Below are 72,089 nucleotides of genomic sequence, written 5' to 3' on the forward strand. Positions count from 1 at the left end.
TCTCAGTGTATGTCTGTGACTTAATCTCCTCTTCTCATAAGGACACCAGTCATATTGGATTTGGCCCCACCCTAATAACTTACTTTAATATAGTTAGATCTTTAAAGACCTTACATCCAAGTACAGTCCCATTCTGAGTTACTAGGGGTTAGGACTTAAATATATGAGTTTGGAGGGGTATATAATTCAGCACATCTCACTTTCCTTTTTTCTCACCTGATTATCTTGCTTTCTTTTACAGTGAGAAAATTAAAGTGATCAGAGACTTCAGATTAATCACCTTGAAATGTTATTTCTATAGCTTCCAGGACACCACCCTCTCTTGCTTTCCTCTTTATCTTCATACATGCTTCTTTTCGATCTTCTTTGTTGGTTTCTACTCTTCTCCCAGTTTTTCAGTGGTAGAAACACCCAGTAGCTCAACTATTAGGTATATCTTCTTCTCTCTGTACACTCCCGTACCTGTTTTTTTGCTGATCTCATCCAGTTTCTGGTGTTAAATATCATCTAAAATACAAATCCAAAATTTATATATTGTCTTAAATTATTTGGGCTGCTGTAACAAAATACTATAAACCAGATGGCCTATAAATGACAGAAATTTACTTCTCATTGTCTGGAAGTTGAAAAATCCAAGATCAAGGCTCTGATAGATTCAGTATCTGGTGAGAGCTGGCTCTCTGGGTCACAGATGACACCCTCCAGCTGTGTCCTCACATAGTGGCAGAGACAAGGCAGCTCTCTGGGGCATCTTTAATAAGATCACTAATCCCATTCATGAGGACTCCACCTTGATGAACTAATCATCTCCCAAACACCTTACTTCTTATCATCACCTTAGTGACTGTGATTTGACATATGAATTTGGGGAGAACACACCTTTCAGGTCATTGCCCATACCTACCATCTCCTCTTGCTGTAGTCTGAATATTTGTGCTTCTTTAAAATTTCTATATGTTGAAATCATAACTCCCAAGGTGATGGTATTAGGAGATAGTGCCTTTAAAAGGTGATTAGATCATGAAGGAAGAGCCCTCTTGAATGGAATTTGTGCCTAATAAAAGAGATCCTAGAGAGCTCCCTTTTCCTTCTCTCATATGAGGATAGAGTGGAAAGATAGCTGTTTATGAACCGGGAAATAAATCCTCACCAGACACTGAATTTTTCAGCCTTTCCTCTGATTTTAGTTTTATATCATTGTGGTCAGAAAAGATACTTGATATGATTTTCCATCTTCTTAAATTTGTTAAGACTTGTTTTGTGGTCTAACATGTAATCTGTAAGTGGGGCACTAAAGTCTCCGACTATTACTGTATTATAGTCTATCTCTCCCTTCAGTTCTATTATTATTTATACATATAGGTGCTCTGCTTTGGGTGCATATATATTTATAATTGTTCTCTTGATGAAATGACCACTTTATTATTATATATTGACTTTGTTTCATTTTATAGTTTTAGACTAAAACGTCTCTTTGGTATAAAAATAACTACTCTTACTCTCTTTCAGTTTCTATTTTCATGGAACATTTTCTTTTTTTTTGAGTAATTCTTTTTTATGTTTTATTTTTATTTGTTTATTTTTATTATACTTCAAGTTCTGGGGTACATTTGCAGATCATGTAGGATTGTTACATAGGTATACACACGCCATGGTGGTTTGCTGCATCCATTCCCCCTTTTCTTTCATTCCTTCGCTTTCACTCTATATGTGTCCTTAAACATGAAGTGAGTCTCTTGAAGGCTGCATATAGTTGAGTCTTGGTTTTTCTCTATCCATTTAGTCGTGATTGGAGAATTTAATCAATTTAAATTCAAGGTATTAGGTTTTTGCCCTTACTTTCAATTGTAAAAACCACAATAACTTTTGCTCCAACTTAACAGTTACTGAAAAGTAAGGAGTTACTATTGCCATTTTGTTGTTTTCTAGTTGTATTGTAGCTCTTTTGATTATTTTTCCTCTTTTATTGTCATCCTTTGTAATTGGGTTATTTTCTCTACTGGTATGTTTTGATTCCTTACTTTTTGTCTTTTGTGTATCTACTACAGGTTTTTATTTTGTGGTTACCACAAGGATTACATAAAGCATCTTATAGTTATAGCAGGCTATTTTAAACTAATAATTTACTTTGATGACACAAAAACCTACTACAGTTTTATTCCATCTTCCCCTTACATTTTATTTTGTATAACCCTTAACAAATTTTGTAGGCATTATTGTTGTAATAGCTTTGTTTCTTAAACTTCATGCTGAAGCTATAAGTGATTAACACACCATGATTACAGTGGTAGAGTATTCTACATTTGACTGTGTGTTTACTTTCACTGAGTTTCATACTTTCATAGGTTTTTGTGTTACAAATTAGCATCTTTGTCTTTTACCTTGAAGGACTCCCTTTAACATTTTTTTTTTTTTTTTTTGTAAGACAGGCCTTGTTGTGATGAACTTTCTCAGTTTTGTTTGTATGGAAAGGCTTTATATCTCATTTCTGAATGATGACATTGCTGAGTATGATATTTTTAGTTGCCAGTTATTTTGTTTGTGTTTTTCCCCCTTCAGCACTTTGAATATATCATACCACTCTTACCTAGCCTGTGAAATTTCTGTTGAGAAATCCACTGATAGCCTTATTAAAACTTTGTTATATGTGATTGTTTTCTTTTGTTTTACTGCTTTCAGAATCCTCTCTTTGTCTTTAAATTTTTGACAGTTTGATTATAATGTGTCTTGCTGTATTCTTGCTCTGATTGAATATGGTCGGAGAGCTTTGACTTTACCTATATATTTATATCATTCCCTAGATTTGGAAAGTTTTCTGCCATTATTGAAAAAACTTTCTCTTCATATGTCTCTCTCTTCTACTTTTTGATTTGGTATAACTTGAAAAAGTTGTTTTGATGCCGTCTTATAAATCCCATATACCTCCTCAATTCCTTTTTCATTTTACTCTGGCTGCATATTTTCAAGTAACCTGTCTGAATCCACAGATTTTTTTTCTTGATCTTTTCTGCTGTCTGTGCTCTCTATTGTATTTTTAATTTCATTCATTTTTTTCTGCCCCCCAATTTTTATATAATTTTTTTTAATAATTTCAATCTTTCTGTTAAATTACTCATTTTGGCAATACATTGTTTTCCTACTTTGGAAAACAATGAATTGTTTCTCTACATTTTCTGGAAGTTTGCTGCACTTCTTTAAAACAACTACTTGAATTATTTCCAAAATAAATATCTATTTCTTTCGGGTTGGTTACTGGTGCTTCATTTTGTTCCTTTAGTGGTACCATGTTTTCCTGATTGTCCATGATCCTTGTGGCTTTGCATTGGTGTCTGCATATATGAAAATCTATGGAATTCAGTCTTTGCAAACTGGGTTTCTCCAAGAAAGCCCTTCACAATTCAGCTTATCCAGATATTCTGGGCAGACCATCTGGTGTGGTCTGTGAGTGGCTTTGCTGCTAGAGTTCTCAGTCAGGGGGACCTGGTACTTGGGTCAGCATGTGGGTGTGTCTGGTGCCTGAGTCTGAAGAATTCAGCCTAAATCCTGGATACATTGTAGTGGACTTGCTGATTGGGTCCCCAGTGTTGGCCCTGGAGCCTGAGTGTATAAAGGTGGCCTTAACCCTTTATCCATGGGGACTGATCTGGTACTGGAGTGGGCCTCTGGCCTTAGTCCACGGGGCAAGCCTGGGTCATGGGTCTTGTGTCCACAGGGGCTGTCTGGAGCCTGGATTTGCAGGACTGCTGCCAGGGCCTCAGTCCATGTGGGCCAAATTGGCACCAAGGTCTACTGGCATGGGCCTGGACTGTGGGTCCACTGGAATCTAGGGGCATAGGGACTATTCTAGAGCCTGAAAAATTGGCCTGGTTTTGGAGTAATCATGGGGTTTGGATTCATGAGGGCTAGTCTGGAGCCTGGTATCATGCATGTTGTAGTAGTGCCTAGAGAAATGGGGTCTGCTCTGGAGCATGGGGCCATGGGGTCTTGCCTGGAGCCTGTGTGTATAGATATTGACTTGAAGCCTATGTCTGTGAGGACTGCCCTGGGTCCTAGGGTTGCAGGGACAGAACTGGAACCTGGGTCCACAGGGGTGATCCTAGAACATAGATTCATGGGGCCAGGCCTGGAGAGGACCTGGACCTTGGATTTGCCTAAGGACATATGGGCTGGCCTGGAGGGTGGAGTAGCAGAAACCAGTTTGGCACTGGTCAGGTCTGGAACCTATGTTCACAGTTGCCAGCCTGGTCCCTGTGGCATAGTGCTGACCTAGTACTAGAGTGGGCCTGAAGCCTGAGGCTATGTGGATGCCTACCTGGCTCTGGGCAGTTCTGAAACCTGAAGTGAACCTAGGGCCTAGGGCCATAGGGGATGTCGTAGTCCTGGGTAGCTCTATAGTCTGTATCCACATGCAGCTGTGTTCATCTGTGCCATTTGATGACTAGTGTAGCAGAGGTCAGCATGATGCTGGATTGGGCCTGAGCCTGGGACTGTAGGGCCAGCCAAGTTCTGGGAGCAGACTGGAGCCTTGGGCCACCAGGGCCTCACTGGCCCTGGAACAGGCCTGGAGTCTGAGTCTGTGGTGGTAGGTCTTGGCACTGGGCTGGCCTGAAGCCCAGAACCACTGCTATCATCAGCCTGGTGGTGTGATGGGCACAAAGACTCAGTTCATAATTGTTGACCTGGAGTTTGCAGCTATGGGGGCCTGCCAGGAGCTGAGTTTTACTAGAATTGGCCAGTTTTTAGATTCCAAGGCAATGTCCAGTGCTCACTTCCTTCTCCATCCCCCATGTGGACACTGTCTTTCCACACTGTGCTACCAGTGGTTGGGAAAGGGGTGATGTGTGTAATGTATCTGTCTTTCTTGAACCTGCTTCAATTCATCTTTTCTTATTTATGTTCCACACCAGGTGCTGGAATCTATCACTTGGTTTCCTTAGTTCTTGTGAAGGTATATTCACAAGTGGATAAGTGTTCACGTGTATATTTCTGTGAGGAGGGAGATAAATGTTGGAAGGACCTAGACTGCCATCTTGTTGATGTTCATCCTTTGCAAATGAGACCACTTAAGATTTGTTCTCTTAGCAATTTTCAAGTATTAATTAGATTAATTACTACAGTCATCATGCTTTTTGTTTTGGCAAAAATTGTCTTAAGTTTTCCCTCAGGTTGACTCAATTTTAGACAGATTTCTTCCTGTGTTAAGGATTTTGATCCACTGCTCACCCCAGCCTTCATAGAGTCTTGATGGTCTAACTACAAAGCTCCCTCCCCTAGGTTTTTAGAGCATTTACCCTAGAAAACCTAGAATTATAATAATGTTTTCTCCACATTTGAGATGTAAATAGTTTAAAAAGCCTTTTGTCATTTTTGTAACCCAGCACTATTTAAGGAACTGAAAGCCATCCCTTTGAAATTTAATCATAGCACAAGATAGAGTCTCTATTTCCCAGTCTCTGTAGGATGGTAAAGACCTAAACTCAGGAGGCAAGCACCTTGCTTTAAGTTATAAAATTAATTTTTCCTTTGGGTAATGTCAAAGGAAACAGAGATGGCCTGTGATCCTTTTAATCCCAGCTCCTAAAAATTCTCCTGCCCTTTGTATCAGCAGAGTTGAGCTCATACTGAGTTCTGATCTCTCTCTCCTGTTGCAGCAGCCTTGAATAAAATCTTCCTTGCTTGTTTATTTTGGTACAATGCAATTTTTGCTTTGACAGTTTTCATTGCTATTTTTTATGGTGTTTTCTAAGAACCTAGAATAGTGCTTGCCTACCTATTAGGTGCTAAAAAGTGGTTATTGAATGAGGGAATGAGTAGATGAATTGTTTCTCTTTTTTTGAGTGGCCAGATTTCTAAATTGTTAATACAAGACTTTCTAAAGCATTCTTTCCTTCAATCTTAAAATCTTAAAATATTCAAAATAGTAATTGCTTAATCTCATAGCAAAACCCTTGGCTTATCCAGGGTAAATGGATAGCATGAATAATAAATTAGTGATTTTGGAAGCCACTGAGATTTGGGGGTTGTTATTATTAGCATAACTTTGCATATCCTGATTATATTGGGCCTCTTAAATCACATTGTCCAAGAAGGAAATTATGGAAAAGTAAAATTAAAAATTGATAATAGGCTAGGCACAGTGGCTCATGCCTCTAATCCCAGCACTTTGGGAGGCCAAGGCAGGTGCATCATGATGTCAAGAGATCGAGACCATCCTGGCCAACATGATGAAACCCCGTCTCTACTTAAAAATACAAAAATTAGCTTGGTGTGGTAGCGCGTGCCTGTAGTCCCAGCTACAGGCTGAGACAGGAGAATCACCTGAGCTTGGAGGGGGAGATTTGCAGTGAGCCGAGATTGTGCCACTGCTCGCCAGCCTAGTGACAGAGTGAGACTCCATTTCAAAAAAAAAAAAAAAAAAAATTAATAAGAACTTTTCTTAACATTCCAGTCAATTTGATTAAATAAAACTTTCCAATGAATAGAAAGAAAAAATAAAAGCTCTTCTGTTCATCAACTGAAAATATATTTGATTCTGTAATTTTAATGTGATATAATAATAAATAATGGGTAAAGTAAATATTATTTTTTCTAAATGGATTGTATCAAAAACTTGACCCAAGAATAATAATTTTCTCAGTTTGGTTTTTAGGCTTAACCTTCTCAACTCTCAAATTCTAAAGAAATATACTGTTAACTTTACCCAATAAGAAATGAAAAGTGTTTCTACATTTCTGTTGCAATTTGAAAATACATCAAAAGCTTTTGTAGTCTTTTCAAGAGTATTTTGAGGAGGGTATTCAAAATAACTCCAAAAAAGATGATTTTCTCTCCTTTCGCTGCTCATTTCAGTGGAGTGTTTCCAATAGTCATCCACAAGCCTGTGACCAGTTACCCTTGAGGATTTATGTGTTCTTCAGAGAAACTAGATAAAAACCAGAATAAAATAATTGTTTCAGTTTCTCAAGTTATTTCTCTTTACCAGTATCTCTGTTCGCTTCTTCTAAATATTCCTGTTTATTTCTTCATTATCTAATATGATTATGATAGTTCTGATTTGGTTATGCTCTATCCCCTATTTTCCTTTGCTGGGTTCTTCCTTGTGAGATAAATTTTGATGTCAAAGTTGAAGTACAGCATGAAGCAGAGGGTAATATGCAAAAACAACTGGGCTTTAAAAAAAGCTGTCAAGAATTAGGGATAGATAAGGAATTGCATGTAAGCCAGTTTAATAGGAGGATAATGGCCTGGGCTCAGAAAAAGAAAAAGAGGTGAAAGAAAGAGGGAGGGAGAGAAGAAACCATGTGAATAAGGGAAATGAGAGAGAGGAAAGATGTTTCTATTGGATTTAGAAAAAGGAAAACATTTAGGAGAAGGCCATGAAAGTCAACTCAATCTAGTCAGGCATTTGAAACTTGGGTGAAAGAATAAAGGGTTCTCTGGGAAGGGCATGAAAGATGCTAAAAATGAATTTGGTGAAGTTTAAGTATTTGATTTTTTGTTTTTTACCATAGTGATTCCTTCACTTACTAGGCATTGATATTTTTAGTACTGTCAATAACCTTGAAAAAATACAAAAAGGAATGAAGTAAGAAACAGGATAGCTGGACGGAATAATGGGGAGTGAGAGTGGTCACAGGGTAATGAGTAGAGTGGTCATCAGCAGGTCCTTTGGCACCTTGTAAACACTGCAGTGTTAAGAACTTGCAGGGTGTTGTGAAGATGATATAGTATCACACATGTAAATGCTCCTTGCTCAGTGTCTGGTACATAGTAAGAACTCAGCATCCCTTTCGAAAGAGGTTAATCATTTTAATAAGGTATGGAAGCAGGGAGGGGGCCAGCAATAACTGCATCAGTATTTGTCATGTAACAGGCTAATCATCTCTAGGATATTTGATTGCACCTGTACCATTGGGAGAAAGAGCTGTATTATAGTGCAGCAAAAGGATACTGATGTTCAGTGATGTTTACCACATGCTACTTGGCATCTAAATCTATAAACAATTCCATCAGTTAGATATTATTTTATATATACTCTGCTTATTGTAGAGTATATCTAAAAATACATTGTATATATAAAATTACTTATTGAGCTTCAGAGAGTTGAGGGATCTTGTCTGACATCGCCAGTAAACTTCCAGTTGGACTGATATACGGCCAAATCTGTGTCCAAAGTTCAAACTGTTTTTATTAAACCACGCTTCCATATTATGTAAAATTATGAAAACAGCAACAAATTTATCAAAAAAGGCAACATCATATTCCATCTATTTATTTTATTAAATGTCTATTAGGGAATTACATTTTCATCCAAAAGTTAATACCTTATTTTTATAGGCTTCCTAGAACTTGTGGAAATTTTGCATCAAGTGTAGAATGGAAATGGCCCCTGGGTTTGCATGAATATACTTCTTGTAGATAAATATATTTTTATGGAGATAATTTTTTTAATCTGAAATTTTGCTCTCATTTTTATAAAAACTGCTTTTTCAGTAGGAAATGTTAATCTACCTCAAACATTTCTACATGACTTTTGGAATAATAGACAAAAATCATTCATAAAACAGGTTTGTCTTCAAGGGACTTCTAACCTGGGAAGCACTGTTTTAGCCACTTGCACGCAGCTCCCTCTTTCTTCCTTCTAAAGAGTTGAAGTCAGGGCTTTGCCACAGTGTATATATGTGCAGTTTATAATGTGCTTAAAGTTCATAGTTTCAGAAATGACTAGATCTGAAAGGGACATTAGAGAGGACTTATTCTAGCCAAAACACCTAGAAAATAGACTCAGAGATAAACTTTCTTGCCCAAGGTGAGACAACTAGTTAATCAAAGAACAAAATGAACTACATTGTATTAGCGTATAAATTTGTAAAATTTTCTTACCTAAAAATGTGAAAATACAAAGTGAGAGAGGCAGTCCTGAACCAGTTTTCCTGAGATGTGCAAATTAAGGTTCCAAACTGTATATAATTGTCACAAAGTAATTTGTTTCACTCTGTCACAGTGCTACTACTGTATCTCTGTTCCTTTGAGGGTGAGGGCCCAGTACCCAATGACTCAGAGGGAGCAAAAGCAGGCTCTCAAAATGCCAAAATGTGCTTACAAGGAGCTGATACTTCAGACAGGCTTTCTTCTTCGGACGGTGCCTAAACCATAGTCTTGAGTTAACAAGACTCTAGTAGAATGAAATCAAATACTCAAGTTAGCATGTATGAAACAGTGAAAGGAACTCACAAACACAATGAAAGGAACCACGACCGGCTTCCTTTAGAATATATTTTCTTCTAGTGAATATAAAATAAGAAGTTGATTTAAGTTAGCCCGGTCTTTTTTTTTTTTTTTTTTTTTTTTTTGAGACAGAGTTTCGCTCTTGTTACCCAGGCTGGAGTGCAATGGCGCGATCTCGGCTCACCGCGACCTCCGCCTCCTGGGTTCAGGCAGTTCTCCTGCCTCAGCCTCCTGAGTAGCTGGGATTACAGGCGCGCGACACCATGCCCAGCTAATTTTTTGTATTTTTTTTAGTAGAGACGGGGTTTCACCATATTGACCAGGATGGTCTCGATCTCTCGACCTCGTGATCCACCCGCCTCGGCCTCCCAAAGTGCTGGGATTACAGGCGTGAGCCACCGCACCCGGCCTGTTAGCCCAGTCTTAAAGATACAAACTCTATTCAATGACTAGTGGATGAAGCACCAGGCAAAAAGTCAGAATCTTTGGGATCCAGTTGGGGTATTTGAGACCCTGGGCAAATCCCTTTACCTGATGGGGACCTCAACTCTCATTATTAAAGAAGAATCATTATGGAGTATAAAGCATGGTTTTTACATTGGAAAAGAAACAAACTCATAAAGGAAAAGGCAGTTTATTCACTTGTTTTATTAATATAATGAAAACCCCAGGGATAACGTGTTTTACACTTGATCTTAGCTAAAAGGCTGAGAAGTGAATGGGATAATGTGTTTTAGAGCTGGCTTTAGACAAAACAGAACACAGGAGCTGTTTTCCTGGGTTGGGCACCATTATTAGAAAGGTGTTTTCCAAAAGCTTCAGGCTTAATTCTCTTTTCTTAGTAATCCTAATGGATGAAGCTATCTATCTCTATCCTGAGAGCTCCCAATTAAAATTCCCTTAGTCTTTTTGGCTTTAATTGGTCCACATACTTTCTCTACTTGTAACTGTGGCCAGAGTGACTGATTAAAAAAAAAATGATCAGCTATCTTTACTACTGTAGCCAATGGTAGGGACAGTTCTTCCTGAGTTACAGACAATGCAGGAATTGTGGGGCCTGCAGGCAAATCAGGGATCTAAAGAAAAGAAAATAGATTTTGGGAAAGCAAAGCAACAGATATTCATCACAAATGACAGTCATTTGTGATGAATTTTTCTTTCTTTCCTTCTTTCCTTGTCTTTGTCTTCCTGGTTTTCTTTGTCTTCCTGTCTTTCTTTCTTTTTTTCTGTCTGTCTTTCTTTTTGAGATAAGATCTTGCTGCGTTGCCCAGGCTGGAGTGCAGTGGCATGATCGTATCTTACTGCAGCCTTGACGTCCTAGGCTCAAATGATCCTCCCGCCTCAGCCTTCCCAGTAGCTAGGACTACAGATGCATGTCACCATGCCCAGCTAATTTGCTTGTAGTTTTTGCAGAGACAGGGTTTCGCCATGTCACTCGGGCTGGTCTTGAACACCTTGACCTGGGCTCAAGTGATCCTTCTGCTGTGGCCTCCCAAGCACTTATTGGGATTACAGGTGTAAGCCACTGTGCCTGGCCACCAGTTATTTTCTTAAAAGGCCTTCCATTTTTATAGCAAGTGGGCCCAACACAAAAGGAGGTATCTTAAAGAAATACAGTGTATAAACCATATTAGAGTACAGTTTGTTGAAAGCTGGAGTAGGGCTGAAGACATTCCTGCTGAGCTGGTTTTTCTTCATCTCCCATGATAGTGCCACTGAGTAAGTCTTCTAGGACTTACAGGAGGAGAATTTGAAAGGCATCAGACCAGATGATCTCTCAGGAGGCTTGTAAGCAGAACTTTCTATTATTACCATCTCTTCTTGACTAGGTCATAAGCTCCCTGTGGGAAAGTACTCAGTCTTTGCTTTTGAGCTCCATGTGACCTTGTTACTGATCTCAGTATATATTCATAAAGCTGTCAGTTATTTTCATGAGTATATAACTGTTTTTCCACAATATCAACCCCTAAATATCTTTTCTAGCTGAATCTGCCCCTCTTTGGAACCCAAAGTGCTCATAAAGCTGTAAGAGATTCAATCAGCTTTTTTTCTCCCTCTCAACCAGCACAAATGACTCCTTGCTGTAAAGAAATGTGCCATTTACCAGGATGCTCTATTGAGGTGTCTGTGTGTGTGTGTGTGTGTGTGTGTGTGTGTGCATAGTGGGAGTGTGTGTGCATATGTGCGTGCTTTTGCAAATGGTAATAACATTAAATCTCTTTGCCTAGATACTGCATTCCATTTTAGCACAATGTGGAGTGAAGACTGGGGAGAGTTTTAGTTAGATCTGGCCCTTGAGATGGTAATAAAAGTCAGCTGCCTAAGCATTAAACAGCCTTGTGAAGCTCTCCTTGCAATTCTCCACCAAACCTCTGCAATGACTTTCTCTTCCCACCCACAACTTAGCGTTAATACTGTAGTTGCTACTGATAATGCCTATTTGTTTTTTTAAATAGTGCTGGTGGTCTTGATTTTTTCTAAATTTTTTGGGATATTTTAATGTTTAACAAGCATGAAATACTTGTTCTTCAGTATTTCAGCAAGCGAGGCTCTGCTTTAGTTCAGCAGCTACAGGCTATAGACACGTCACACTGCAATGTACCGTGGAAAAGGAAAGAGAAGTTCATCTAGATAACTCCCTTAGTAATATTAACTTTTGGCTGGCCAGAATTTTCTATACAAACACTCATTTTTGTGTATTATTATGTATTCCAAAGTAACATTAAAAAATCATATTGTCATTCTATTGAGCTAAAGATGAGGTAGTTCAACAGCTTTAAAAGGAAAATGAATTTTGTTTCTTTATGTATTCAGGATTCTTGCCTCAGATGCGCTCCCAGAAAACACAACTGTGGCATATCTGCATGATACCATGTGCCACAAATTCTATATACGTATAGTACCAAGTATAGATACAGAATTATGAAAAGAAAAGAAGAAAAACAAAGATGTGGTTTTTGTTTTTTGCTTGAAGAGCTCACAGTCCAGCAAAGGAGGAAAAAGCAGAGTTATATCATCGGCTATGTTTTCTCAGTGTTGTATACTGCTGTGACTAAGTTGAGCTTTGGAATTAGATTCTCATTCATTGAAAAAAGCCTGAGGAAACATGTTAATAGAAACCTATTTCTGTGTAAGGTATTAACTGGAGAGATGTAGGGATCATAGTGTCCTCAGTGGCAATTCCTTAAGGAAAATTATTTTCATAATTCTATGACATAAATAGTCTTGTTTCTCTTTTGCAATTGAAGTATGTCCTTCCCACTGCCAATGAGAAATATATGACAGACATTTCACTTTACCTCTCCGGAAGCTCAGAATAAAATACAACATAATAACTATGCAGTATTAATTTAACTATTTCTTTATGATTTGTTACTTTTATTCTACTTTAAATTTTCTCCGATCCTCGATTTTTTTACATATTTTTGTAGAGTGTGGAATATATTACTTGTAAGCCACTTTAAATATTTGTGGAATAAGATTTATCTGTAAAGATATGCCTATGTATTAGATTGTGTCTTTATCATTTAACACCTACTCAAACACTTACATCAGGAGTGTTTTGCTTCATGTGAATATTTTGTTTGAAAGTATATCGTGAAGTCACATTTTAGGAGAAGGTGAGGTTCTGACGTAAGGGCCTAAGGCAAGAAGGTTACCCATAAAAATCTTTTAGGGAGATAACAAGTAAAAAAATGCCTTTTTCTCCATGAATACAACACAATTAGGATTAAAAAGGTAGCGATTTCTTTGGTCAAATATCACAGAAAGTAGTTGGTTTCTGTTAGTGATCATATTGTGACTATATATATAATCTTTAAACATTTGAATAACATTCAACAGGTGAATTGTTCTGGCCTTAAGAGGCAGAATTATATCTCCATTTTATTTTCATCCCAGAACATTCACTATTTAAACTGATCTTGTTCCCTTTCTCCCTTTTCCCCACTTCTGGTTAGTCACTGCCGCATAATAAATTGCCGTGTCACTAGTCCAGAGTCAAAGGTAGGGCAATTAGCCTTCAGCTCTCAGTTGGAAGAATGTGAAGGATTTGTTATCACCCCTGAACTGTCACATTCTGCTTTCCAGTTCTCCTACCTTCCTTTCTTCCATTTATTTATCCTCAGTGTAGTGGCTTAAAACATCATTTACTTTGTTCATTATTTTCCTGGTCAGAAATTTGAGAAATATTTTGCTGGACCAGTTGACACTTAAATATTATGTCCAGAAATCTCCCCAAATTCATGATGCAAACTTTCTTTGTTCCAAAGCTGTGGCAAGCAACCATGTTGCTAAACTTTTTGTCACTACATAATCAGGATTCCTTTTTCTTTGGTATACAATAATATTTTCCTCATCGTCCTTCCAGTGTTCACCAGCAGACTCTTTGGAATCCTTCCAATTTCTACCAGCTGCCTAATCCCAAAGCCAAGGCTACGTGTTTTAGGTTTCTATATGGTAGCCATTCACTTCCCCGTACTGGATTCTGTACCATTTATTTATGGCCATGAAACAAATTACTCCCACACTCAGTAGCTTAAAACAACAATTTTATTCTGCCTCCAATTTTGTGGATCAGGAATTCTAGAAGGTGTTGTCTGGGCAGATTGTCTTATATCTAGAGGGTATCAGCTTCCAAGACAACTTCTTCCCTCACAACTTGTTGCCCCAACTGGGATGTCTGGAAGTTGATGCTGGCTGTGGACCAGCGCTGACCAGAGTGTTCATATGTAGGCTATCCATATGGCTTGGGATTCAAGATGGAGCGTGGATTCCCACAAGGAGCATCCTAAGAAGAAATACGCTTGTTTCTTATGGCCATGATAACACATTTCCAAAAACTGGGCAATGTAAAATGACATGGATTTATTCTGTTATAGTCCTGGAGACTAGCAGTCTGAAATCAATGTGTCTTTGGAGCCATGCTCCCTTTGAAGTCTCTAAGAAAGAATTCTTTTTCTTGTTTCTTCCTAATTTTGGTGGCTTCTGAAAATCTTTAGCAGTCCTTGGCTTGTGGCTGCAACACTCTTATTTCTGCCACTGTCTTCACATTCCTGTCTCCCCTCTGTGTGTATCTTTGGTTATCCAAATGTCTCTCCCCATATAAGGATATCAGTTATTGAATTTAGGGCCCTCCTTAATCAAATATGACTTCATCTTAACTTGATTATAATTGCAAAAACCTAACTTTCCAATAAGTTTCCCTTCACAGGTATAGGAGTTAGAACTTCAACATGTCTTCAGGGTACACAAGTTTATCCACAACACTAAGTTACATAAAAGGCCTGAACTGAAGCTGCAAGGCTTTTCAAAAACACAACCAACTACCCTTAGAAGGTCTAGACTGTCACTTCTGTCACCTTCTGTTTATCAAGAAGGTCACTACTTTCAGTTCAAATTCAAGTATAGGAAAATTGGGTTTTATATCTCCATAAGAGGAGGGCTAAGGATTTACCACTGTCTTACACCTATTGTGCTCCCGTTTTATTTTTATTTTTTCCTTTTCTCTCTCTCTCTCTCTGTCTCTGGTGTACTTTAGTTCTTTAAGTTAAATGCATTTCTTATGCAGCTCCACTGAAAGACTGATTAAAACATTTGAAAAATAGTCCTTTTTGTTTTAAAATATTTCTATGATTTTTAATCAAAAATTTTTCTTAGAGACTGTGGTAGGAGGAAGGGAGAAAGAGAGAAAGAGACAGAGAGACAGAGGAAGGTAAGGTAGAATGGGGAAAGAAAAAAGTTTGTGTAATAAAAGCATTAAAGTGAATAGCCTGTGCTGGATCCTCCCACAGATCCCCTTGATTGATGGAATGCCTTCTCACCAAATACCAAGTACAAGCATTCTTTTTATTCCTAGAAGTTAATCTGCTCTTTACTCAAAATAGCCTAGATCAGGTAGAAATTGAATAGTTTCTAGAGCTGCCATTTAAGAGATCATGAAACAGGTTTATTTAAAAGGGAAGGAACTTGTACTGTCTCTCGAAGAAATCCTGTTAGAAAAGAATCGGGACACGGCATGCATTTGTCTTGTGAAGTCTCTGATATGTTACTGTTTTGAAGTTCTAAAATATCAGATGTGTAACTCTTCCATTTCTGGCACTTGGCTGCCACATTAGGATTTCTTTCTTAAACAGGTACCTCCAGAGAACACACAGGTACGGGCATTTTGAATAAAAATCAATTTGCCTTTGATGTGACATTATCTTGGGTCACATTCCATTGTAATTGTAAAAAGGTAGAATTATTTTTCAAAACTGTTCATTATTTTTCCTACCAGGTTGCTCTTTCCCTGGCCCTTCTCTACTTGGCTTCTTCCTGAGGAAGGGCTATATTTTCTGCCCACTGATGTCATGCTTAGTCACTTGACTTGCTTCCGTCATATAAACTGAGTGCAAGGGGTTGTGTCACTTCTGAGCATAAGCTGCAGGAGCCATCATATGGTTGTTATCACTCTGCCAGAGACTGGCATGTCCCAGCAGGATGACCTGCATCTTGGGATGGTAGAGCTAAGCCCATGTCATTTCACAATGACAATATAATGTAAGCCAGAAATGAACTTTGAGCATTTTAAGCCCCTGAAATATTCATATCGTCTGTGGCTATGGTATAACTCAAAATGGCTGACACATTGTCTATGAATGTAAAAACTTTCCATCATTCTCAGCAAACTGACTCAAGCACAGAAAACCAAAAACTGCATGTTCTCACTCATAAGTGGGTATTGAACAACAAGACCGCATGGACCTAGGGAGGGGAACATCACACACCAGGGCCTGTTGGGGGGTGGGGACTATACCTTAGGAGAAATACCTAATGTAGATGACTGGGTGATGGATGCAGCAACCCACCATGGCACATGTATGCCTATGTAACAAACCTGCACATTCTACACATATATCCAGAACCTAAAGAGAGAGAGAGAGAGAAAGAGAGAGAGAGTGTGTGTGTGTGTGTGTCTGTGTGTGTAAACAAACATTCCTGGGAAATGGAATATGTGCTTTCTCAAAGGAGCAGAGCCTCTCCATTTCAGTATGGCATTGGGAAGATATCTATGGATACATAGAACTTGATATTCTATTCACCTGGGTCTTGGAGTGTGGCAGGTGGATTCAATGATTATATTATTGGGATCTGCAGTTGATTTGATTTCCACTTTTTATCTGTGTGACATTGAGCAAATTACTAAACTTCTTAAGCATTTGTCACCTCACCTAGAAAATGGAGATAGTAATGCATTGCCTCATAAGATTATTGAGAGAATTTAATGATCTAAAGCAGTGGTCCTCAATGGAGGCAATTTTGCCACCAGGGAAAATGTGAAAATGTCAGAGGCATTTCTGATTGCTTCTACTCAGCAGAAAGTGGTAATAGCATCCAGTGGGTAGAGGCCTGGGATGCTGTAAAACATTCCACAATGTACAGGACTGTCCCCCATAATAAATAATTTTCTGGCTCCAAATATTAAGAGTGCTGCAATTGAGAAACCCTGAGCTAGAGCAAAGTGCTTACATACCACAAATTTGGGCACTCAGTGAGAGAAAAATGAATGTTTGTCATATACGGTATTATTTAAATGGACTTAAACAACAGCCTGAATCTGTCTTGCAATTATTAGTTTATTAATCAACTCTAGTTTTGTAAGTTTACCATCAATATCTGTGTTTGACTACAAATATATAATTATAGAAAAATGATCAGTCTTTGAGATAGTTTGGCAATGGCATTCTGTAAATCCAACAGTGGTTATACCAGTAATAAAATAGAAGATGCTTGTAATTCTCTGAAGTTTCATAGAATTTTTTATGATATACTTCAATTTTTGATAATTATTGTCAGCATACAAGGTACTTTAGACAGGGTTTATAAAGCCATATGCATTTAGAATGTAATGTATAAAAATAAACTGCCTGAATAATAAATATGTTTACCCAAAGAGTAAATAAAACAGACCATAAGAAGCTGTTCCAATTATTCGGGTAAATACTACCTTCTGTGTTTGACTTCCTTTCATCGCTTTGAGTCATGGGGATAAAACCAGAAATGTTTTCTTGCAATGAAATTGGGAAATGATATCATCTAAAGCATCCCAAAAATCTAATATAAAAGTGTCATTATCTTAACTCTCTCCTTTGTCAGTGTCCCAGGGCATTCCAGAGTTGCTTCAGAAGTCTCAGTTTCCTCACAAGAAACTCTACTGTAGCTGATAATTAAGAACAGAAATGAATTGCATGACAAGCTCTTGGTCTTCATAGAAAGACTGGCAGATACTTGGGTTCTAGTGTTGGTAACTAATCATCTAGTCATCTTGAAATACTCATTTTCTGGCATGGCAGGGTGGCTCAAGCCTATAATCCCAGCACTTTGGGAGGTGAAGGAGGGTGGATCACCTGAAGCCAGGAGTTCAAGACCAGCCTGGCCAATGTGGTAAAACCCTATCTCTACTAAAAATTAAAAAATTAGCTGGGTGTGGTGATGTCTGCCTGTAATCCCAGCAACTCTGGAGGCTGATGCAGCTGAATTGCTTGAACCCAGGAGGCAGAGGTTGCAGTGAGCTGAGATTGTGTCACTGCACTCCAGCCTGGGCAACAGAGCAAGACTTTGTCTCAAAATAATAATAACAATAAATAAGTAAAAAAGAAACACTCATTTTCTAGGCATGAATTTACTCATTTCAAAGATGAGTCTATAGAGTTAGATCTTATCTGTTTCTTTCCAGCAATAAATTATATGAACTCATGTCTCCACTTGCTCTATTTACATACATATCTTTTAGGCTTCATAGGAACACTGTTCTTGTTTTGAATGGCATTTAAATGAAAACAAGCCTTCTAAAGAGAGTCTTAAAATCATTACCGATTCATTGCATTCCCTCTTTGAGCATTGTTTTGCTTTTAAGTTGTAGCTGGCTGGGGTTTGTTTTTCTTTTTATTTTGATATAAAAATCTAGCAGGAGGCTAGTCTTTAGCATTGAAAAAAAAAATAAACATTCTCTTAAATATTTTAATTACCAAACAGTAATAATAATAGCTACCACATTCTGGTAACATGCTATGTGCCAAGGTTTGTGATATATTTTACATATATTATCTCAGTTACTTATAAATATAACCCAGAGATAAAGACATTATTACTTATTTTACCTGTGAGTAAACTAAGATTTAGAAAAAAATTCAAGGTCATATAGTTTGTGTGACTCCCATAAAGGCTGTCCAGCCAAAGCATGCTCTTAACCGCCATGGCTTAAATCTAAAACAAGGTTAATTGTCACCTCTTACTGAAAATAACAGTATCGACTTCTTAGAAAGATAAGATACATTTATCTTTCCTATATGTGTGATTTGCTTTTGCTGTTCTGTGGAGATGTTCTTGTTCTTTGTATGTGTCTTCTCATGCATGTCTCTGTACTGACATTGCTAGCTCTTCTGTCTTTGTCTCCTTTCCTCTCATGCCAGCTAAGTGGCAGTGATGGAGAGGCGGTGTATCTGTCTGTAAAGGCTGGATTCATAACAGTAATTTCTATTCCATATAGGGATCTCTATGACTTTCATGAACCCTTTTTGCTATAAGTTAAATATGCAACTTAACTGAATTTGAAAATGCAGCTGTGATCTGACTTTCATTATTAAGAGTTGTAAGAATTTTTCAATTAGAATAGAGCAGGTATACTGTCCCTACTGGACTAATGAAAGGTAAGTCAAGTTTTCATGGGCTGGCTTGTAACTAGAACAGACTGTGGCCCTGGCACAGCTCCATTTAGATATCATCAGAACTCCTATTTGTGTGTACATTGCTCTTATCTAGTTTCTTAAATTGCAGAAGGAGTTAGTTACATTTTTCTTAAAAAATAATGAAATTTAAAGAAGAAATTAACCAACAATTGTACTGAAATCTCATGAAGGCAAGATGGAATCTGTTTACTGTGCAGGGTTTGGCAGCTTAAACTTGGTAATTTGTATCCCTTTCTGTTATTGAATTTATAGCTGAGTTTCTGAATTTTTTCTGTCTTATGGTATCTATATATATATATATTGTTCAAGGATTAATATAAAAAGTTTTCTTTCAGTTTCTGTTATTTAATTTAGTAAAGTCCTTTAGGGTATTGTTTATAAGTTTGCCATTTTTATCCTTCAAAAGTGGGAACATTTCTATTGAATCTTAGTAAATTCTGGTTTACTTCCATCCCTATAAAAGAAAGAGAATTTACCAAAGTAATAATTCAATTTGTAAATGTGGAGAACATTTATTTTTGCCTTGCTCCATTCCTTTTAACTTTTACCTCATTTTTGCTGTTTACTTTTTCTTCGGTCGTCCTTGAAATCAGAATGTTTCTAAAATTTGTAGAGAGGAAGGAGACTAGAAAGAAGGAAAAATAAAGAGTGTGGAGGGGCTGCTTCCTGGGATTTTTTCTAAAATGTAATTCAGTAATATTCCTTGAGGACAGCTAAAGAGGAAAACATTAAAATATATCATTTAAGACCAATCTTGAGCAAAATTTTTAAGTAGTAAAAACATGTCTTTGAGATTCCCAGTCTTTTCTGTCTGTGTTCCATATCTGCTTCCATTTTCCACCCTCCTCTGTCCATCACCCCTATACACCTTCACAGGTTCTTAACATCCATCCACTGTCTCATTCCTGTGAAGCAGGAATGAGAATTCCCCACTTTTAGGAAAATATGTCACTCTATATGTCCATTCCTTTAACAATTAGTGAATCAACAGATTCTGGATCTAGGTATTGGGATGTGAATTCTGGAAGAGAGTAGAGTAAAAGTTAGTTCCATAGTTTCAGGATAGTGAGGAGCATAGCAGAGTCAGGGAGGGACAGAAATCATTGCACTACTTTAATTGTGCATGTAAGTTCTTTGAAATGCTTAATAGCAGGGAGTTATATATTTATATCTCTGTCTGTCTGTCTGTCTGTCTATCCATCTGTCCATTCATCTATCCATCCATCCGTCCATCCATCCATCCATCCATCTAACCATCCATCCTCTTTCCTAGCAAGTTTTGTATTTTAAAACTTATCTTAGAGGTTTTTTTCTGTGTCCAAGAAATTCTAAGAATAAAGAAAAGTGAAAGAGGCTTAAAATTATGTATATTTTTAAGGAATTAAATTTTTTTAAGTTAGTCTTTAATGATTGGGTCAGTCCTGAAATTTTAACAAAAATCTATGTCTAACCAGTAAACTAAAAACACCCTTGAAGTGTTATGGTATAAGCCCTGGTAGGAATCCAGATTTAGAAAGAAATAAGAGGAAGGTACTGATCAAACAGTTGACTGACCAAGTTCACAAACAGATCCTGTAAGAAATAGACACACATGAAGTTATTTTGTTCTGGAGGTGTTAAATATGCAAATCACCCAGCAATCCTCTTGTCTTTGAGTCTCTATTCTCCAAGTATTTTTATGATTATGCTTCAGCATCCAATGTAGACTTGTTCAAAGAAACAGACTATTCTGGCCTTGTGGTTTTGTATGATTGTTAATGTTTTCATTGTTGATCAATGAATTGATCATTTTACATGGAATTTGATTAATATGGACTGCCCTCTTCTCTCCAGATTTGATAAATTAGGTTTCTGAGCCTATAGAACTGAAGAACAGACCTCGGACAGGATGAATTCAATAAAGGAAATGTTATTTTACAAGCCTCTTGGAAGCCAGCCTGTCTGCTTCTCTGGGGACACTGTCCCTTTACTCTGTTCTTTTATTTTGAAACTCCACATTTATAATTAGAAGAGAGAATCTAACACATAAAAATGTGTTTTATTGCAGGATGTTTGTCTCCTTCCAGCTAAATACACAGAGATGGGTGTTTTTCCTTTTCTTTCTCCTCTCATTTTTCTTTTATGTAAATCTTGCTTCTGGAGTTAACTGGGGTCAAGCAATGTTTATACTAATACATTGAAAACTGTGAGAAGACTGTGCAGGGCTCACTTGATAGTGGGGAGAGGAGGAGAATGATGAAAGTTTTGTCATATTTTATATTTTACAAACCAGCATTTTTCTGTGTTGTTAAAAGATGTGTAATATTTATTGTTGCTATTTATGCTGATGTCAAAGAAGGCAAAGACAACTTAAGTACCTGGTTAATTTGCATGTTTGAAGCAAAGAACAAAGAAACATAACTTCATGAATAGATAATGTTGCTGATGGCAGCTGAAAATATTTCTGGTCATCATTATGGTCTTTTTCTAAGGTCATTGCTGTCTGTTTGCTGGTGAGACTGTTGAATGGTTTTATTATCCTGCTCAACCTGTGTCAAAGCAGCCACTTGATTTCTGAACCACCTATTCTGGATTCTCTGCTGAGTCAGTTTGTTTGCTGGTGTCTCAAAGAATTCCAGAACTTGGAAGGACTGACAGGGAAACGTTGTATCTAGTCCTTTTCCTGTCTCTGGATAGAACCCTCTGTCACATTCCTAGTTGTGGTGGCTCCATTTTCAAATAAAAAAGAAGCTCTCATGGAGGTGTGTTGAGGGCATTTCTAAGGACACTGATCAGAGTTTTATGAATTAATCCACTCATAGAAACAGTAGAATACTAATAGAAACTAATGGCACTGTCACAGCAATCGACATATTCTCCTTTTTTTGTTCTCTTTAAAAATGTATTTTTCTCACTGTAAATGCAAACCCATTCACCCTAGAGAAAATTTGGAAATATTTTCATCCAGTATTTTTTCTAGGCACAAGAATATTTTTCTACAGTTTACTGTATACACACCTTAAATTAGCACTTACAGGAAGAGCAAATGGATGTTTCCAAGGTAAACATTCTTAATTTCATGATGATAAAGATTAGCATTAACAAACTCACTAGATTTTTGTTGCATTTTATGGTTTATCAAACATTTTCACATATTACTAGCAGGGAAATGTAACATTATTCATCCCAGATTCAAATGAAAAACTAAGATTAATTAAATGGCTAATGGCAAGACCCAAATCACACAGCTTATAGATACTAGTGGCCAATGCAGGTCTTTGGCAAAATAGGATATCATGAAGTACACAGGTCCAAAAAATCTTCACATTTAGAATATAATATTGTCATCATAGTGCACTCCACTGTATTAATGTAAGAACACTATAAAAATTAAGCTAAAGTGAGAAAAGCATAGAATCGTTATACTGTACTGAAATTTTAAAATAAATGAGCTCATCACAGTAGTCAGCAGAACATAATGGTGGATGGAGGAATAAAAACAGAAAGGAATATCGAAAATCCATATTGCATTCATTAATTCATTTTTTCATGTTTTCAACAAATAATTAGGATTTATTTGCCAGTCATTACTGTATTAAATCCCAAGTTACCATCATCAACAAAACAGATATGATCCCAGCCCTCACTGAGATTTTAGTCTAATGAGGGAAATAGACATTAATTACATGAGTATGTAGTTATAAACTGTTCTAGAAGCAAGGAAAGAAAATTAGTGAGAACCAAGAAAGTGGAGAATAGAGGCACCTGATTTAGTCCGAGATATTGAGGTAGCTTCTCAGAGGTAGAATAGGGTAGGTTATGCAGGTGTGAACTTGAATTTGCAAAGTGAAGGGCATTAGGGGGGATTCATTCATTCCCGGCAGAGGAAAGGCATATGGAAATGACCTGAGTAGTAGGGAATATGCTAGTTTGAAGAACTGAAAGAAGACAAGTGTATGGAGTGCAGAGATCAGCAACAGCAATTTTTTTCTTCTGCTGAGGGAGAGAGAGTAGGAGCCATAGAGGAAATTGTTGATTAATTATAGCTTTAGGGTTTTAGTCTAAGAACAATAGAAAATGACTGAGTTAAATGAAAGACATAAATTGATCAAGTACGTGCTCTTCAATAGGTGGCTCTGAAGGTCTAGTTTTAGTAAGATAGAATACCTTCTAGGAAGCTGACCCTCCTACATATTGCAACAATAAATCAGAATAGTCCTTGTGTCTTTTAAGGACATGGAATTAGTCATTAAAACTCCTCAAAAAAATCTCCAGGCCTAGATGGCTTCATTGGTGAATTCCATCAAAGATTTAATGAAGAAAAATTACCAATCTTACAAAAAACCTTTCAGAAAAAAAGATGAAGAAGAAACATTTTCCAACTTGTTTGGTAAAGTTAATGTAATCCTCATACCAAAACCAGATGGATTCATTACAAAAAGTACAGACCAATATCCCTCATGAACATAGATAGGTATAAAAGTCCTTAAGGAAATATAAAGAAATCAAATCTAGCAATACTATATAAAACACTTGAATGCATCATTCCAAGTGATGTTTATCCCATGAGTGCAAAATTGTTTTAATAATTCAAATACAAACAATCTAATAAGCCATACTAACATGTTAAAGAGGAAAAAGGCATATGACTATCTCAAGGCAGAAAAATCATTAGGTAAAATTCACTGTGCTGTCATAATAAAACCTACCAAAATTTAGGGAAAAAATGAAATTTCCTCAACCTGATTTTAAAAGATCTATCAAAACCTATAACTTGAATTAGGTGTATTCTTAAATTTAATAATATCATTACAGCAAAGAGCAAGAGAACCTGATGCTATTGCCCAGGTCTGCCATTTACTAGTGTGACGCTTTGATTAGCTATTCCTCAGTCTTCCTGGAAATTCTTTTGTTCATATATATATATATAAGTATATATAATGGGGATATGAATGATATTACCCTCAACCACTGTTTGAGAGGCTCAAATAATTTAAGAATTATAAAGTGTTAATTAAGCTTGATTTCGTGGAGATCTAACCAGTACTCTGAACCCCCTAGAATAGAATTTCCCCTAAGTTTATATTACCTTGAAGTAGTGCCATTACTTAAGGCCTGGAAAGCCATTTAGGTATGTTAAAATTCTTTGCTTGTCCAGTGTCTCCTTTTGAGTGGTCTGACTTCTCATTAGCTTTCCCATCAAATTTGCATGGACAGTTTCTGAATATGAAGGTCAATCAGATAATGGTGGCACTTCCTTGAGACCCTCATGGAGGATATAGTAAAAGGAAGTAGGGAAATAATAGATTATTACTTGTTAATTTATTGGCAGAGTTTAATTTTTTCATTTATCCCTAACCTTCACCATCAAGGACAGTTTATAGTCACACTCTAGCTCTTTCTTCTGCAAAATAAGTCATGCTCTTCTTATAATGAATCCAACACAGGAGAGAATCACTTCCTATAGAGGTCTGTGCAATATAGAAAGTGATCTTAATGCTTTGTTATGTTTCTAACTTCTTGCGCTATATTAATTGCAAAACTCAAAAGTGTCTTTGGTGCTAGATAAAACTTTACAGCAAAGAAAGCTAGAAAGTACATGATATTTATGCAGAAATTAGCAAGGTCATTATTTTTTCAAACTATTTCTATTATTGATAACATATAAATCTTAATGAGATTTCCCCCCTTAGGGCTCAGGTACTTCTAATTCAGATGTCAAATGTAAGAAATTATAATTCCACAATAATAATGAAACAATAGTTCTTTTTTCACATGGCTCAAAGAAATTCACAAATCTTGTGTTAATCTGTTGATTGTCACAAGTCCTTTGTCGTAGTTCAAACATATTTCTCTCTTTCTATTATAATTTGGTTTTAGCCAAAGAAGAGTCTATATCTGGGACTATAATAATAAAACAGATTTTTTTATTAGAACCTAAAATTCATAGAAGTCAGTGGTTGTCTGGGTGAACTTTTGATACCTGGCAACACAATAGCTTCTGAGATTTGCAAGGACTTTACAAATCATTTCTTTCAAATCTCTGATTGTAGAGATGAGGAAATCTTACTCATCAAGAAGTAAGGCCCCAAGAGTCGGTGGCTAAATTCCAGACCCCAGAAGAATTTAGGTTAGGCTAGAATTAGGGGTAGGAGTCAAAGATACTGTCAAATGGGGCAAGAATGGCTAGGCCTAGGCTCAGCAGGCCTAAACAATAACTGAAGAACTGGAGGTGAGTTGTAAGGCAGGATGTTAGCTTCATTGAACAAGCCTGGAACACAGGTGCTGGGATCTGGTATGTTATCACAAAGAATCTACAGCAAGATTGTCTTACAGTGAGTCAGAATGTGATGATGGCCTAAGATCTTTTACTCCTTCTCTGTGATGAAGGGATATCCCCAGATTCTGAATTGACACTGGAACTTTAATGTCCCAGGGGAAGACTTGAGGCCAGAGGATTTGAGTCTAACAAGTGAGGCTTTTAGCTATAGTGGGTGGGGTTAAGAATGGTGAAGACTCAGGATGTTCTTTTCTACCTGTGCCTCACCCCAACCCTTTATACTTCACTTGTTACTTTTTCCATGAATTCCACTAATATATTAGGGGCCATACATCTGGAATAATATCTGTTACACAGTAGTATAATCCACTGAAATGATAGAATTCTTAGAGTACGGATTAACTTGTCATGAAGAAGAATTAAAAAAATCACGTATGACAGTGGATAATTATGATAGTGATGTCATCATTTGGGGTCCTCACAGGGACTTAATATCAGGTAGATCAGATTTTTGGTATTATCACATTCAAAGAAGTCTATTTCAGCAACTAAAAAGCAAACTGTTTCTAAACTTTCATTGCATATCCTAAAGTAAGAGGACATAAAAGAGAACTGAATTATAAGCCGCAGAACCAATTCTCAAAGTCTCTGGTATCTCCCTCCCAATTCTGTAATACAAAATTTCAGCAAAGGCTCTCAACCTCTGAATGCTGAATAATTACCTCAACACTGTGAAAGTGCCTCTCCGGTTCACTTACCCTTTCTTTACCCTACCTTGCACCCTTTGCTTCTTACCTAGAAAAGGCTGCCAAATTTTCAGCAACTTATTACCGGTGGTATTGAATCGTTCTAGGATGACCAGAGAACACAGAGAATTCATTTCCTTCCCCAAACCATAATGCATAGAAATCCCAGTGAGATGGGAGAGTTCCTTTGACCTTTTTTGCAGGTGGGAACTGGAGTGCACTGGCTCAGCGTCCAGCTGGCCACTTTGGTGCCAGCAGGGATGAATTTCACTCACTCAAACCCAATGGGCTCAAACCCTCATGGGAGGGAGTACACAGGTGAGCAGCTGCTGGGGCCAGGGTGAGCACTTTTGGGCTCCAGCCCCATGGCAGCATCTAGGGGTGTGTTACCATTAATGCTATTTTAGCATTAATAACCTCTATGTGTTACCATTAATGCTCTGCTAAAAGAGCATTAATGTGGACAGGGCATAAAAAAAGGCTGTCGCCCTGACTCTCCACTGAGTTAGTTAACACTTTTTTTATACCCCGCCCTCTTGGTACCTGGGTCCTTGTTTGGTGTCCAGGAAAAATCAGGTCACATGAACTTGAGGGATGATGAATGTGGAGATTTTATTGAGTGATGAAGGTGGCTTTTGGCAGGATGGGGAACTGAAGAAGGGATGAGTGGGAAGAGTCTTCCCCTGGAGTTCGGTATCCCCAAGTTGAACTCCTCTCTGACTGTCCCCAGCCAAAGTCCTTTCATCCTTCAGATGCTTCTTCTCTTGTTTCCTTTTCTGCCACATGGCTCTGCTCCTCTACCAGTGGCGTTGGGGTTTTTATTGGTACAGGATAAGGGGGTTTCGTAGACCAGGGTGGTTTTGGAAAAAGCAACATTTGGGTGGGACAGCAGGAATAACTTTTCTCATTTAGAGTCGTGGTTTCCAGGCTCAAGGGTGGGGTCTTTGCTGGGGAGCCGTGCTCTTCTACCCAGTATTTCCCTGTCTCCTGTCTGTATCACTAGGTAGTTTTTTCCATTTACTTTTTTTTTTTTTTTGCACAAAATGTTTTGCAAGTAATTTCTAGATAATTAAAATTCTCTACCTTATTAACAATGAAATGAAAGTCAAGAACTCTGAGAAGTGTTCTAAATTTGAAATTGAGTGCATGAACACAGAATGGAAAATTAAACACAAGTTTAAATTTGAAATATTGAAGGATTACAGCATGAATGATGCTCTGAGTCTTTTGATGTTTGAACTCAACAAAACTAACAGATGAGTGATACCATTTGGAGAATGTTCTAGTCTAATTCTTGCTAAACTAGTAAGGAAATCTGTGATCTTGAGCCAGTTACTTAAACTCTCTGGTCCTCCTTTTTACCATAAGTAAAATAGAGAAAATTAGCTTAGGTTAATCTCAGATTTTCCTATAAAGTTTACAAACTGATGAAAAATAACCAGAGATGACATGATAAATTCTTAGGGTTTTGGCTTTGTATATGTAGGACTTCCTGTATGAGTTTCTTGTAACCTCATTCACTATCCATTGCTGTGACATCACCCATATTTCAGTGAAACAGTTCTCAAAATTTCAACACAAAATGCTTTTAAAAATGTCTTTTTATGTGATGGCTATCAAAATTAGGAATTTTTGGCAAATTACTATAAGGTAATTAAAGTGTATGAATATACCTTTTCTCTTATAAATGACGATAGCCCACTTTTTGGATCTTTTTGCTTTTAGTTTGCAATGCATTTTTTTTTTAGATATTTAGTCTCATTTTCTTATTTATTTTTCATGGGAATTGACTTCACTTGACATGTATGCTTTTAGTAATTCAATGCAATTCAAGTGTTTTGCATAAAACAAGTCTATTTGATTTATTGTTTTCAATTTAAGGCCTAAAGTACTAATACAAAGGTAACATTTTCCAAGTATTTTTAGTTATTAAGGCCAGAAAAGAAAGGAATTAGCTAATTTTTGAATGAGAATTTACTGTTGCCACCAATGTAATATGCTTTATTTCTTAAGGAACAGTAAATTAGGCCTTTGAAATTTCATGTCTACAACTAAGAATAATATAGATATGAAATTGTTTCAAGTTTTATCATTTATTAACTGTGTGATCTTTGCAAAATCATTCAGAATTTCTAGGCTCAGTTTCTACAGCTAGTAAAATGTGAAAAAATATTAGCTATCTCAATGGATTAATTGAGGATAGAACTAATACATATAAAACACTGGTGAATACTAAATAATAAATACTGTTATTTCTTTAGAGGATTTTTTTCCTATGAGTTGTTAAGAAAGTGAAAATTAGAAGATTCTTAGAAATAGAGATAAAGAATGGGGTCAAGGTAAGGTGATGCGGGAATCATTTCTATTGTACCCTCTGTAGTTTAATTACAACTGTGCTTTTTCAGAAGAACAGATAAAGACAACTGAATTGATGCAGGCATAATTCACCCTTCTATAAACTAAATGGTCTAAAAGGTGTTCAGTTGGCATGAATTCCCTTACTCTAAAAGATTGATGCATGAAATAGATGTTATTATCAAAAGTGATGTATGTTCATTATTTTATGGCATATTTTAAAAAGCTAATTTGCTACAGCTAAGGAGGATATGACATTTGAGTTTAAGATATTGAGGAAAGAACATTTGCTTAGAAATTAGCAATCTTGAATTCTGCTCCCATCTTCAGCCAAATTCTTTATTCCTCTTTCATTTATTCAAGGGCTTACCATGTTCAAGTCATATGACAAGAGTCTGTCACCATTTACCATCTAATATGGAACCTGGCACAGAATAAGTGCTCATTGAGTGTTTAGTGAATAATGTCAAAAGGAAGATGATATGAAATCAGTGGAAAATGTGATTGTCACAAAGTACCAAAGTATTTTGTAGGAAGAAGAAATCTTTCTGTTGTGTATACATTCAGGGATGAGTAGGATTCAAATAGAAGGAAATGGAAGAAAGGAGACATTGGATTCTAAGACAGCAGATATAAAATGTCTTACCTAAAAAGTCACTGTGAGACTTGGCTCAGTGGCTCACTCTTGTAATCTCAGCATTTTAGGAAGCTAAGGTGGGTGGATTGCTTGAGCTCAGGAGTTCCAGACCAGCCTGGGCAACAGGACAAAACCCTATCTATAAAAAGAATACAAAACTTATCTGGGCATGATGGTACATGCCTGTAGACTTACTTATTTGGGGGGCTAACATGGGAGGACTGTTTGAGCAGGGGGAAATTGAGGATGCAGTGCAGAGGATCCATGCCACTGCTCTCTAGCCTGGGTGACAAAGCAAGACCCTGTCTCACAATAAAAACCAAAGCAAAACTCCAAATCCAAGAAACAAAGAAACAAAAGTCATTGTGTAGTCAATGGGCAGAGTAGTATAGATTCCTGTCAGTTTTAAGCAGATGGCCTGACAAAGTACTTAGTTCCTCTATTCCATGCTCCTCTATTCCATGTTGCCCAAGAGGGAGGATCAGGCTCTCTGATAATTCCCATTGACCCTCCACTCCATATCTTCAGAATATACCTTTACCTTATTCTCTGCCACAAAGTTCTTTTCTTTCCAGATTTCAAGCATGTTCTCCATGCTGCTACCACCCTTTACGTAGATGATGGCAGGGCCCTCGTGAATTAACTGACATCCTTGTTTCCACTCTTGCCCCACTCTCCCCAGCTTATTATTCCCCATTTGTCCTAGCAACCTGGCAACCAGAGTAATCCTGTTAAAATTTAAGTTGTATCAAATTAGCTGGGGCCAGGTGACACATGCCTGTAATCCCAGCTACTTGAGAGGCTGAGGCAGGAGAATTGCTTGATCCTGGGAGGCTGAGTTGCAGTGGCACACCATTGCACTCCAGCCTGGCCAATAGAATGAGACTCCATCTCAAAAAAAAAAAAAAAAAGGTTGTAGCGTGTCACTCCACTGCTAAACTCTCTGATAGATAATAATTTTTATATTCTTCATATAATTTCCAGTAGCAATTTTCAGAACCTTACAAGATTCTGTAGAACCTAGCTCCCTACTACCTCTCTGCCTTCATCCTCAATAACCTTTCTTTTGCTCTTGGCTGCTGTGAGTGGATTCTCAAATGTAACAAGTTCAGTAAAGCTTCAGTGAAGATCCATTTGAAAGGTCCATTCTGCTGTCACTTTGCTTTTCCCCTTTCTGTACTGCCTTTTGCTTTTTATTCCTTTGCTATCATAGATTAGGTTTACTAGAAGGAACAGAAAAGATCCTAATGGATCAGTTGAATCCCAAACTACCGAGACTGATGATGGAACTTCTGTCCTTGTCTGCTGCTCATTTTTACCAAAATATCCAAATATTTTCATTATCTATCTAGGTTCTGGCAGGCATTTTCACAGACTGGTCACTCTCATCACTTGCTGAGACCTGATTCTAATAGAAACTCTATTAATAAAGGCAAAAAATGAATTTGGTGTCATGATTTGTTGCAGGAATGTTCTCAGATTCGAGATGTCTGAGAAGTCCCATTCCCTTTTGCCATTTAGAGTGTACATTTGACTAGAGAGTATTAAGCTCTAATGGATCACTTGAGTCCCAGACACATAGCTCTAAGCTCCTAGTATGTAGTAGCATTTCTGTTTTCTCCTGATGAGCAGGCTTAATTACCCCTCCCAGTATTTTAACTCTTGTGTGTGTATGCTTATTGGTTTACTGGCACAAGGAGCTTAAACTAACCAGCTTAAAGTTTATTGGAACTCTTACTGTGTCCCCATCATCTTCCCCTGATGGAAGCATCATTTTTTTGTGAATCAGAACCTCTTAGACATGCAGAGTCCAATGGTCTAGGTTTCCCTAGGCTTTTCCATCCCATTTTTCTCATGAGTGCTTGACATATAACAGGCACTCAAGTAGTTTTTGAAAGAATGAATAAACAGTGCCTAGCTCATCAGATAGTGTTTAGTTCCTAACTGACTTGCTTTTCCCCTCTTCTGAGAAAATAAGTGCTTTGAATTTTAACAGGGTTCTGTGACCAGCTGCCTAACTTGTCTATGGCTATGCACCCATGTGTATCTCTAATCTGCTTAATTATTGCCACATAGTAGATACTGCTGAAACTGATGGTGGAACTTCTGGCCTTGCCTCCTGCTCATTGTTACTGAAATATCCGATTATTTTCATTGTCTACCTAGGTTCTGGGCCTGGACGTTTTCACAGAGTGGTCATTCTCATCAGCTGTTGAGACCTGATTCTTATAGAAACTGTACTAACAAAGATGAGAAATTTGCAGACTTGTTCAGGGATCGTCAAAGAGTTGAGTTCAACTTGACAGCGTATCTCAGGGAGCTATGAGCACTTACTCTCTGGCAAACACTAGGCATCAGGCTATGTTTTCCCTTTTGGGAGATTATATTCACCTACTTTCCCCTCTGGTTTTATATTCTAAGTTCTATATTTCTTGATCTCATCTAGCTTCTGAGATGCGGCCTGCTTAGACAATTTCACCTAAAGGGCATTATTGCATCCATTAAGACCGATCGATCACATTCATCAAGATTTCCCATTATTTTGTGGTAAAGTTTGTTGATCTCCTCTTTAAACTTTTATTAAGTTAGTGTCAGTCAGTAAACCTCGCAGCGGAACTACTCGGGAAAGACGGAGGTTTTCACTGGCATTCAGTTGTATATTGTCCATCTCCAGCAGGGATTAGCTCAGTGGAAATGACACTTTAGGTTGGGGAATGGGTGGGGAACTTCACTGTAGTTTACCACCAAAGAGTCTGTCATGTCGATGTGAAATTTGGCCGTGCATTGAAGCACTCTGAATGTGCTCAACTATATTTGACAACATAGAAGAAAGAGTCATTATTAAAGAAGTAATGAAAAGCCAAACACTGGGGCCAAGAATGGCCTTTAGATGAGAAATTTTTTTCTATCTGTAGAAGAAAAGCAGAGAATTGGTCTTTTGACCCAATGGATACCCAAAGGTGATTCTCAGCCACTGAAATCATAATATAATTTATTTAAGTATAAAAAATATAACAAATCAGACATCTCATGGTCAGCTACATTAAAAATTCATGCCTCACTTATTGCTGCTGACTCACATGTCTTAACTAAATATAATCTCTAGCTTTTATATTTTTCACTTCTGAAGCAGCCTCCTCATTTTTAACTCTGCCCTCTGGATATTTTTGTCTTCTTACTGAGCTTCAAATACAGGGCTTTAGGTTCATGTTGAAACCTCTCCTACCAATTAATTCTGTACAACTCATTTTCCTTTTATGATTACCACATATCCACTGTGGAACTAAAATCCAATATCCATGGTAAGGCAAGAACAAATATGGTAGATTTTTATCTCCTTCCCTGAACTCTGTCTCTATCACTGTCAACCTTAACCAAAATATTTGATCACAAATGTTCTTTTTACTGACTTTCCTCATTTCCTCCATCTAGTAGATGGTGTCATACAGTCAGTGAAAAGAGAAAGGTTCTTCAATTCAGACAGATCTTGACTGGGGTTTTGCCTCTAACACTTAGTATCTGGGATTCTTGTGGCAATATACTTAGCTATGTGAGTCTCATTTTCCTCGCTGATAATGCAAAATTAGTTATGTCTGTGTTAAGGGCACATTGTGAACAATGCATGGGAAAAAGTTTGTGAAAAACCTACGAAACTGATTGGTCTTTGTAAGTGTTGGTTTACTTTCTGTTCTTACTCATACCTTCCTTTCCTCAATGAACAAAGTGATTATTAAGACCCTACAATTTGCTTCACTCTATGACTGTTTGGGGAAGTGAGTGTTATAATATTGTTACTTTGCCGATATGAAAAATATAGACTTTGTATTAGTCATTTCTCATATTGTTATAAAGAAATTCCTGAGACTGGGTAATTTATAAAGAAAAGACGTTTAATTGGTTCGCTGTTGTGCAGGCTGCACAGGAGTATAGCATCAGGACCTTCTTGGGGAGGCTTCAGGGAGCTTTTACTTGTGGCAGAAGGCAAAGCAGGAGCAAGTTCATCACTTGGTGAGAGCTGGAGCAAGACAGCGAGAGGGGAGGTGTTAACACACTTTTAAACGATGATATCTTATGAGAACTCATTCACTATCATGAGGACAGTGCCAAAGGAGATGGTGGTAAACCATTCAGGAGAAATATGCCCTCATGATCCAATCACCTCCCACCAGGCCCCACCCCCAACAGGGGTTACATTTCAATATGAGATTTGGGCAGCCACGCACATCCAAACTGTATTAGACTTATTAATAACTGAAAACTTTTCCTTTTTTTTTTTTTTTTTGCTGACTATGTACTCTCTCCTTTCATTTTTAAACTAGATGCTTTCCTTTTTTTTTTTTTTTTTTTTTTTTTTTTTTTTTTTTTTTTTTTGCTGACTATGTACTCTCTCATTTCATTTCTAAACTAGATGCTTATTTTTCTCTGGATTAGATAACTGCCAGAAAGAGCATAGACCTGGCTCTGAAGGCAGGTTAGGGGCAGTAGCAGCCCATATTATTCTGGTCTCATGCTGCTAATAAACACATATCTGAAACTGGGTAATTTAGAAAGGAAAATGGTCTAATTGACTCACAGTTCCGTATGGCTGGGGAAGTCTCACAATGATGGCAGAGGGCAAAGAGGAAGCAAAGTCACATCTTACATGGTGGCAGGCAAGAGAGCATGTGCAGGGGAACTCCCCTTTATAAAACCATCAGATCTCGTGAGACTTACTCACTATCACAAGAATAGCATGGGGAAAACTGGCCCCCATGATTCATTTACCTCTCACCAGGTCCCTCCCATGACAAGAAGAGATTATAGGAGCCACAGTTCAAGATGAGATTTGGGTGAGGTGACAGCCAAACCGTATCACAGCCTTTTCACTCTACTAAACTGTGAACAAGAACTAGAAATTTGATAAAGCTTTTAAAATTTTTTATAGCTGATTCTTTTCCTAGGAAACTTCATATTTACATATGTTGTTTCACTTGGGTTTATTCTCCAAATTAATATTTTTTTTCAGAAAACTATGCTTAAAACTTAATATCGTTTCCTATTTTACCATTTCTAGACTATTGTCTTCCAAATTAGAAAGTTTTCAATCTGGCTTAGTGATTCTTGCTGAAACCTTGTGCAAATTTCAGGAATATCCTCTGACGTTTTTCTCAGAATGTGAAAAATTATCATTATTCACTATTTCTAAAGACTTAGAAAGAATGCTTTTATAAACGTGCTATATTAAATACATACAGTATAAAAAATCTAACCACAAAGAATTTATCTCAGAAAAAATTCTGAATCTCAGTGTGATGTTGTTTATGGTATTTTATTAATATTTACAGTGCTGGCATTAATATATAACAGTATGGTGCTATGCATGTGGTTAATTCTTTAAATATGAGAGTAGCAGGTGAGTTTGTAAGCACAAAAATAGTTAAAAACTTGAAAATTTATATAAATTATTAATTGTTTCTCATGACTGAATAACCTGATTTTAAAATATAAAACATAACATTCAATCTGAAGAATTTTCCTTGAAAATGAATCCAGACCTGACAGAAATGCTTGATGTTGAGCATGAAAGATGTTGATAGAATTCACAAAAGGTTCTACTTTATTAGCACATTTATTATCTTAGTAAAATAATTGTTAAATGCTTTCTACATATAAGGTACTAGACTCGTCAGTATGAATAAAAAGTGACTAAACTTTTGTTCTGTTTTCAAGAATCTTATAGAATAGTGAGGGAGATAAAAATGCAGATACGAGGCTTGCTAATTTTTGATAGGTGGTGAGATAGAAGTAGAAAAGGTGAAAAGTAGGAATGATTGACAAAGTGCAGCAAAGAGAAAAGTTCACTTTGACTGAATCTCAGTAAGTTAAGCCTTGTGTGAAAAATCGTAATTAAGGTGAACTAATGCCTTAATTCTGTGCAGTTATTAAATGCTGTGACAACTCAAGGACCTGGATAAACAGATTCTATTGCTTGAGATAACTCCTAATTCATAAGATGGTATCTTAAATTTTCATAAAATACCAGGAATAACTCTACAGATGAAATCTCACCTTCAAGAAGTTCTTGATTTAGGGTATTCATAAATTCCTTAAAATGGTAGGTAACAAATTATAAGCTGAAGAGCATTTTTATGGGTAAAGCATCCATAGCTTATGTCAGAGTCTCTAGGGAGTTTATCAGGTTAAGAATTTTTGACCTCAAGAATTGGGCCACCCATAAGTATCACTATTGGAAGTTGAGTATTAATTTAGATCATTAATTTTACATTTTAAGAAAAAGTGATCTGGAGTGTGGAGTATATGAAGTTGTAGTGATTGATAAATCTACTAGTAGGTCAAGATTTCCACTATTCCCAAGCTTGCTTTCCCCCAAAATAAGAGAATGAAGTAATTTTTATTTTTTGACTTTTATACCTCTGGTAAAAAAAAAAGTAGGATGAATCTATAGTTTGATTTATTTTCTTCTTTTATTTTCTTCTCTGTTCCTTCTTATAATTGAAATTAGGTGATTTCAATTTTTACTGTAACAGTATATGTTGTTTTCTTGTATTTTTACCAAGCCATTGTATAAAGTTATGGTAGCAGAATTTTTATGATTGTGTTAATGTTCATCTTTATAATTAAATTAAAACATAACCATAGGACATTAGGCAATTAGAGTATGAAGTTATTAATGTATTGAGAAACATTATAGAAACTATGACCCACCTGGATTTGTTAAAACAACACAAGCCTTAGGCTTCAGTAATTTCCTGTTAATTCGGTTCACCATTTAAAAATGCCAGTAGTATTAGCTTAGTCATAGAAAAAATGCAACCATATGTTGAAGCAAATGATAATTTCACTCTGCATCTATTACTAAAACTTAGGTCATGTATGAAAAACTTGGCAGATGGATTTTCCCTCCTTTTTAATTATGTCTAGATCAAATGATATGGCCAACTGAAGTGGGACCTAGCACGGCACAGCAAAACAGTACAGGCTTTGAAGGTCCTGTTCTACCATTTACTGCTATGTGGGGTTTGGGAATTTATTCTCTCTCTCAGAATCAGATTCTTCATGTATAAAAACAAAACTTGGACTATTATAATGGTTATTAACAAGGCACATAAAGTATTCTAGTATTTTACACATACTGTTGATTAGTAATATTATTAATTGTCATGTAGACATAATTCCAGTAATTTAAAATAACAGAATGGCACCTACTAAAAAGTGTATGACAAATCATCCATTTTTCTCTAGACTTTAGTTTTGTCATTTACATAATGAAATTATTAGAATTTCTAATATGTCATCCAACTTCAATTTTTCTAGTTTTCCAAAAAGCAACCGAATATGTGTCAGTTGAATTCAGCTCAATGATTTGAATCAGTAAGGCAGATCTGATCAAAGACTAGGAAAGTATATTGCTCACCTAGATTAAAATGGATTGTTTGAGACCAGATATCATAATTTTCTAACTAAATGTGCTTTTAAAATTAAATTGTTTGGGGATGAGTTAGCTCATTTTTCTACTATAATCTATAGAAAAATAATACCATTTCTTCATTGTGTCACTTTTAAAATATATTTTCAGCACTTAGGTTGTTCCATGTCTTACAATGTAACTTGGGAATGTTCTCTTAACAAAATATGATAGGTATTAAATGTCACAAAAAGCCAAAAGAGAGAATCAAGTTTTAGTTTTAAGCAACCATTGAGCATTAGATACATTTGATTTTTGCCACTATTCCTTATTTGGTCCTGGACAACATAATGCTCCAGGAGGCTTCATTTAGCATGACTTTCTCAAGAAAATGGGCTGATCCTCATTGTTTTGATGTGAAGGTAGGTGAGTAGCAACCTTATCAAGCCAACTTGACAATGTGTTGTTTCTCTTCTCAAGAGACTTCCAGGTGAAAACAAATTTTCACATCAAGTAAAGAAATGGGGATCAAAATGGTGCACTCATTTCAATCAATGTGACTTATGAAAACACAGGTTTATTTATTAATGATTATTTTGTAATGAAGTTACTGAATGTATTAATACATTGTGAAATAACATTACATTTCCTAAGAGATGACTTTGTTGAAGAAAATTTTCTTTTTTCTCTGTCATAATTTTAATTTATCTATGTATTTATAATTGTACTTCATTTCAAAATAGATATAGAGTCAGTAATTTTCTTTATCAAATAAATAGTTAAAATAGGAATAACTATGGAAAAGTTAAGAACTACTAAATATAAAGTGAATCTCTCTTAGGTGAGGGAAACTCCTGGAAAAAACACTAAGGAATCAGTTTATAAAAATGTATTATTTTACTATTTACTAATTTGTTCCTTAATTTATAACAGCAAACAAAAATATTTTAATAAAGGAAGGATTTTCATTTGAAGAAAGGGGGGTTAATTTAAGCTTTTGCTACATTCTTCAGAAACACTAAACTATATGGACTTATTTCAAATAATAAATATAGAACGTGTTCAGGGTTTTGAATTAGACAGATCTACAAAGCCGAGCATAAAACCCAGCAGACTCTTGGTCAAACCCTTCCCTCCCACTTCCTACCCCTTTCTCTCCGTTCCCTTCCCCTTCCCCACCCCTCCCCCTCCCTCCCTCCCTTTCTTTTCTTTTTTATTCCTTTACTCCTTTTTTCTTTTTCTGTCTCTCTTCTCTCTCTCTCTCTCTCTCTCTATTTCTTTACATTGCAGACATATCTCTGAGTTCTCTGTCCCCTTCCTCCAATCTAGATTGACTGATCTCTAGGCTTTCTGCACAGCTGTATTCCAAGGACACTCATTTTCCGATGCTGGAAATTCCTTTCAGCTCTCATTGTTAGGTGAATCTACTTTTTTCCAGAATGCATGCCTTGCCTTTTTTTGCTCTTTTTGGACTCATATTTCTAATAGTTTCTTAAGACACAGTGCTTTGAAGGTAAACATTGAATTTACCCTAATGCACAATTGCTACTTTGGCTAGGGATAGAATTCTGAGTTCAATATCATTTCCATTTAATTTTAATGGCATTGATTTTTAACTTTCAGAGTTGCCATTGGAAAGACTTACAGCATTCTAATACTCAATCTTTTGTATGTGATGAGATTGCTTTTCTTCCCAGAAATGATGATTGTTTCATGTTCTGAAATATCAGTTATGCTTCTTTGTGTGGGTATGTTGTTATTTTTATTCATTTTATTTTCTTCAATTGGCCTTTTCAATATGGAAACAAATGTGTTTTAGTTTTGGGAAAGTCTCTCATGTTATTTCTTTCCTTTATATCCATTTTCTGTGATCTTTCTTTTAAGGTTGCTAACTAGTCTGATGTTGACTGTTTTGAAGTGAGATTCTTTTATTTATCTCCTGTTTTCCTCTTGTCTTCTCTGGTTGACTCTCATAAAGGCTCATGTAATAAAATTGAGCTCACTTAGATAATCTTTAAGGTCAGCTGATTAATAATGTTAATTTCATCTTCAAAGCCCTTTCATAGATAATACTACCCAGATTAGTATTTTATTAAAATAACCATAGAGTGAGAACCTTGAGGTGGGTATCTTTGGAAATGTGCCTGCATATATTCATATCTTATCAGTATTCATCATCTGAACAATGGAGACTTCCAGAGAAATTCTAGACCAGCTGCTCTCAAACTTCAGTGTGTGTCAGAAAAACCTAGAGAATTTTGGGCTCAGAGGCCCAAGTTTTTAAAGTAGCAAAAGGCCTGGCCCTTCATATTTTTACCAAGTTTCCCTGGTGAGTCCAATGCCCACCAAAGTTTGCTCAGCTTTGGTTGAATAATACAAATACTTGGGGAGCTTTTAAAAATCCCAACTTATAGGATACACCCAGGCCAATTAAATCACAGTCTCTAGGGGTGGTGATCCACATGTCAGTATTTTCTGAAGCTCTAAGGTGATTTAGTTTTCTAGACCAGTGCTTCTCAAATGATAATCCATATATAAATGACATGAGGATCTTGTTAAAATTCAGGCTCTGATTCAGTGGTACATTGGTGGCCAGTGAGATGATACATTTCTTCTTTCCCTTCCACCTCCTCTCCCTCCTCTTCTTTCTTCTCCTCCTCCTCATCTTCCTCCTCTTCATCATCTTCTCCTTCCTCCTCCTCCTCTTAGTAGCCAAATATGAGTGACCGATGACCTATGGCACAGCCCTCAGGAGATCCTGAGAATATGTGCCTAGACATACTGCATTTCTATAAAGCTTTTAGCTCATTCCTCATGTGCCACTGGCCCACAGATCACATTTTGATTAGCAAGACTATTGTGTATTTGAACATTCTATATTATCCAGAAACACTGCTAGGGTTTCTGTGAATATTTCCTTTTTAGCAAGATTGGAAATTTAATGTGCCAAATTATAACTCCAGCATTAAGAGATATCAGGAGACTTGGTTTAAAATTTAAGCACAGCTTAGTGATGGCAGTAAGTTTAATTGTGTGTGTGGTACACATTTGCATGCACACATATGCATTGACACACTATTTTTTTTTCATTCATACATATTCTAACATCTTGGAAAGCATATCGTAGTACTTGGTCTCAAAACAGCCATGCCTTCTAATACCTACTCTATCAATTAAAACACAGAAATTTACCTATTGCTCTTTACTCCTTTGTCTATAGAATTACTTCCTGTGATATCTCACACTTAGATATTTAGCTGTCATAGTATGTACCATTTATACAAAGAAAAAATGCAATATAGAACACTTGTGCTAGGTTGACGAAGTTATAGTTATAAGTCCAAGCTGATTAAAATAATGTTATGAGTATGTTATGAGAATTCATTATTAAACAAAGACGTTGATTCACAGGTGAAAAAGACATGTTGCACAAAGTGCTGAATAACTGTTGGAGAAAGAGATGTTCACCAAAAAATATATACATTTTTAAAAGTCTGTGGGAGAGTTGAGAAGGGACTTACCAAGAATACCTGAAGAAATCTAGCATAGTCAGAGGAAACGGCATTTGAGCTGGACTTTGATATACAAGTAAGATTTGGACCAATGACTATGAATAAAGGATAGAGAAGGGAAAATGCAATAATGTATAATATAAAAAATAGTCAGTACTGTAATTGTATCTAGGAGCATGAAATGGCAGAGAATTAGTAAGGGATGTTTGGAGCCAGCATTGGGCAAAATTTTAATGGCAATCTTCAAAAGACTTGGACTTTATTTGCCAGGCAGTTGGGAACAAATGAAGACTTTTGAGCAGAGAGCTGATATAATCTGACAGCATAGAGGATGAGCTGGAGCAGTGCCACAGTGCTGACTTCACTAATCCAACATAGAACTCCCTACTGAGCTCAGGTGTGTTCTCAGAATCTTTCTCACGGTAGCATTCTGGGCTTCCATCACCAATTAATTGGAGTTGGCACAGGAGATGAAAACGATTTGCCATTATGGGACAGAAGGGAGGGGAGACACGTTGGGACATTATTATAAGAGTAAAGATGTAATGAAGGCATTCATAGTACCACCATCATACCAAAATCCAATACAGGGAGGGTTATATAAGAATGTCTTTAGACATGAAGACCTATAATTTAAACAATCCTGCATATTTTATAGCTAAAGGAAACCTATGAATATTGTAACATATCTGTTTAAATATAGGGGAAAGATTTTGACCAGGAGAATTCAGTTTGCATTGACATTTGAACTAAAATAAAAAGAGGAATCAAATAAATGGTTTGAAAGTGTGTTAAGGAAGGTAAAGTGCTGAGAGAACTATGTGAGGGTTTTATATTCATTCATTTCTAAGTTTTGTAATTATTGCACAAGTGTGTACTGCTATGGTCAAGAAAACAAAGCCATATGAAAACGCGAAGTGTAAGAATAAGCCATTAAAAAAACACTTTGGCAAATGTTGAAACAGATTATGGAAGAGGTTTTAGATTCCTGGAGATAGTAAAGTTAGGCCAAAAAGTCATCTTTTACATGTTTTAGTTTATATATTGTCCAAAAGCCATGGAGTAATTGAAACTCCATAGTCATAGTTTTATGACATAGATAGCAAATGGTTGATGCATAGGTAAGACATTTTTAGATACCAAGCCTTATCTGGTTTCCACCTCTGACTGGCAAAGGTCAATTCAATTGCACATGTTAGAGCTGAGTATAATTCAGACTTCAAATTTTGTTTATCACAGAACAACAATTAAAAGTAATTCGAGATTACTGGATGAACTTGGCTATTATAAGAATTTTGAAATTTCATAGCTTCATATTATTAACAGGTCAAGAAAATTGAGATAATATTAAAATTATAATTTAGTGTAATTTAGATCTTGCTATAAATATTTACCACATATTTTTATTATAAAAGATTATAGTGACTATAAAAACCCATAGAGCTGAATTTTTAACGATATCCAAAACATATGTGTGAAATAGTCAACCATTTTTAGATTTTTCTTTATTAAACCACTTTATCCTAACCATTTGATTAAAGATTAAATTAGTGATTTTTATTGAAAACTCATCCTTGAATGTAGCTCAGTAAAAAATTTTACTGTAGTCAATATTTATGACAAATTTTGCTGAGTCTATTGCTGATTTTTGTACTTTCTCAATATGTTATTGGATTTTTAAAAATCTACAGTTTTTTTCAAATATATAACTGAAGAGAGGCTTATCGTTAAAACAAGTTTTTATCCCAGAAATAATTTTGTCAACTTTTAATGATACTAAAGAAAGATTACTTGCTATGTGTTTGTGCTATATAAACTCAACTTAGACATATAATTGAAACAAAAGATTTACCACTTCTAAGTTGTAAATGACTGATGCAAAGAGATTCTGTTACTTCATTACATAATTTAAATTGATCTTTGAATTTCATGGTGGGTTTTGCTCATGCATTCTGAGGTGGGAATGCACAGAAGAAACACAGATGAAATATCTTCAACTCACTAGTAAAAAACTATTTTGTTCGATGATATCAATTTAATTTTGTTAGGCTAAAGTTTATTTCTAGTTTTTCTCAGGCATTCTCAGCTCAACTAGTAACTTCTGTAACATGGAAAAGAAATAGTAATATCGTCTGTCTTCTATGTTTGACTCTGAAGCCCTTGTTGAAATAATGAAAACACAAAACAGAATATGCTTTTAAAACTCCCATTCTATCCTGAAACTTTTCTCAAACCATAAACAAGTAGAAAATACTATATCTATCAAAAATAATCGTGACCTAGATTAGATAAGTTTTCATTTAGATATTAGTTGTTAATTATAAATGACAAAATACAATTATGTTGAAATTCAGTGCTGTTCTTGATATGGAAATAACTAATGCTCAAAGCAAAACACTGTACTCATAATAGCTGATATTTCAAATAATAAAAATAATAAATGATATATTAACTAAAGCAATTATAATTGTAGCACAGTTTTCAAAGTCAGTGTTCTAGAATGTAATCTCATGATATCTAAGAAATGAAGAAATATTTGCTAAACAAAGACTAAGTTTGATATAATTATAGGACTTGTGTTGTTCATTGCACCACAGTACCAAAAATTATTTGTCATGTGGAATTACTAAGGGCCAAATACCTAGGCTCATTCTTCACATTCCACATTGTGTAACTTTAGACACTGTCCATAGTGACTGTATGGAGCATAAAGCATGGCACAAACAAATGTTCAAAGCATATATTCCTATTTTTAATCTTTTTTTTCAGTTGAAATGGATACATGAACATTTTACCTTTTTAAGGCACATATTGTTAATAGCTAATGATATTAACAGTAACTCTTTAAAGAGATAAAGTGTTCTGTAGTCATAATAACCAAACATATTGATTAGAAAGTGATACACATTTGGGACGTATGCTCTAATGGATATTAAGCATATGCAACATTGTGTATTCATAGAAATGAGATTTTATATTTTCAAAGTGTCAAACATTATCAGTAAATATTTTTAAAATATGCTGAGGATCCTTCACAAACTATCCATATCATATTTCTATAGATAATAAATTTATTTATAAATTAGTAAATAGATTTTTGTATCTGTTTTTTTTTTTTTTTTTTTTTTGAGACAGGGTCTCACTCGGTCACCCAGGCTGGAGTGCAGTGGCACGATCTTTTGGCTCACTGCAACCTCCGCCTCCCACGTTCAGGCAATTCTCCTGCCTTTTTTGTTTGTTTGTTTGTTTTGAAACAGGGTCTCACTCGATCACCCAGGCTGGAGCGCAGCAACATGATCATAGCACAGTATAGCTCTGTCTCTCAGACTCAAGCAATATTCTGGCCCCAGCCTCCCAAATAGCTAGGACTTCATGCACGTGCCACCAGGCTTGGCTACTTTGTGCAATTTTTAGTAGAAAGGAGGTCTCACTGAGTTGTCCAGGCTGGTCTCAAACTCCTAAACTCAAGTGATTCTCCTGCTTCGGCATCCCAAAGTGCTGGGATTGCAGGCCTGAGTCACTGCACCTGGCAGTTATTATTTTTTTTTTATACTACCCGGTTGATTCAGCAATCTTGTCATTCCAGCCGAAAGGGAAAAGAAAGTCTGATAGGAAAATTTTTATTTCATCAAAACTTATAAAACATAATTCTTGAAATCACTCTTCAACCTTCTTTGCTTAAATTATTTCCTTAAAATGGAAAACTTAGATTATGTAATGAGAATAAAATAAGCCTGATTATTTCTGTCATCTTAAAATTTCAGTCTTTATGTTGTTGGAAGAAGTTTGTTTCAGTTTCAATATAAAATGGTAAAAGAGAAATATAAAAACACTTAAAATGAGTCTCCTTGAATTTCCAAATATATAATTGAGTTTTCTTGCAATATCAAGTAAGAAAGGTGGAAAAGAAATTTCAACAATGTTATAAACTCCTGAAAAATGTGGTTAATAACGAAAGTGCTAACCTACTCTTAAACTATGCAATAAAATCTTACATGGAAACACAGCTGAAGTAGAAATGAAAGGAAAACTTTTTGCTATATTTTCTAGAATGCCAAATATTTCTAATGCATTGCTTATATAAGAAAAGCAGTTTCATTAGAGCAGTACCATTTAGTTTTAGCTATTTAGCTTTATTTTTTGATTTTTTGCCCAATAGTTTCAGCTCTAGTTTGCTTAGTAGAGATTCTAAATGGATTTTTTTTTTTTTTTTTTTTTTTTTTTTTTAGAATTAAAGTCGTAAATACAAAGCTATGGCAAAGCTTTTTACTATATATGCAGAATTATGTCTGAAAGAGTATTTTTTTTAGAGACAACATGATCAGAAAATTTTATTTGGAAGATGGAATATATACAATTTGTATCTACATTTCTGAAAGGAAAACAAAACTGGATAATAGCAAGATATTAACATTTAAAATTGCATTTGATTTTTGCAACAAATTTTGGCCTCCTGAAAGTTACTATTTGCAATAAAAGATTTGATTGTTTTTAGCAGAAAAATATTTATTCAGTCTATGTTTTGATTCTGTGCTTACATGGAGAAACCTGTTGAACTGATTTTATTTTGAATTAAATCCATCTTTTAAATGTCTTTTTTATTTCTGTATGATCAATGGAGGTTTGGAAGTATTTTTCATATGGTCAGTTTAGATGGATAAATTTAAAATGTGGATTATTACTTTCTTTTTATCAAAAGACCATGGTTCTGAATCAAACCATCAAGAAACGTGAAATTAGATAAATGCTTTAGTTTTGTTTTACAAAAGAGTGATTTAGTTTTCCTTAATACAAGTTTTGTAATAGGAATTTTAGAAAGAATACTTGCTAATAAGATACTAGGACAGTGACTTTTTATTTAGAATCTTGGATACAAGTCCTATTATCAACTTATTTTTGAGACAGCCAGGTGGGAGGGAGTCCCCTAAAAAACCCCAACCAGCCTGCGCACTGGAAGGAATGCAGGCTGGGAGGTGGAGCCACAAAAGTTTGTGCTAGGAGGAGCTTGGTCTCTCCTCTTCCGGTGTGGAACCTGGAATTCCAACTGCGAGGTGAGAAACGCGCTAGCAGGAACTCTGCCCTTGGGGAGAGTCCCTGTTCCCCCTTTTTTCTTTTTTGCCCAATAAATCCCATTATTCTCACCTTCAATTGTCTGCAAGCTTAAACTTTCGTGGCTGTGGGACAAGGACCCTATCTTTAGACGAACTAAGGAAAAGTCCTGCAACATTATTTAGTATCAATTTGTGGGGTTTGTTACATAGGCTGCCTATTTTGAAATCAAAACAATTTAAAGTTGTTTACACCTTTTTAAAAACTTATTATCTCATGATTACCAATTTTCTCCATAAGCTATTTCATTTCTTTTGATGTAAGGGATATTTTAGCTCCTTTTCGGACACTTTGATCCCTGTGCCTAAGCTTTCACCCCTCTGCTAACCCCTCTCCTTGGCCACCATCTCCCCTCCAAGCCTGCTCTAGAAGAGTTGGCCAGCCTGATTGTCCTAAAATGGGCATTAATTGGCCCCATTTTATTAGTGGTTGGGATTAGTGTGCCTCAAATTTCAAACCCAAGTTCAGACTTATGAGAGAATGCTCATTTCCTTTCTGCATTTGTAGGTGAAGCAGCTCTGATCATTGTTTTGAGAGAACACAGAATCTTCTGTCCTAAGCCACATTCTCCACTCCAGCTTTTAAGCAACTTGGGTTGGGTGAGGAGCATGCTAGGGAAGTCTTGGCATGTGTTCAGCTACTAATAAATCCATGAAATGCTCCCCATTAAGCAATCTGCTCTCACATTTTCAGTGCCATAGAGGGTATATGGTAGGATTCAGGCACCAAAAGCCCACTGGTTTCACAGATTCATAGAGCCAAGGCACATTTTTCAAAGGGTACAGTCTTATAAGTAGGGAAAGAACCCTCTATATCCTTTCTACTTCTTATTTGGTCCAATATCTTGTGCTTGAAATAAAACATAAAAAATAGGAAATATCCAGTTTCCTTTTTTATAGGACTAAAAATACATGGCTTAGAATATATTACCACTTAAAATATCTTCAATATCACATAATAGGAAATAATTCAGGACAAAATTTTTAAAAATTAGTAAGGCAAAGCTAAAAATGCATTCATAGATCATTTTATTCCATTAAGATTTAAAAGGTAAACTGAAATTTTTTGACTATAAATAAATAATACCATGAATTTAAAAGGTAGTTACTAACACTGTATATAAACATATATTTTAATCATAAAACATGATAGTTTATATAGACATACATATCTCTCTTAAAAATAATTTTTATTGGCATTAATTCTTGGAGAAATTTGATTCATAGCTTGGATGCAAAAATTAACATCATGCGTAATCTCCCCAAATATAGACAAATTTTAAAAGAAACCTAAGTCAAGCTTGCTTATTTTATAATGGAATGAAAAATACTGATAGGACTTCTGTCTGCATTTTTAAATATTTCAGTGAATACTTAACAATGTGGGCCAGATGTGGTGGCTGATGCCTGTAATCCCAGCATTTTGGGAGGTCAAGGTGTGCTGATCACACAAGGTCAGGGGTTCGAGACCAGCCTGGCCTACATGGCAAAACCCAGTCTCTACTAAAAGTACAAAATTAGCCAGGCATGGTGGCACACACCTGTAATCCCAGCTACTTGGGAGACTGAAGCAGGAGATTCACTTGAACCCAAGAGGTGGAGGTTGCAGTGAGCCAAGGTTGTACCATTGCACTCCAGCACCTGGGCAACAAGAATGAAACTCCATCTCAAAAAAAAAAAAAAAAGTAGAGTACGTATTCACCAAATGTCTATTTGGAAAAGTCTGTGTTGGAAATACAGTACAGAAGAAAATTGATCCAGTTCCTGCCTTTATAACACATTTATAAATTAAAGGCTAGAAAAGTGGCAAGGATAAGTCTTGAACCCATTGTTTTCTAATAAAAACTAAAGCAGATATTAATAAGAAGACTAATTCAGTGATGAAAACCAAAAGTGGAAAAAATATCATATAAGTCAGTGAAAAGAAAAACTAAAATAAAGTTGTGTGAGAGACATTTTGAGAGTCCTATAACCAATCCCATTTTACCGAAGATGGTAATCCATGCTCCACATGTCTTAAGGAGACATGCATTTTATATGTGAGCTTCTTTAAAAAGAGTAAGCTCTCAAAGAAGACCTTTCAGAGACACTTGTATCTACTTCTTTCTCAGGATCAAGCATTAATCTATCAATTTAAAGAAATTATTTAAATTAATTAAAATTATTTAAAAATTTTTAATTAATTAAAATTATTTTTTAAAAAATTATTTCTCCAAGGATGTTATAGAAGTTAGTAGCATTGTAATTTGTAATTTTCTGCGGAGGAAGTAGGTGGTTAAGGCATCAGAACTCGAAAGTGGTAGGTGTCATATTCTTCCTACACAAATCACAGGTATTTTCAAATTAAAACTTTTGACTTCCTAAGTGCTAGTTGCTTGTACTGCCCACAAGTCTATGGTACCTGAAGTAACTGGGAGCAGAGATTTGTATTATTGTTTATTCATGCAAATAGCTTTTAGAAGAATAGAAGTCAAAAGTACTTGGATACAATTTTGGTGCTACTGTGTAAACATAGACAATGCATTTAATTTCTTTGAATCAATTTTTCTCCAGTATAAAATGAAAAATTTAGATACATCACTTCCCAGATCACTTCATATTTAGGCTATTGTTAACAGTTGGTGATTCTGCAAATACTAATAAATTTCTTCTCTTATTTCTCTGAAAGCTATATTGATACAAACCATATTGTTTAGTGACAAGCTGTTCCCCTTTGAGCTTCATAGGGGGTTATTTAAGTCTAAGTCTAAAAAATGGATTTGTAGGGCCAGGCACAGTGGCTCATACCTGTAATCCGAGCACTTTGGGAGACCAAAGCAGGCGGATCACGAGGTCAGGAGTTCAAGACTAGCCTGACCAACGTGGTGAAACACCCTCTCTACTAAAGATACAAAAAATTAGCCAGGCATTGTGGTGGGTGCATGCAGTCCCAGCTACTCAGGTGGCTGAGGCAGGAAATCGCTTGAACCCAGGAGGTGGAAGTTGCAGTGAGCCCATATAGCACCATTGTACTCCAGCTGGGTGACAGGGCAAGACTCCCTCTCAAAAAAAAAAAAAAAAAAAAAAAAAAAAAAAAAAAGGGATTTGTGGACTTGTATACACTTGGCAGAAGGAAATAAAGAAATAAGTGAATAAATTTAGAGAAAAGAAAATAAAAAGGAAAATAATAAAACTAGAAATCAAATTAGTATGAATTAATACCACACATTCATATATTATTGTTACAAGTAGGCAGCAAATTCAGCTCTAATTTTCTAGCAGCCAATGAAATAGAGAAAAACAATAATTTAAAACACTCATTGAATAAAAAGGTAGGACTTTTCCTGGGGAAAAAGCATTTTTTTTCTCAAAGAGAATAGTGTTTAATATGGTAGATAACATCCTCAATACCTGAGAATTTTATACAACTGGGTCACATAATATTTTCAATAGCTTGACAGTGAATGTGAAAGCACTCAGTTGGTGTGACATTATAACACTGAGCTAGACAGGATTTCTGTACATTAGCTCTAATGACATTTTGGGCAGGATGATTGTTGTACAGGACTGCCCTGTGCATTGTAGGATGTTTGACAACATTCCTTTCCTCTGCTCACTGTATGCCAATAGCAACCCTCTCTCAGCCCCTGTAGTGATAAGCAAACATGTCTTCACACATTGCTAAATGTCCTGTGGGGGCAAAATCACCCATAATTGAGGACCACTGAACAGCAGTAATTAAATGCCAGTTATTTAAAGAGGAAGGAGTGGTTAGTTACATCAAACATAGGATAAGGAGTGTTCCAAACAGATGTAACAGTGCATATACGTAGAACGTGCACTGGCCATGAAGTAGGAAGGTGGATGTGGTTTGCCAAGAAAGCAATGTCAATGACAAGGATGACAAAAGCAATCTCCTTTTGTTGTGCATTCAGGAAACGTTGACTGAACAGTGGCCTCCTAGTAGACTCTAAGAAGGTGGTGTTTAGATTTTTTACCTAGGAGCTTACAATCTAGTAAAGAAAGCAGAAATCACAAGAACGACAACATGAAACTGGGTAATAAAGCTAATTTGTGAGGTACTTGCTCTAAGTGCGACGGGATGATGACACAGAAGGAAAGCTGTATGTGCTGGGGAGATTAGGAAGGGTTGTGATGAGAATTGCTGCTTGAAGGAATCATATGACTGTCACAACTGGATGGTGGAATAAGGGTGTTTAGTAGGACAGGAACAACATAAAGAATGAACGGAGGTGCAGATGAATTTGTAAACTGGTCAAGGACACAGCTAATTCCAGAAATTCATAGAAATTCTGGAAGTTTTGGGCTTTCAAAGCCAGTCCTATCTATTTCATGGTGAGGAGAATATGAACTGATTTGCTTCATCATTTTAGAAACAGATTAAAACTGATAACGAAAGTTAGCAGTGAATGGGGAGGAAAAAAACAGAAACCAAAAAACCAAAAAAACCCCACCAAAATAGCTGCTATGTTAGAAAGCTGGAGCAATGGTAGAATCTCTCCAGTACTATCTTAGTGAAGTTTATGGATTAGTAGGCTGAAGGAGTCCATAAAAGTTTTTTTCCCCTTTTTTTAGGTAAGTTCCTAATACTGAGATATCCTGAAAAATTTGAGAGTGATTACCTTAATTACTTTTCTCCTAGAGTTAACTCAGAATGAAAGCGGGGGTGGTGTATTAGGTACTGGTCAAAATTGAGGTGATTCTTTTTATTAAAATGAGACTACAGTTTTTAAAAATATAAACGAGTCAAAAATTTAAAATAAAAAGGACCTGGAGACCAGTCAGACACTTTTTTTTTTTTAACTAACTTTTTATCCAATCCATGAAAGTTTACTATGTAGCTTTCAGATATTGCCAAATTGGTTTCAGCTCTAGCTCTCTGCTCAAGTGGGTGAGTTGGGACTATCACATTTTTGGGAGAGTTTTGCTGTTTTAAAGAAAAGGAGCGATGTTAGCCCTGTCTATAACTTTTTCTGTGGTAGAAATGATTGACAGTGATGACATCCAAAACACAGGCCATTATTTCACATAAGGAAGTTTCAATGAGCAGATGATTTTATCCTTTCAGTAATTATCTGAATTACAAGAAATTTTTAACAGTGATTATCTCACAAAGATTTTACAAAAATTACATAGTTAACTTAGTGCAAATATGTGGAAGGTATCTTTTAAACAATGCACACATTTTTATGTGACTTAGGAATAATTTTTAATAGTCAAATTGTTTCTATTTTTTTGCCAAGGATTAAAAAAAACATTAAAAATGTTGTGATAATTAAGATTCTTGATGCCTATCAACAGGAATTTGACCAAAAATCTTTTTGAATAGACAGTTAAGATAGGAGTAGGTAATGAAAATACTGAAAATCAGAGAGGTGAGTCTGAAAATGATTTGATAGGCAAGATAGAAACATTGATGTTTTCTGACTAAAATAAGGAATACAAAGTTTCAGGGAGGTAACCTGGCAGGTGCTCATGAAGAAAGACAGCATGAGGACAGGGAAACCTGCTAGTATGCACTTGAAATAATAGTTTTTTTATTTATGGGTTCAAGGATTGCTGGAAAGCCTTGGGAATGGGAGTAGGAAGGGATTTGAATTGCTGTGTCAGTACAAATACCTCCCTAGTTATATGTTCTGGTCTGATTTCTTAAATTTTGTTTTTGTTTAATCAATGGTTTGTTAGATGTTGTATCAGTCAAGGTTCTCCAGAGAAATAGAATCAATATGAGAAATGTACAAAAGGACATATATGATGCAGAACTGGCCGACACAGTTATAGAGGCTAAGAAGTATCATGAAGACCCAGAAAAGCCAGTGCAGTAATTTGGCACAAGTCCAAACGCCTAAGATCAAGGGAAGCCCATGGTGTAGATTACAGTCTGAGGGCAGGAGGAAATGAGATGAGATGTCCCAGCTCAGCAGCGAGGCAGAAGTAAAAGGGGGCAGATTTCTCCATCTTTAACTCTTTTTTCTATTCTGGACCTCAATGGATTGAATGATACTCAACCACATTGAAGAAGGCAGTCTACTTTACTGAGTCTACTGATTCAAATGCTAGTCTTAACTGGAAACACCTTCACAGACATAACCAGAGACAATGTTTAATCTGGGCACTCTGTGGCCCACTTGACACATAAAATTAACCACTACTACAAATGCAATCTGTTTGTGTTGTATTTCCTTCAAACTCACTGGATCTTCATCAAAGCTGATAGTGGTAATTGGGTTATTTTGGCTGCAAGTAACAGAAACCAGTTCTGGCTGCTTTAGACAGGAAAAGAAAATCTAAAAATGTATTGCATAGCCAAACCTCAGAAAGTAGAAAAATAGAGCATCTCTGGGATGCTCAAGAATGGGATTTGGTGAGTCAACCTTCTAGCATGCTTCCATTCGAATCCATCAAGACTCTACTCTTTTAGACAATCGATTCTCAAATTCAAGGAGCAAGAATCTTACTAACCCAGTAGAGTCTGTGAAACTGCACTATAATATAGACACATGGTTGTATTATAGTCCTGCTGAAATTCTAAGCCCTGATCAGAGGAGAACATAATTTTCAGAACAAGAAGGCATTTTGAGCTGTTAGAATGCCGATCACTTGCTAGAGATGGTGGAGCGGTGAATGGAAAGGAAGTACCACAGCAGCTCCCAGTACATAGTACATCTAGGTTTACAGTAGCAGCATGGAAGAAAAAACACAGGAATGTCAAAAAGCACATACTATGTATCTTTTAAGATTTCTCAAACAATGTCATAGTTCTTATATATCACACAGCGGGCTGGTAAACATAGGCTTTATTCTAGATGACAGTGTGCCCTGCTAAAAATTGGACCCTCATTACTGAAGAAGAAGGGTAGAATTGAATTGACATAAAGAACTGACAGTTTCTGCCATACCTGGGAAAGTACATTTTATGCATATGCATTAACTGCATTAACACAGACAAATAAACACACATGCACATGCATAAGTATCTGGTTTTACCAGGAACCATAAAGACTGGAAAAAGTCACTTCGTGATTTGTATTTAAATCCATATTTATCAATATGTTTACTGCAAATTCTGTTCTAGAGTGATACATCATAAAAAAAGGAGAATGGTCAACTCTTCTAAAGAAATACTTTATACAGTAGTCCTCAGTACAGATTCATAATGCACAATAGCATGTTAAAAGTCATAGGAAGTTTCTGCAGTAAACTAGCTTATTTAATGTTAGTCAGAATATTTTAAATGGATCATGGAACCCAATTTTTCTTCTGTAAATTTCTATCTTTGTATATTTATGTTTTGGAAAACATTGAGTTGGTAAAACCTAACTAGAATTCAGATTAAAGAATAAATTATTGAATTCTTAAATCAAAAAAGTATAGTTTAAAAAACATAGATAATAGCAATCTTTTTGTGTTTAATTATATAAATAATATTTCTTTAAATTGCTATTGTTGAAGATACAGAATTACAAAGCAGAAAATAACTGCTTTCTATCAAAATTTTTATGTTATTTAAATAGTTTGTATATTAATACAATTTATTTCCAAATTATTTCAAAATCAAGCTTTTAAATATCGTCTATACTTTTATTTAAAGCCAGCTGAAATGTCCAAACATAGGTTGATATTACCTATACAAATTACCTGAAAAAGTGTTGTAACTGGGTATTTATAAAGATAGCTCTAAGAATTAAAATATTTTTACTTTCATTCACCATTCTTTCTGCAAACCATTTGTCTTTAGTGGTCCTTCATCATAAATGTAAAAGTCTTATTGAGAAAGTTGTCCTTTAATTTTCTTTAACCAGATGGAAGGGTCATTAAGCTTAATAGGTCTTAAATGTCCCCATACCTCACACCTTTGCAACTGACAAGGGAAACTGGTTTAGTGGTCTGAAAATTCTGAAGACAGTATTACATTAAATGTATGCTTTGTAATTGCTTGTGGCAAATTATCCTATTGATAGAGAAATATGAATCCAAGTTCCATGTGGATATTATTTCTTTGAACATTAGAAATGATTCTAAGTAAATGTCTTCAAAGTAATCTTTGGAAATGAATTAGCTATGTCTTTAGTTTGTAAATTATACAATATGGACTATTTTCAATCAAACAGTAACCATTAGAAATCAAAGAATTTGTATATTAGAAGGATAATTTTCAAAACTCACTGCTCAAAAAATCACCTAGAAATTAGTTTTATTTTATCTTCCCAGACACAAAGGTTTTAAAAGATGTGATGTTATTAAAATTATGTTTCAGTTTTTTTTGTTTGTTTGTTTGAGACGGAGTTTCGCTCTTATCAGCTTTTTCATTTTCTTTAACTCCATGTAGCAGCATAGACATTGGGAACAGACTTTATAAAAGCTTGAAATTCCCAAATGAAACCCCGTGTAAATAAATCTGCAATTAAATTAGGAGGGAATGTCATATATTTGTTAAGATTTAAAAAAATATATTTTTGTTATTACTTATATTTCCAAAAATATTCATTGACTATAACTATAAAGCTGTGAGCGGGATTTCTATGGATTTTGTCTCTTTACTCAGAAGGTGCTTTTCTTGCTTCAGTACATATGATTTCATGAGCAGAATCAAATATTTCCTTGATAATATTACCTTTTGTGATATTTTAAAGACATCACTCAGGAATTCACTGATGATGTATGAGAAAATGTCTTTGACTTGAAGTCGAGTCTAGTATTTGAGTTTTGGATTAGCCACTCACTGGTTATTGGCCTTGAGTTCTGAATTAGGTCACCAATTGGTGATCACTTCACCTCTTAGATCCTCCATTTATTCATTTGTATAATTAGATTATTCATCTCTGAAGCCCTCTCTAAACTCATATTGTTAATTTGTAGGAAGTCAAAGATTTGAAAGATTGTGACTTAGGTTTGGACATCCTTTAGAAAACTTTTTCTAAATAACGACTCAATTGATATTCTTATGGTTTCCTTTTCATCTGTATGCATGAAGTCCCAAACAATGTAAAAATGCATGTTTGGGTAATTGAAGATCTGTATTTGTTGATCTCAATGCTGGTTTTATGTATTTATTATTATACATTATATTAGATCTGAGTTAGCAATAGTACAAGTTCAAATCAAAGGGCCTATACCAACACATGGTTGTAAAATAAACAAGATACATCTTTGGTATGCTTCCTACTACCTTTAGGGTATTTCTCACTCCACTTAAGAATTATCAGAGTTATCTCTCAGCAATATACCAGCTATAGATGACAACAGTTTAAATCATTTCATTTCTTTTTTTTTTTTTTTTTTTTTTTTGAGACGGAGTTTCGCTCTTGTTACCCAGGCTGGAGTGCAATGGCGCGATCTCGGCTCACGGCAACCTCCGCCTCCTGGGTTCAAGCAATTCTCCTGCCTCAGCCTCCTGAGTAGCTGGAATTACAGGCATGCGCCACCATGCCCAGCTAATTTTTTGTATTTTTAGTAGAGACGGGGTTTCACCATGTTGACCAGGATGGTCTCGATCTCTTGACCTCGTGATCCACCCGCCTCGGCCTCCCAAAGTGCTGGGATTACAGGCGTGAGCCACCGCACCCGGCCTAAACCATTTCATTTCTTAAAATTAAAAAGATGAATTTGCAGTGTATTTTCAGATAATAGCCACTGTATGAAAATGACATATTTTGGGCAATGTACCTTCCTTATTTTTATTAATTGTATGACTTGTATATGACTTACAATGTGTATGTGTTGTAAAAATTGGAGATAAGCACTAAATAAGACATACATAGTCCTTGCCTTCACGTGGCCTCAAAAAGTTTACATCCAGTGAAGAAGAAAGGCAATAAACTAAGACATCCTCACAAAACATAATGACTTCCATGCTAGGTATATGGCTTCTATGATGGTCTGATGCAGGAACACACATACAATTATACTCAATAATTCTGTGTTTCTCATGCTTAATATTTTGTGTAACAGAATTTATAAGGCTTTTCTCTTCTATTTAATGTTAAAAAAATAAAAACAATAGTAAAAAAAATTTTCATCAAGGAAAATACCAGTAATTTGACCACCCTGAATTAACAACTTTCCGTGTTTTTGTGTCCTTTCATGGGAGCAATATGAGGTTATATGTATTTTATATACTTATTAACATAGCATAATTGAGATTTTTATATGCTACTTCTGTTGACAATTTTTTTTGTAAAATATTGTAATAATGTCTTTATAATTATTTCTTTTAGTGTGGACATAATACTGCATTATGAGAGATGCCATAATCTACTTGAGCAATTCTGTTTTGTTAAATATTTACGCTTTTCCTAATAATATTGCCCAGTACAGAACATCATCATGAATACAGCTTTATTTGTCTATTGAATTATTTCATAGAAGTAAAATTACAGGGTCATGGGGAATAAGCATTTTAATATCTTTTGTTATAAATTGTCTGTTGTTTTCTAAAGAAGCGATACCAATTTACTGTGCCATCATGACTATATAGTTATTGTATTTTGAATTCATTATTTCTTTTATTCAATAAACATTCCCTGAATACTTAGTATGTCCAAGGTCTGGGGTTGTTAGTGAGATTTAAAGCTAATCATATCTTTGGGATTATCTGAAAGGGTGGGACAAAATAAAGAATAAAGTCTTTTTGGAACTATAAAAGAATCCTGAAGGCACAGGAGGAAGTATTTGTGAGTGTTTTAGAAAAGGCATTTCACAAACTCTATCACAGTGAAGCCCTGAGACATGATCTCTTTAAAGTCTGGTTCCAGACCACATTGACCCCTATGCAGCATTCCAGTAATCCATCTAGCCTACTCCGTTTCTCCCTGAGGACTGCTCATGGTACAATTATGAGCCATGGTACATGAAAAGCCATGACTGCTCATGGCTTTTCAAAGTGCTCTGCCTGTTTATTGATGTCCTGTCTAAAAAATTCAACAGGTAAACATATTCCTGGCCCAAACAGCGATAACAAGGTGGCATGGCTGTAGCTTGGCCAGTTTACTTTAAAATAGTCTGGGATGCTATTTTTATTTGAGGGAGAATCACCAAATAAGCAGGGCATCTTTCATATCAACAGCTACAGTGGGCCAGCCCATATACAAATGTTGCACTAATTTCACCCTTTGACATTTTCCTCTTGGGGTTTATTAAATTTCAAGACTTTACATATGCTGTCTCCCTTAACCCTCACAACCTATGGGGCAGTCGTTATCAGGTCCTTTTTACAGATGATCTGTTTAATATCATTCAGCTTATAAACTGTAAATCTGGGATTTAGAACCAGACTGGCTGATTGAAAATTCTTTTCACTGAGTGTCACTGCTTGGTTTTCACTTTGAGATTTGGGTGATGTTTTCTTAGTTACTTTCACATTTATAACGTGGCCTTTGCTTTTTTTCTACTTCTCATTTATTCTCTTACTTGGTAAAGTAATTTCTATCTAACAATTATTGAGTATTGATTATATTCAAAGTCCTAAGCAATTGTCTCATTTAATACTGACAGCAACCCTGAGAAGTAAATACTATTATCATGACTCTTTTATGGTGGAAGTTTTTGAAACTAATGCTAGGTGTTCAGGCACATATACAGAATGAAATATTACCTTAATCACCATTTAGATCAATAGGTTTGGGGCCTTGACTACATTTAGCTCCCAATGAGGGCTGAAGAGGTTGGCCAGCTAGGCAGCAAGTGGCCTTGGACTTAATCTTCAGGATAAACATTGCTGAGATAAACCAGAAAAATAACTGTTGCTAATTAACTCAGGTTTCTACCTTTGACTGCTACAAGCTGTGCCACAAAAGTCACAGTAGACATGTGAGAGTCATCCGATAATTGCATGAAATAATTTGAAACTGAATAATGAATGACATAATGCTGTTTACATAGAATGAGATTTCAAAATTTCATTTCTATAGTTAAATCTACCCTGAGTTAGAGTTAGCTAATGATATCTGATTAGGAGTTAATAAATACTGAACAACTCCAAATACAGTCATGTGTTGCTTAATGATGGGATATGTTCTGAGAAATGTGTTGTTCGTTAGGTGATTTTTTTGTCATTGTGTGAACATAGAGTGTTCTTACACAAATCTAGATAATTTAGCCCATTATACACCTAGGCTATAGTATAGCCTACTGTTCCTAGGTTACAAACTTGTACAGTATGTTACTGTACTGAATACTGTAGGCATTTATAACACAATGGTAAGTATTTGTGTATCTAGACATATCTAAGCATAGAAAAAAATACAGTATTTTAATATTATGGGACCACTGTCTTATATGTGGTATGTCATCAACTAAAATGGTATCAACTAAAGCCATATGGTATGAGGCATATGACTGTAATTATAAATGTTATGTTGAGTGTTTATAACACATTATTTATCTTGTAAACATAAACAGATTCAACCTTTTATCAAAACAGGTAATTTTTTCTATACCTCAACAGACAGATTTTGAATACATAATTTAAAACATTTATTTTGTACGTTGTTAAAGTATCATCTTGCCCCGTAGGCCTTGACATCTTCACCAGATGTTGCTCTTGGTAACAGTGAGTTTGTTCTTCCCTTTCTCATTCCTCACACAGTTCAGTGATACCCACTGTCTGCAAGATATGTGGAGTCCAGGTTACATTCTTTCTTGTTGAATAGGAACTTAGAATTCCCTGTTTGAAAAGAATCGGAAGATAGGAGATAATAGACTCAGGTAAATAATATGCAAATAGAATCAGAATTAATTTCTGTAAAAACAAAATGCTAAGAAGTTTTACAAAGTCTAGTATCCGGTGGCTTAAATATTTTATCCTGGGATTCACTTCAGTCCTACTACAAATTTCTTAAAGTCTATAAAGTACAAGCCCTTCTACCAAGTATCACAATGGATACAGTTAATAGATTCTAGTTCCTTCCAGCCTGGAACTTATATTCTAGAGGGTTTGACAAAAACAACTGATGGATCAAGAAGAGCTTTTCAATTGCCAGTTGGAACCACAAACGATGTGCTGTATAAGGAGAAAAGTAGAGATCATTTACGTTGGTCTGAATTGGGAAGACAGCAGAAGCAGGCTTGGAACTATATCTTAAAAGACATGGCATTTACCAAGGCTCAAGTTCGGGGGCAGAGTAGAGAAGTGCGAGTGGGAAGAGAATTACTTCAGGTGGAACATTTGCATGAGCAAAGGCAAAGAACAAAGGAAGTGCACAGGACCGGCTGGGGAAAGGCTTGCTAAGTGTGGTTGGGAGTGGAGCCAAAGCTTAGTGAAGGGAGGCAAGGCTTAGAGACGGTGGGGTAGTGGCTTTTTGGGTTATATATTTTATGTAATGCCATGGAGTGATACCATACCAAGAATACTTGATTTTCTGTTTTTCCAGCAATGATAGTGTAGTTCCTTACGGACTGTTTGCCAGATGGGAAGCCATACAAAAATGGAACACATAAACAGATATTATACTCCCCTTTATTCACCTTTCTGGAATACTAATATTTAGAGAATCATTGATATGTTTTCATTGTACTCAAACCTCAAAGATTTCAAGGGCTGAGCCATAAACACCCAGCCATTCTCTCATTCTATCCATCCAGCATATCTTGAGTACCTGCTGTGTTTTAGGTTTTGTGCTAAATACTGGGGTTTCAAAGAATTAGAAAGGCCCTGACCTCAAGAAGTTCACAGTAGACTACTGGGAGAAACAAATATATCACCAAATAATGAAAATAAAATGTGGATAATGTTTCATGGAAAATAGAGGGAGGAAATGCATAGTTACGATTCATAGGAAAGGTGACCTTTTCTTTGAGTTACGAAGAATAAATAGGTATTCTTTAAGTAGAGAAAGAAAAGTAAGAATGAAAGTCATTGATTAAATTCTTTTATATGATAGACAGTAGTTTGAATTTCATTGAATATCCGTTTTCATGCTACAAAAAAAACCAATTTCATTTAATATAACAGTTAATCTGGGGACAGTATTATTATCATCTCCATTTTATAAATGACAAAATACAGAATCAGAGAGGTGAAGTGACTGTCTTAAGATAATATGGGCAGTGCTGTAAGAGCCAAAACATATTCCCAAATCTCCAAAATTAAGAGGCTCGTGGTATTTCCACTAGGCTATCCTGAAGAAGGGAATATAATTTTTCCAAGTATTCTTTAACTTTAAAAGAGAAAAACAAGAACAAGAATGACTCTCAGATGTGAAGCAGAGTTTATCTAATTCATGAGACTAGTTACAGTGGCCCAGCATTGCAGCCTGGTTCCAAACCAAAAAAATGTTCCATGATCTAGACCCTTCAGTGTTGCCTTCAGTGGAAGCACTCACTTGCCATGTTTTCCATTTTCTAAAAGTCTGTAGCTCTGCCACTATGGTAATGGAATGAAAAGTTTTAAATAGGCTAACCTGTAAACAAATCAGGATGAGTACAAATTTCCCAAGCTAATATCTTTTCCATATCAAAATCATTTCCCCAGAATAGCAATTTCTAGTCACATATGTAAATTTCTATTAGCTACAACAAAAAAGTTTAAAAGGCCAAATGAAATTAATTTGATTAATAGATTTTATTTAATCCATATTCCAAATATTATCATTCCAACATGAAATCAGCATTACAATTATTATTATGGTATTTATACATTCTTTATTTCCTACTTAACGTCTTTGAAATCTAGTGTATATTTTACTCTCAGAGCACCTTTCAATTTGGAGTAGCCACATTTCTGTACACATAACACTTGTGTATCTAGACACATCTAACCATACAATAGGTACCATAAAAATACAGTGTTATAATCTTATGGGACTACTGTCCTATATGTGGTCTGTCATCAACTAAAAACATTGTAATGAGGCATGTGACTGTAATTAAAACTATGTTGAGCAATTAAAAATATTATGTTGTCAAATACAGTATACATTACTGTATTTGACAATGAATACAGCCTGTAGGAGACACAAAGTGAGTTGTTTTAATGGTGTACTATAAAGTACTAGAACAGGCTAGTGGGAGGGATACTTTTGGCCTGGAGTACTTTCCTTGCTTCTCACATTGCCAGTTAAGTAGTTAAGGCTTTCAACCAAGCAGAACTTCAGAATTACTTGGGGAGCGGAAAAGTCCAAGTGCCCCGCTGCAGTTCATATTTGGCTGGCCTAGGGTGGGATTCATACATAAACATGTTTTCAAAACATTCCAGATGTCTGGGAGTCACTGAGGCACTGAGGTAAATAGAACCAATTCTTAACCTTGTTATGATGGGTGCCAAGGATTGGGACAAATCGAGGAATAGCAGAAACTTCCTTATTATCTACTATAGTGAAAAACAAGCCGTGACAGCTTTCCTTGGAAATTCTACTGACTGGCCGTGCCAATATTTGCCCTGGATTGAAGATATTGAATCCCCATTATGGATTATGTAATTCAGTGATCCCATCCTTAACAATCTTTTGTTAATACTGGCTTTTTTTTTGTAAGAATCAAAAAAGAATGAACTCAAATCTAAAGAAAAAAAGGCTGTAAGTATTTGATGAATTACTGAACTAAAAGGCTCTAGTTAGATGATCTTTAATAATTCAGGAGTATATAGACTTCTGCAGGAACTTATTTATTTAACACTGTGGAAAAGTAACACTTCAGATCTTAGCACGTACAGCAATTCAGCCTTCTGCAGTTGTATTTTTCTGCTCGGTCTGCCTGGTCTAGGGTTTGTGAGTTGAAGAGGGGCAGGAAAAGGCAGGATGCCTACTGCCTGTACCACAGGTCTGATCTGTTGTCAGCCATAACAGAGCATAAAAATTCATGAATGTCCTCCATTTCATCCTTAGCTAATGTACAATTTGTATATACTGTTATAGATGCTATTGTAAATTACCCTTAAATTAAGGATTGCAGTCTTTCAATAGCAGGGTCAAGTTAATAACTTGAGTATAAAAGGAAGACATCAGCCTTCCTAATGCTGAAGCAAATACTGTCCAAATGAGTAGACCAATATGACTTTATGTCTTCATTAATAGACTAAAATTATTAGCACCTGGTTACCCAGAGAATATCTAACACCAGCATGCAATTGCTTTTTTATGATTATTACAATAGTGATTTATTCTCTTTTAACTTCTAACCATTCTCTTTAGAGAGTACTTTCTTCTAATGTGTATAGAGAAGCCTTAGGCTCATGACAATGATATTTACTACTCTCAACATTAGGATATTCTCCATTTCTTACCCATTTACAACATTCATAAAACATCTGCTAAAATGCTGAAATCAGCTTTGGGAAAGTAAACTAATGGTGCCCTGTGAAATGAGGAGGTTTGAGAGTTTAGGATTTGGAAGGCTATAATTATTCCAGTTCTCACACTGTAATCTGTATCTTTAGCATTGGTACACATGGTGAGTTGTGAAATGAAACACTGATGCCCACAGAACGTCTCCTGTAAAGGAAGCTACTGTGCTAAACATAATTCAGGCTGAAACCTCTGTACAGATGCACACAGACACATATGTGTGCACACACACCCACCCACTTCAGGAACAGAACTGAAAAATACTTTAAAGAGGACTTTTGAAGTCATAAGCTTCAAAACCCACAGTCATACTATCAATAGTGAAGTAATGTATCATTAGTGATAGCCTCCATTTCCATTTTTTTGTACTCTGATGACATTTGCTAGTGGCCGTCATATGCCCAAATCGAGAAATTAGAAATCAAACCTTTAAGAAAATAGTTAACTTTCTTAAATTCGCAGAGAACCAAGCACAGAAACATGCTGTGACAAATTGTCCATAGTCTATAATATTATGATGTAGCCAATCAGATTAGGGTCAATTTAATATAGCAAGAAACCAGTCAGCTGCATTGAGTCAATCCCCAAGGGTTCCATTAAAATCAGATGAATCAGAGCAGTATGGCTGCTAATCTTGTGCTCTTCCAAATTGTATGTGGATAGCTTGAGTCTGCAGATTGAGGTGGAGAAAAACCTAAATGCAGTTTCTCAGATATTTAACATATAAGCTGATTGGTACATTTCAAAATGGGCCTCAGTTAGATTAACTGAACAAATCTTACCAAGAGCTTCCTGCTCTCTTTCAAACACACATTTAAAGAAGTTTTCAGTCATTTTTTGAGGGTTTTTTTTTTTCTTTTCTTACATTTGATGATTCAGTAGGAAGTTGATGTAGGGAGCTTACAAAGATTCAGTCTGTTTTCTCATTTGGTTTGATCTTTCAGAGTATGCCTGAGTCCTTCAAAGGTAAAACACAGCTCTAAAGTGTTTTGCTTTGTTTGAATACTTGTTACTGTGTTTTCTGGCACAGACTTCGTCAAGTCTCTTTGGATTAATCTTCTTACAGCTAACAACTGTAAATCATGACACTATAATCATTAAAAAAGATTTTTTTCCTAGTTGAGATGAATATCTATTTGAAAATGCAGCAGTGTGCACTGGGAAGCATTCTTATCAGCAAGGATAATGGAAAGTTTCTTTATAAATCATTTCATGGGAGACAAGCAGTCAGAGTTTAGCTTTGCAAAGAGCAGTAGGAATTGAAGTAGCACTCAGGAAAGTGCTAAGGCACATAGGATGCTTAAAAAATATGAAAATATATCATTTATTCATTAAGCACCCAATTGTAAAATTACAATGCAAAATTCCTATTAATTTTAAACTGTCTGAATTATTGCTTAGATTTAAATTTGATTTAGGTCTGCATGTACCTAAATCAAATTTTTTGATCCCTCAGAAGCTGATAATATTGATGAGAGAAAACAAATGTAGAGATATCTAGGCAAGACACATGGCAAATCTCACAATGTAATATCCAACAGTGTTTACACAGTCAAATTTGCAACGTAGTCTTTCATTTTGCCAATATTGTATCAATTGCAATTTATTTTACGGGAAAGGCACTTGATGTATGTTAATTTTAACAAAAAGTGATCATGTTTTCAATCTTTCAAACAGTCTTTGTTCTAATCCTGTGGAAACAAATTGATTTCTTGGTTTCAAAATGTAGTTTAGAATTTATTATCATTGGAATGTGAAAGAGACAGAGAACAGAGATTCTGAGAGAAAAATAGCATTTTTGTTGATCATCTGCTTTGAACTAAAATTACAATAAGTATTTTCATGCAATTATCATTTCAGTTTAACTGACGAGGGATATGATATCTACCTCAATAAAGAAATACAAAATTTCCCAATTATATAGTGTAGCAGAACCAAGATTTATCTAGAACCAGTATTCTGGTTAACAGGCACTGCAAAAGAGCACTGAAGTTGAACTTCTAAAACTATCTTTATTTTTGACAGATTTCACTTAAACCAGCATTCACTGGACAAATACCTTGTGCAGACTGCTATGTCCTCATAGTTTACACTCGAGTAGGTGATAAGACAATTATGGAAATAACATGTGCATGTATATGTAATACACAAGGGAACATTTCCTGCCCCCTCCAATGTTTGGATTGGGTGCACCTTCTATATGTCCTGCACAGAACCCGTACAAGTCAAGATAGTTATGCTGCAGTAACAGAAATCCCCAGATTTCAGAGAGTTAAAACATTAAAAGTTTTTTTCTTGCTCAAGCTACATGTTTACCATGGATCTGTTTTGAATCCTTTTCAGCATTAACTTCATTTCAGAACCCAGGCTTCCAGATCAGCCACCCTTGGGAATGATGTCAGTTACTGTGGTGTCAGCTGGCCTATTTAGAACATTTTCCAGTTTCTGGCTTCAAATCTCAAGAGATAACAACAACAAACAAATCTTGGGCGAGTCCCACATACACTGCTCTAATGGATATTACAGGGAAAAAAAATCAACTAAAAATTCTGATGCTATATAGATACAGTCTGAGTTTAACCTTGGAAAATGATTGGAAAACCTCCACCCATCTTTCATAAAATGATAGCTTATTTTTTCTGCTTGTCTAATCGCGGTACACCAATCACATATAAACAGACTCATCCAAGGGACATTATCATCAATTACAGAGCGTTCTAACAACATTCTATCTCAGAAAACTTCATAGCTTTCTCAAGTGTGATTTCTTTCCCCTTTTCATCTTGAGATGAAACACAGATCAGTCTAGTCCATATCAGCAATGTTACTTGGCATAAAACCATTTTTGATCTCACTATTATCCTACAAAAGAATCCCATTATTGCATGAATTTTAGAATTGACTTTATCCTTTTTCAAACCTCAGTCCCTTAAGGCAGTCTTTGGAGTAGATTTTAATACTTAATAGTCTCTTTAATATTTTTAAAAACTTTTAAAAAATTGACACATTTACCTGAGATAAAGTTAAACATACTAATAAGAAGGTCAAGTTCATTTGCTTTAAGCTAGGATTATATTAATAAACTTCATAAACCTAGTTATTTGACAAAAGTCTCCGATTAGAAGTTGCAGATGTGATTAAGAAAACTTTTTTGGAAAACGTTCTTATAGATTTCAGATTATTTAGAAAACAAATGTTTTTAAACATTGAGATTGGCAAGAGTTGTATATATGATGGTAATGGTACACAGAGGCAATTTCTGTTTTATTTACAGCGAAAAGAATGCTTGCTAGGTAAGGGATGGAATGCTTTAGATTGTTCCATTTGAAGCTCCTTCTCAGACACTCTTTTCTGTTACCCATTTTTGTTGAGTGGGTAATAGGCTGTATAACCCAGTGGCTTTTAACCATAGATTATTGAAGAGACAGTGACAGAAAGAAAGAGAGAAGAATAAGGAGGAAAACAAGAAAACGACAGAGTGACCTTATTAGAATAATCTCTTAAAAATAATGAACTTTCCTAGCGCATTTAAACAGAAAAAATATGCACTAATCCTGTTAGGCAACATATCTTGTAGACAGTTGTTTCTGGACTGGATTTTTTTCTTGCCTTTTGGCACATTCCTATGGTAGTAATTTTGTCACTCATACAACACTGAGATGTGTTATAATATATTCTTTTTATTTTTCTTTGAGATAGAATCTCACTCTGTTACCAGGCTGGAGTTCAGTGGCATGATCTCGGCTCACTGCAACCTCCCCCTCCTGGGTTCAAGTGATTCTTCTGCCTCAGCCTCATGAGTAGCTGGGACTACAGGCACCTGCCACCATGCCTGGCTAATTTTTGTACTTTTAGTAGAGACGGGGTTTTACCATGTTGGCCAGGCTGGTCTCGAACTCCTGACCTCAACTTTTCTGCTCACCTCAGCCTCCCAAAGTGCTGGAATTACAGGGTTGAGCCACTGACCCCGGTCAATTTGTTATAATAGATTCTTCTTTACACATATTCAAGGCCTCTAGGAGAAAAGAAAAGACGAGAAGAAAAGAAAACTACAAAAAGCAACAGCATTAACACACTCCCCACTTATCCATAAACAACTGGCTTTGCTTGGCTTAAAATATATATGGCATCACATTATGAGCTCTACTAGCAAAAGCTGTGAGTTTTCATTTTCCTTATGCAATTTGGCTTTGTTATTAGTAATGTTTTAGAAACATTTGATCAGTTAATAGTAGGCAATAAGACGAATACTAGCTAACATTTTGAACACATACTATTTGCCAGATAACTGTGCTCCCAGAAGTGTAATTTGAGAAACTGAGGCTAAGTCACATTAAAGATGTGCAGCTAATAATAAATGCTGGGCTTACATTGGAAGCCAGATAGTCTGACTCCAGAGTCTACCAAGCAACTATGGTTCCTAGGATATTTGACCATGTATGGTTCCAAGGGTCTTTAGAGAATGCCAGGACTCAAACATTGACAGATTTTTTTTTTTTTGCATATTTTTAGCCATTTAAATATCTGAAGAAGTTAACACATATATTTTATATTCTCAGGAGTAACCTCACTTTCACTTTTTTTCCTCTATTAAGTATAGGCTTTTCACATATTTCTTACAGAATATGAATCCCAATTTTCAGATAACCCAGCTAAGCCAGTCTTAGTAGAAACATGTCTGCTTTTTTCTAGATTTAATCTGTCTTTGAACTAACTACAATAGTGCCTCATTAAATTCCCACTAAGAAGGTCAAAATGAGAAAATAATTCAGACTCCACTGTACTTGGAGAGCAGCTTGAATGTATTTACTCATCAAACTAGACATAGCCTCTTCTTCGCAATTGACCTATTTAAGGCTTACAGCTGTCCTCTATTTTTTTTTTCCAATATGGATCAAAGTTTTAGTCTACAGTATCGGTAAGCAATGACAGCTGTTCATAATATGATTCAATTGTAAGGAAGGATTAATAATTATTAATAAATGTATAAAACCATTGCTTTTACCTCTCTTGGAGCGGAACAGAAAGTGAAGGTTAATTGCTTAAGTAATGGGTCTGACTACCCAGAGGTAATACAAAACAATTATTTCTTCACTTTGCAACTTTCAGTGCAAGGCCAAGACTTTCATAACTCATTAAGCCAAGTAACTGGCAGTTTACAAGTCACCAAGAATAAACTTGAACATTCTCTGTAACACTCAAGATATATTATGTGACTACATTTACTCAAAGGACAAATAGATATTTAGATGTATGTCTTTGAATACTCTTTTTTTTCCTTTTTTTTTTTTTTCTTTTTTAGAGATAGCATTTCAGTCTGTCACCCAGGCTGGGTGCAGTAGCATGATAATAGCTTACTGCAGCCTTAAATTCCTGGCCTCAGTTGTCCCTTACCCTCAGCTTCCCAAAGTGCTGGGATTACAGGCATGAGCCACCATGCCTGGCCTGAATATTCTTTTTATATGAAGAAATTTCTTGATCTTTTGAAAAAAAAAAAATATGATCACTTGCTTACCTCTTATCTTACAGTTGGAGAACAGGACAACAAAATAGTTCTTAACTTTTATCTGTTTGTTAATCGATTGAGTATTTCCTGAATGTCTGCAGGGGTGGTGTTTACACGGTGGTCAAGTGCTTGGGTTCTGAGGTAACAGACCAGGTAGGATGTTGCCATTGCAGACCCAAGGTCCATGGGCCATACTCTCTAACTCTCAGCCTCCCAACTTAACAGAAGGGTCTAGAAACTTGACCGATTTTTGGGTAGTTTTGAGAATTGAATGAGATCATGTTCCAAAAGCCCTTATCAGATACTTGTGGCAAAGAGGAAGCACTCAGTAAAATATAACTGATTATTATACTAGGGTCTAGAACACATCAAATGCTTAGTACAACTGTGAGGATGAAGCTACTCATGTGAGAAGCTTATGTTAAGGCCTATGTAGGAATAAGATGCATAAAAAGTAGTCATTGCCTTCTTGAAACTTGTGCTATGAGAGTGACGTAATACAAATAAATGAAGGTGGAGGGTGGGGAAAGAGAGAGAAATAAAATACTATGTGAATGTAGAAAGGAGAACCAGGTCACACCTCTGGGTGAAGCTACATGGAAAATTTAACAAAGGGAATTACTTTGAATGGAAATATGAAAAAAAGAATAGTATTTGTATTTGTGGAAATAACACCCGGAGAGAATGAAGATTTTCCCCGCAGTTTTGCCTTCAGCTGAATGTGTGTATAGTTACGATATCTGGAAGGAAAAAATATTTCTTTGTAAGAATTCACATGAGTTCCTCTCCTAAGAGCAGTAGCTGTAGCAATTACATAAATATAGGGAGTTAGTTAGGACTTTTATGAACTTTAGTTAGGAAAATTAAAGCCAACATTTAAAATTTTTTTCAAAATTCTCTAGTTTGTCAAATAGTTTTAGAAAATTGTTGGTCTGAATGTATACAGATGTATTACATATATGAGGCTTAACCTAAGTAACTTGTGTAAGTCTCATACCAGAAACTGGTGAGGGCAGGATTGAAACTCAATTCTGATTTTAAAGAATGCATTATTAATTACTATGTCTCCCAGGCTGCCTGTGAAGGAATTACTCTTAAAAAAAATCACACAGTATATTCATACATGTATACATTTACATAGGATAGATAAGGTTTTTCTTATTTTTTTTTTTCATTATAATTTAGCTGTCCACTTGTTAGGAGATCCAAAGAGAATATCTTTCCCATTTTTGATTGAGTTTTAAGACTCTATTCTGTTCTGGTACATTTTTCCTAATGTTCAAATCTGAATGTATTGAGAGAAACTTTAAAATACAACTATCTCTTTATTTTTGGAGAAATTCAGGTACATATAACTGATGGTGACTTAGCTAGTAAGTATAATCAACTAAACTGTTGAACCAGTGATACTGTTTATCATAATTATCCAGTAATTATGTTTTGCTTTATCTTCATGTACTGGCCAATTCCTTGGCAGTTCTGCTGTCATCAAGGGACATGGTGAAGCAGAAGGGGCATGTCTTCAGCCAAGAGTCAAGTCTGAGTTTAAGCCCCTAATAGTTGTGTTACCTTCAGCAAATTACTAAACTTCTTTATGCTTCAGATTTCTCATCTTCTCAGATGGGGTGAAAATATATATTTTATAGAGTTATTCTAAAGTTAAAGCTGATATTGCATATGCAGTACTTAGCAATATATTTTGTCATATATATTTTTAATAAGGTACTTAAAAAGTGAAAAATATTGTTTTTTTGACCTTGAACTTCTGTTCCATTTTTTGTAACTTTTTCTTACATACTTGTATTTTGTAACAAATAATTACTACTTTCTGTTTTTGTTTGTTTGTTTGTTTGTTTGTTTCTGGTAATGACCAAATATAAATAGTAAATGTAGAGAGCCTAGCACCTGGTAGAGTCTCAGTGAACATTTGACCCCTTCTCTTCTCTTCTCATAATTCATATTAAAATGAATTCTAGTCATCTTCATTTTTTTCCTTATTTGTGTGTATATCACTACTGTTCATGACAGTATGCTTAGCTTGTATGCAGCTTGCATTTTCCAATGTTTAACCTTAATAGTAAAGGAAGAGAAAAGCCCATGCTAAATGCAGCCTTAACGGTAAGGAAAGAAAAAATATCATGCAAAATGCAATCTCAACAGGAAAAGAATAAGCCACTTTTCAGGCAAAGAGATGATGAACTTAAAATGTAGGTTCCTTTTCAATATTTCAGGAAAACATTTTACATACAGTTCTGGGAATGTAGCCAAAATGAGAAAGCCAAGAGTTATATCCAATAGATATTATGAGAGGGTAAGAGGAGTCACAGCTATCCAATTACTTCTATAATAAAATTACAACATCTTATACCTTTCTGTCCGCATCTTTGTTTTAGAAGGAAAGGCTAGGGGAGGAGGCTATGAAGTAAACCTTTGAAACTGATTTAAAAAACTTCTTTTTCTCTCACTCTCTTCCATTTTACAGTGCAGGCTGAAGCTAAAATGTAAAGAGAGCCCAACACAGAAAATTTTCTTAGGAAGTTTTCTGGGAGCAGATTTAATAATGCACATCCATTCATTGCATTCCTGGTTTGAGCACTTCCTATGGGCCTGGCAGTGTTAAAGCTATTGACCATTCAATCAAGGAATTGGGGAAACTTTCTATGTGCTCACACACTGAAACTACCAGTACAACTGCACCTATACCCAAACACCCTCCCTTTTTCCTGTTACAGTGAAAGAACTCTTCTAGTTCCTACCCATGATCTCCTCCTCTCGGATAAGGTGTCCTATCCTTTGTCCTGTTCGAGGACTTCACTCTGGTGATTGTCTCCTTCTCCCTATAGCATCAATTTTCTTTCCTTTTGTAAACACGCTTATTATGAAATACACACCAGTAACCTCATAGCCTTCTCCACCGCAGCCTCATCGCTCTAATCTCTTTTATGGCAAGATCCTCGAAAAACTTTGTGTATTCCACTTTCAGTCCTTACACTTTCTGGAAACTGTTCCTTTTACCCATTCAACCCTACAAAACTGCTTATATCAAGGTTGTCAGGCATTGCCACGTTGCCAAACTCAGTACTCCATTCACCCAGTTCTATTACTTAACTAATCACCTGCTACAGACTCTTGGTTCCCAGGACCCACATTCTCCTGGTTTTTCTCCTATCTCAGAGAGGAATCTGCATCAGCCTGCTCTGCTGTTTTCTCATCATCCTCCCAAGAACTAACTGTTGGAGTGCCATGCAGTCCGTCCTCAGATCCTTACTTTGTTTACCTTCCTCATTAGTGAATCCATCCACTCTAATGATTTTAAATGCCACCTATATTCTGATAGTGTTCAAATGTATATTTCCAGCATCAAAATTCTTTCCTTAACTCCACAATTGTTGACGTGTATAGTCAACTGCTTGCTTGGCTTTTCTGTAGTTGAAGCTTTATCTATCTCAGACTGAACTCCCAATTTCTACCTCCTAAACTTTTTTTTTCTCCAAGTATTTTCCAACCTGGTCAGTGCAACTCCAATCTTTAAACTTCAAATGCCATAAAATTTGGAATCATCCATGGTACTTTTCACTTTGTTATGGCCCCATCCAGTTCCTCAGCAAATTCAGTCATCTCTACTTGGAAAATATATACACAATCTGACATCTCTTCACCTTTGCAACAACTGCTATATTCTGCGGCACCAGGATCTTTCACTTAAACTACTGCAAATAGTCTCCACTGTTTTCCCTTACCAACCCCTTCCAGGCTATTCTCTACATAATGGGAAAAGCAATCCTTTTAATACGTAAGTCAGATTCTGTCACTCTCTGCTTAAAACTTCATTGTTGTTCCCCACTTGCCCAAGAGAAAAATCAAAGGTCTTATTACAGCTTCATGATGGCCTACAATCCTTCACATCTCATCTCTTCCTTGTCTCCTCCTTGTATACCATGCTCTAGCGACAAAGCCTGATAGTTGTTTCATGAACACACACACAAGTTCTTGGTCTTTGTACTTACTGTTCTCTCTACCAAAATTATCTTCCCCTAGTTATTATTACAGGTCAATGCATCAGGGAGCCTTTCCTGATTATTTTTAATGAAATGGAATCCTGATAACTTCTCATTGCTGCAGCCTTCGTGCTCTCTTTAGTCCTTTGTATTACTATGTGGTTCGTAACATCACCGCCTGCATTTTTTTTGGCTGTTTGTTTCTCACTGCTAGAATGTCAGTTCTTTTTTTTTTTTTTAATTGTATTTTAGGTTTTGGGGTACATGTGAAAATTATGCGAGGTTGTTGCATAGGTGCATATGTGGCAGTGTGATTTGCTGCCTTCCTCCCCTTCACCTATATCTGGCATTTCTCCCCATGCTATCCCTCCCCATCTCCCCAACCCACCTCTGTCCCCCCCACTCCCCCCAACAGACCCCAAGTGTATCGTGCTCCCCTCCCTGTGTCCATGTGTTCTCATTGTTCAACACCCACCTATGAGTGAGAACATGTGGTGTTTGATTTTGTGTTCTTGTGTCAGTTTGCTGAGAATGATGGTTTCCAGGTTCATCCATGTCCCTACAAAGGACGCAAACTCATCATTTTTGATGGCTGCATAATATTCCATGGTGTATATGTGCCACATTTTTCCTGTCCAGTCTATCATCGATGGGCATTTGGGTTGGTTCCAGGTCTTTGCTATTGTAAACTGTGCTGCAATGAACATTCGTGTGCATGTGTCCTTAGAGTAGAACGATTTATAATCCTTTGGATATATGCCCAGTAATGGGATTGCTGGGTCAAATGGAATTTCTATTTCTAGGTCCTTGAGGAGTCGCCACACTGTTTTCCACAATGGTTGAACTAATTTACACTCCCACCAACAGTGTAAAAGTGTTCCTATTTCTCCACATCCTCTCCAGCATCTGTTGTCTCCAGATTTTTTAATGATCACCATTCTAACTGGCGTGAGATGGTATCTCAATCTAGTTTTGATTTGCATTTCCCTAATGACCAGTGATGATGAGCATTTTTTCATATGCTTGTTGGCTACATATATGTCTTCTTTTGTAAAGTACCTGTTCATATCCTTCACCCATTTTTGAATGGGCTTGTTTGTTTTTTTCTTGTAAATCTGTTTTAGCTCGTTGTAAATTCTGGATATCAGCCCTTTGTCAGACGGGTAGGCTGCAAAATTTTTTTCCCATTCTGTTGGTTGCCGATTCACTCTATTGACTGTTTCTTTCGCCGTGCAGAAGCTGTGGAGTTTGATCAGGTCCCATTTGTCTATTTTGGCTTTTGTTGCCAATGCTTTTGGTGTTTTGGTCATAAAGTCCTTGCCTACGC

The sequence above is a fragment of the Aotus nancymaae genome, unplaced genomic scaffold (genome assembly GCF_030222135.1).
Source record: "Aotus nancymaae isolate 86718 unplaced genomic scaffold, 86718_ANA_hifiasm-v0.15.2.pri h1tg000003l, whole genome shotgun sequence".
In the NCBI taxonomy this organism is placed as follows: domain Eukaryota; kingdom Metazoa; phylum Chordata; class Mammalia; order Primates; family Aotidae; genus Aotus; species Aotus nancymaae.